At 46.1% G+C, this 68,190-nt stretch overlaps 5 protein-coding genes and 2 long non-coding RNA genes across 12 annotated transcripts in view; 5 read left to right on the top strand and 2 right to left on the bottom strand.

Annotated features, from left to right (window-relative positions):
- The window catches only part of LOC146753627 (uncharacterized), a 5,223-nt gene extending 2,798 nt beyond the window's left edge, over positions 1–2,425 (top strand). Inside the window, exon 3 of the long non-coding RNA XR_014940073.1 lies at positions 2,353–2,425. This is a non-coding gene — a long non-coding RNA (uncharacterized LOC146753627). The remainder of the gene's footprint in view (positions 1–2,352) is intronic.
- A 1,069-nt stretch (positions 2,426–3,494) lies between these two features.
- LOC146753626 (rho GTPase-activating protein 32-like) lies at positions 3,495–14,300 on the top strand. Of its 2 annotated transcripts, XM_085530684.1 has the most exons (13): positions 3,495–4,355; positions 4,992–5,258; positions 6,331–7,619; positions 8,644–8,716; positions 8,844–8,915; positions 9,262–9,384; positions 9,592–9,669; positions 9,854–9,935; positions 10,410–10,553; positions 10,983–11,085; positions 11,239–11,371; positions 11,771–12,088; positions 12,340–12,433. In XM_085530684.1, the coding sequence occupies exons 5-12, from the start codon at positions 8,862–8,864 to the stop codon at positions 11,876–11,878; spliced, it is 825 nt and encodes a 274-aa protein (XP_085386810.1). In that variant the 5' UTR covers positions 3,495–4,355; positions 4,992–5,258; positions 6,331–7,619; positions 8,644–8,716; positions 8,844–8,861; the 3' UTR covers positions 11,879–12,088; positions 12,340–12,433. The 2 variants fall into 2 exon arrangements, with proteins under 2 accessions (XP_085386810.1, XP_085386809.1); XM_085530683.1 differs by lacking the exons at positions 3,495–4,355; positions 4,992–5,258; positions 6,331–7,619; ... (6 more) ...; positions 10,983–11,085; positions 11,239–11,371 and adding exons at positions 12,962–13,160; positions 13,522–13,667; positions 13,775–14,300 and having other exon boundaries at positions 11,897–12,088; positions 12,340–12,479.
- Positions 14,301–19,819: 5,519 nt separating this feature from the next.
- Positions 19,820–30,295, top strand: LOC146753625 (uncharacterized). Of its 3 annotated transcripts, none has more exons than XR_014940072.1 (4): positions 19,820–20,354; positions 21,960–22,939; positions 25,665–26,102; positions 30,195–30,295. It is a non-coding gene; the product is annotated as an uncharacterized LOC146753625 (long non-coding RNA). The 3 variants fall into 3 exon arrangements; XR_014940071.1 differs by lacking the exon at positions 30,195–30,295 and adding an exon at positions 26,526–26,659; XR_014940070.1 differs by lacking the exon at positions 30,195–30,295 and having other exon boundaries at positions 25,665–26,659.
- Positions 30,296–30,633: 338 nt separating this feature from the next.
- Positions 30,634–38,964, top strand: LOC146753624 (rho GTPase-activating protein 32-like). 3 transcript variants are annotated; one of them, XR_014940069.1, is made up of 14 exons: positions 30,634–31,659; positions 32,006–32,128; positions 32,328–32,405; positions 32,585–32,666; positions 33,123–33,266; positions 33,701–33,803; positions 33,964–34,096; positions 34,599–34,681; positions 34,798–34,905; positions 35,182–35,309; positions 35,792–35,990; positions 36,356–36,501; positions 36,819–37,807; positions 38,091–38,963. XR_014940069.1 is itself a non-coding variant. In XM_085530682.1 (14 exons), exons 2-14 carry the CDS (start codon positions 31,606–31,608, stop codon positions 37,238–37,240), a joined length of 1,803 nt encoding a protein of 600 aa, XP_085386808.1. In that variant the 5' UTR covers positions 30,634–31,460; positions 31,588–31,605; the 3' UTR covers positions 37,241–38,964. The 3 variants fall into 3 exon arrangements, 2 of the variants coding, with proteins under 2 accessions (XP_085386808.1, XP_085386807.1); XM_085530682.1 differs by having other exon boundaries at positions 30,634–31,460; positions 31,588–31,659; positions 36,819–38,964; XM_085530681.1 differs by having other exon boundaries at positions 36,819–38,964.
- A 670-nt stretch (positions 38,965–39,634) lies between these two features.
- On the bottom strand, positions 39,635–43,137 carry LOC146753623 (immunoglobulin superfamily member 22-like). Its single transcript, XM_085529397.1, has 4 exons — positions 43,112–43,137; positions 42,413–42,699; positions 40,678–41,753; positions 39,635–39,940 (listed from the first exon to the last, which is right to left on the bottom strand). The coding sequence occupies exons 1-3, from the start codon at positions 43,135–43,137 to the stop codon at positions 41,467–41,469; spliced, it is 600 nt and encodes a 199-aa protein (XP_085385523.1). The 3' UTR covers positions 39,635–39,940; positions 40,678–41,466.
- A 4,479-nt stretch (positions 43,138–47,616) lies between these two features.
- Positions 47,617–52,384, bottom strand: LOC146753622 (obscurin-like protein 1). The gene is made up of 2 exons (XM_085530680.1): positions 51,933–52,384; positions 47,617–48,102 (listed from the first exon to the last, which is right to left on the bottom strand). Exons 1-2 carry the CDS (start codon positions 52,135–52,137, stop codon positions 47,654–47,656), a joined length of 654 nt encoding a protein of 217 aa, XP_085386806.1. The 5' UTR covers positions 52,138–52,384; the 3' UTR covers positions 47,617–47,653.
- Positions 52,385–67,579: 15,195 nt separating this feature from the next.
- The window catches only part of LOC146753621 (obscurin-like), a 5,045-nt gene continuing 4,434 nt past the window's right edge, over positions 67,580–68,190 (top strand). The window contains exon 1 of the mRNA XM_085529396.1: positions 67,580–67,641. Coding sequence (XP_085385522.1) covers positions 67,580–67,641 — 62 coding nt within the window. The remainder of the gene's footprint in view (positions 67,642–68,190) is intronic.

Genomic DNA, 68,190 nt, shown 5'->3' with positions numbered 1-68,190 from the left:
AGTTCCATTAATTCTAGGGGAGTGGGTGAATTAAGCATAGATCTGAAGGCTCCCTTTGCTCAGTGCAGAGATGGAAGGACTCGTGGAGATCTGACTTGACATTTTCCCTTCTAGGATGGGAAGGAGCTCCGTCAAAGTAAAAAAGTGGGCATTACTTCCCAGGGAAATAAGAGAAGTCTCATTATTCACAAGTGGTGAACTCTCATTTTCTCTCTCAGTCTGCAACCAGGTTGGGTTGCTGTTTCAGTACTGGCTGTTTTATGCAGGAACTCTGCTCCTGAGGTTAATCCAAGTTGTATCCAGGCCCTTCAGAAGGAAAGGGAAATAGCAGCACAGAAATATGGTCTGATTCTGACAGAAATAAATGCAGACCTGGAGAGTTAAAAGGGATTGTGTGATGTTCAAGGGATTTTGAAGCAAAGATGTCCCCTAGGTAAGATTTGTGGCTGACATTCCCCATACATTGTGGGCACACAAGCTAAGGAGAGACTAGTGATGAGCATGCAGAGAAGCCAATGGTTCAGACAGGTTTGTAGTGACACGACATTGTAGAGTTCTGCCTAGTTCTCCTTGGCATAGTTTGGAAAATAAAGATGAGGTGATTGGTGGTAACCAATATGGCTTCATCAAGGTCAAGCCATGCCTGTCAAACTGGGTGGCCTTTCATGATGGAGTAACAGCATCAGTGGATAATGGGAGAGCAACTGACATCATCTACTTGGACTTGTGCAGAGCATTTGATCCCATCCTGCATGACATCCTGGTCACCAAAGTGGAGAAAAATGGTTTTGATGGATGGACCAGTTGCAGGATAGGGAACTGGCTGGATGGGCACACTCAGAGAGTTGCAGTCAATAGCTCAGTGTCCAGGTGGAGGGTGGTGTTGGGACCAGTGTTCTTTAACATTTTTGTAGGCAACATGGACAGTGGAATCAAATGCAGCCTCAGCAAGTTTGCAGATGACACCAAGCTGAGCGGTGCTGTTGATGTGCTAGAGGGAAGGGATGCTACCCAGAGGGACCTGGACAGGCTGGAGAGGTGGGCCCTTGGCAGCCTCATGAACTTCAGTTTGGCCAATTACAAGGCCCTGCACCTGGGTCAGGGCAATCCCAAGCACAGGCACAGGCTTAGAGGAGAATGATTTGAGAGTAGCCTTGACCCTGAGGAGAAGAGTTGGTCTGGAGGGAGGTTTCCCTGCCTATAGCAGTGGGATTGGAACTAAATGACCTTAAAGATTCATTGAGTTCTATTGTTTTTCTACCCTTAATTTTGCTTAAAAGGTTTTAGAATAAATGAGATTCTGGTTTCCATGAAAACTGTTTGCAGGGAGCTCCATTGTAGCTAGTAAGTCTATCTTTAAGTTCAAGGGCAATAAAGCATTGACTGTGTTGAAGAGAGAAATGACTCAGAAATGGATAATGGTTTAGAATAAAACATAATCCTACTTATTTTCTGTGCAAATATGTGTAAGGAAAAGATATCCATTCCTTCTGTGAAACCTCCCAAGTAGTATCTACGTGGGGAAGTCTTACAGGCTGGCAGAAACTTGATTCTGCAGCATGAAGGCACCATCCACCGCATGAATATATCGAAAACCACCACTGATATGACAGGCACCATTCAGTTCTCAATTGGCAAATCCAAATCCACAGCCAATCTGCTCGTCACAGGTAACATATCCTGGCTTGGTTTGCATCATGAAGATGAAGAATTAACTAACGTACAGTCTTCCTTCTTTGGGGACTTGGAAATATTGTGTGTGTGTCTGGAGGGTCTGCTCCATTTCCAATTAAAAGTCGTTGGACACTAAATGAGACAGCTGTCTCTCAGTAAAAGATGTGTTTGAATAGTTGTGATGTGCTTAGTATTCAGATCTACAGAGCTGAGGTTTTGTCCTTGGCTATAGCAAAGAAGTCAAATCAGGTGGAATTAATTGTATTTCTGAACTAGACAAGTAGAAGTTTGGTAGCACGTAAATTTGATGCAGTTTGTCATTGATTTCATCTGAAAGAAACTTCCAGGCTTTTTATCTGCTGTTGTCCCCAGCGTAAGAGTCTCCGTTAGCATCCTAAAGTACTTGTTATATTTTCAACTCACTCTTATTTGAATAAAAGCCTCAATTTAATAAGCACAGAACAAGAGCTAGACCTTGCATTTGGTAGATAATATACAGTATTACTTTATAGAAATGTAGTCAATGGCATTCCCTATAGGCAGTCGTTTGTTTTATCTTTGGAGTGGTTCACAGAACCATTGTGAACATGAAATGAAATGGAATGGAATAGACGCAAGAGACTTTCCTCTTCTTCCAATTGTCCTCATCCTTTCTTCTCTTCCACCCCTGCTTTGCAGATTACCATATACAAATCACCAGGAAGTTGGAGGACAAGACAGCTTTGGAACGTCATTCTGTCATCCTGTCCTGTGACTTCAGGCCTTCTCCAAAGGTTGTGAAACAGTTCAAGGGCCACACGCCCATCAAACCCTCTGAGAAGTACAGGATCAAGAGGGATAAGCATTCAGCAGAGCTCCAGATTCTGAAGCTGAAGCCCGATGATGCTGGTGTGTACAAGTGCAAGGCAGGAATTGCAGAAACTGAGGCCACGCTGACAGCTGAAGGTATGAGCAGGGAGGGTGGCCTCTTCCATGTCCTATTTCACCTCAGATTTCTCTTCTTGAGGTTGATTTCTGACATTCTCTCCTGCTAACTTTATGAATGTATAATCTTCACTGAGAAGATTACACAGAGATCATCTAGTCCAACCACTCAACTGCTTCCCAACATGATTTATAGTAACAGTGGTAACAGTTCACCTTGTTTCCCCACAGCCCGCAATGTAGAAGTGACGAAGCATGTGCAGGATGTGGAAATTGAAGAAGAGAGCTCTGCTGTCTTCTCCTGCGAGCTGTCCCATGATGACAAAAACGTGGAATGGTTCCTGAATGGCAACCTCCTTTACACCAACAATTACAATGACATCAAGAACGTTGGCAACTGCTGCACACTGACAATGAAGCAGGTTAAGGCTGAGGATGCTGGCACAGTGACAGTGAAGTCAGACAAGGTGTCAGAAAGCGCGTGCCTGAAGGTGATAGGTGGGTCTGATCACACACCTCCTGGATGTAAGAAATGCTAAGGAGCTGCAGTTCATTCTATTGTGCAGCAATCCTGCTTCTAAAGCTCACCTCTCTGGGGTGACAAGTCATCAGGGGCTTTCTTCCAGTGGAAGGTTCCAATGCAGCAGATATCAACGAAGGAGGATGGTTTTGGTGTCCTGCCAAAGCATTCCATTGCTTATTATCATCATTTTACTTAACACAAGGAGAGTTACAAGAGCAATTTCTTTTACTGCTTCAGTAACATGCATTGTCAATGCTGTTGTCTCCAAGGATTTATGACTGCAGGGAGAGATCATTCAATGTGTGTTTTGCCTCTGGAATGACTAATGATCAGGCTGTGAGCAACCCGATCTAGCTGTGAATGTCCCTGTTTATTGCAGGGGAGCTGGGCTAGATGGCCTTTAAGGGTCTCTTCCAATTCTAAGGATACTGTATTACTGCAATTTAGGGCAGTGATGTCTGGAAAATTCCCATTGCTTTTGATGTAAATGTATCTCATTTTGCCATGAAAATCACCAAACACATCAAGAATGTCCTGGAAATGTTTCCTTTCTGAACATCCCTAAAATGGAGAAATGGTTTGAACACCAGTAGGGGTAGGGTGGTAACAAATTAGCTAATAGAAACATTTAATTTCCTGTCATAGGCAAAACCCTTTTTCTCACGCAGCATCCTAGAGTTGTCCTCTCTGTTAGGTTTTTCCCTCTGTACCTCATCGAATCTTCATTCTGCTCCATGGACTGAGCTGCTCTAATTGTAGTTCTTCCAGAGCAAACCAAGAGATTCATGTCTCTTTTTTTTTATAGCTTTCTGGTAATTCTGAGTGGAGAATGTCTTAGAGAATACATCAGTAAGGAACGCAGCCATGTTCTGCAAATCCTGAGTTACCAGTACTGCTACTCACGTCAGTCACAAATGCCTTTTCTCCATATAAACCTCATACTAACCTCTCTCTTATCTTCCAGAGCTGAATATTGGCATTACCAAACAGCTGTAAAGCACTGAAATCCAGGAGGGAGAAGACTGTACTTTTGAATGCATTCTGTCCCATGAAAGCATTGATGAGTTCAAGTCGACACTGTATGGAAGCAGAGTGAAAAGTGGTGGGCGATTTAAAGCTTCTAACGTGGGTTGGAAATATACTCTCCTTATCAAAAGTGTGACTCCTACTGACGCTGGGGAAGTCATTTTTACTGCCCATGGTCTTACCTCCAGAGCCTCTCTGTCTGTGAAAGGTAATGAGATGGGAGAGATTCTGGGGTCTGATTCCTTCAGCTGTCTTCTGATAAGATTGTCATGAGAGCTAACTCATAATATGGTTAAAGTGAATAGCAACCTTCTACTTGAACCTTGAAGCACTGAGAATTTCTCTTAAAAATAAGTAAAAGGAGGAACCATTTTACACAAATGTGAGAAATACCCAAAGCACTGGGGTAGTGTTGGCAATGGGCATCTCACTACACCTTGTTCCGTTACCAGTAAATCAGGAATGATCTGTTGAGGGAACTGTGGGGGCAAATATCATCTAAGTATAAGCTGAAGGGATGGCCTTCACATCATCTAGCTGTACAACAAATTCCTATCTAGAACATGTGCATCTGAGAGCATCATCCAAGGCTCCCAGTGTGATCAGTGGAGAGAAGGAAGAGGCAGTTTTCAGTCATGGTTCATCATACTCAATGGGGTAGATTTAAGAGAGAATAAATGGTGCCTGGAATTCTATTGTCTGTACTTTGCAGATTACTGCTGGCTGTAGGATGGCCTCTGCTGCAAGTGCCTCTCTAACTTATCTCCAGCATGTAGATGCGTGTATTTTGAGAGAGGCATCCTACCCTAAGTGTATGTTACTCAAAAAGCATGTTTTCTTTCAGAAAAACCTACTGAGGTAACAAAACAGCTGGAGGATAAGACAGCAGCAGCAGGGCAGGACATCAGCCTGAGCCGTGAGCTGTCGAAACCAGATGTGAACATCAGGTGGTACAAGGATGGCAAAGCAATCAGAAAAAGCCAGAAGTACGACTTGCAGCAGGAGGGAACGAGGGCCATTCTGATCATCCATGACTCTACTGCCAAGGCCAGCGGGGAGTACACCTGTGAGACAGAGGACTCTAAAACAAAAGCCAGGGTCACTGTGCAAGGTGAGTTGAAAAGCACACTGGGGATGGCATGTAGAGAAGTCGAGGTAAATATCTGCAGCCTGTGGGTGATGTTTTTCTCTTCTGTTTCCTTGAGCGGGATCAATTCTTAGTTTTCAGAAAATATGGTGGATTAAAATATTTTAGTTAAAATAATCTCTAAACTGAATGATAAATGGCATGAGAAAGCAAAGCTGAGAACTAAGGAAGGCTCCAGAAGAGAAAACGAAGTCCAGTAGGGCATATTTAGAGACAGGTGAAGAACCCTTGAGCACACTGAGGAGTACTATGTTGCTCTGGAATGTCTCTTGGGCTCCCTACAGCACACATACTTGCTCTGGGGCATGTCTGGATGTCTGTAGAGCTAATTGCAGGGCCCTGAGTCACCTCTGGGGCACATTAGGGGGCACTGGCTTTCATGTGAGTGTTCCCAGGTTCCCAGAAGTCAGCAGGGAAGCCTTTGGAGACCCCTTGGGAAGATTCAGTGGGGCCCTAGAGTGATGTAGCAGCTTGTGTTGGTTGCATCTGCTTGGCAGGGAAGCGATTTCCCTGGTGGGAGCTGACTGACTGGGAGGTGATTCCCTTGGTTTAATTAATTTAATTACCTGGATTATAATTAAATAACACTGTTCAGCGTTCAATCAAGATTAAATTTTTCCAAAGTACTTCAGTCATGCATCTGTAGCAGCTTTGCTAAAATATATCGAGTTTATTCAAAATTCCAGTGATGCTCCTAAAGCACTTGAAGTGCATTTGAGGTGGGGAGTGACAAAACAGCTCTGAGAGAATCATCATCAAATCAGAACATGGGAACGGTAACTAATAGCAGAGATTCTGATAAGAATATTTAAATTTTCAAATTACCTTTTTCTGAAGTTGTATTTCACCAAGTTTCATCAATGTGCACACTGAAAAGCTGACTTGCTATGTTTATTTTTATAAAAAATCATGTGTTACAATTGAGAAAAGAAGGTATAGCATGGAACATTCTCCAAGTAAAGTGCAAAAAACATTTCTTCACAGTTCCAATTAATGTCTTATGTTTTGTTCAGACTCACTAAATGATGTATTTCAGGGTACATCACATGGGAATATAAGAAGACTATTCAGAGCAGGAGCTGCAGAGCAAGATGAACGGCATGGGAAGGTAAGGCCGGGAACCAAGGACACAGCTTTTGTGTCACTCAGCCACCTGTGGCAGAGGTCAGGATTTCAGCAGGGATTTCTGCAGACGTTCCTTGAACACCCCCAGGGTGGGTGACTCCACCACCTCCCTGGGCAGTCCATTCCAGTGCCTGGCCACCCTTTCTGAGAAGTAATATTTCCTAATGTCCAGCCTGAACCTCCCCTGCCACAGCTTGAAACCATTCCCTCTAGTTCTATCAGTAATGACATGAGAGAAGAGGCCGACCCCCAGCTCACTGCAACCTCCCTTCAGGAAGTTATAGAGAGCAATGAGGTCTCCCCTGAGCCACCTCTTCTCCAGGCTGGACATTCCCATCTCCTGCAGCCTCTCCTCATATGGCCCCATTGTGCTCCAGACCCCTCACCAGCTTTGTTGCTATTCTTTGAACACGTTCCAAAGCCTCAGTGTCTTTTTTGCAGTGAGGGGCCACAAACTGGACACAGAATTCGAGTTGTGGCCTCACCAGTGCTGAGTACAGGGGGACAGTCACCTCTCTGCTCCTGCTGGCATCACTGTTTCTGATGCAAAATGTATGTAAGTGTCACACGTGTGACATCCTTTTTGATGGAGTTCTGTGACTGGAGTTCAATGGATTTGAGAGCTGACTTGAAGCCTGTGGGCATCACCCAGGAGTTGGGGTGAGAGGATGAGGCGTAGGAACAGGAACCTCTTTGGTCGTTATTAACTCCCAACTTTTTGGTCAGGAATCTCTGTGTGTTTCTTTATCATGTAAAGAACAGAGTCATTGTGCAGCTTGTGAATGAATTGATTCACGCCTGCTGATTGGTGCTGTTCTCTACAGGGAGCTGCAATGGAAATGGACACTTGTGGTCCACTGTCCAGCCCCCTCCCGTGTTGGATTTTCTGGGCTTTGAGACACGTCTTCCAGATGCACTTTGTGTTATTTCTGATGTGTTGACCTGTTGAGCTCCAGCCCCAAATGAGGATTCAAGTACTACCACCGCAGTCCATTGGGACTGTAGTATTTCTTGCTAAACAGAATTCGTGTGCACCCTTGTCTTTTGTCTGCACAAAGGATCTTGTAATCATCTCTGTCTGTGTTTCTTTTAGACCCAGAGATGGAGCAGAGAGGAACACAGACTTGGGTGGATCTTCATTCAGGAGCAGGGACACGTTATGCTCATCTGAGGTGTCTGGCTGACAGCAAGAGCAGAGAGGTAAGTTTCATAGGGTCGCGTGCCCATTTTATTTTATTTTTAATTCATGATGCATAGAGGCGTTCCCCAGACAAAGTGAGCATTTCTCAACTGGACTTTGTAGAAATGAGCTAGGCAGTGAAAATGGGTTTGAAGCATTCCTAAGAGCCCCACAAGAGAATGCTGAGAGTTAATCTGGCACCCTCCTTTGGAAACGTCCGTTGTCTGTCAGCTCTTCAGCTGTGCCCTAACACCTCCCATTGCGCTGCCACACCAGGATAGAATTCCAAGCCCACACTGAGTCCTGGAATGTTGTGGTGCCGTGTTGGAATCAGATGTGACCACGTGGTCTTGGCTCCCCGCCTTGTGGGGGGTCATGGTGGACCAGGCTGTTGGCCGTTGGTGATGTCATAAGCGTCTGGAATGAGGGGAGGAGCGGTGCGTTCTGTGTTCCTTTGTGGGTGAGCTAGTGGTCGGAGTGGTTGGTTGTCTTGTTGTTCGTGTGCCTTTAGTGCCGTTAGTTAGTTAGTGTTGTTAGTTAGTTCTGTTTGTTAGTTAGTTCTGTTTTTTAGTTAGTGCCGTTAGTTAGTTAGTGCATTTAGTTAGTTAGTTCCGTTAGTTAGTTCCTTTAGTGTTTTTTTCTTCACACCATCGTGTGCAGCAGCTTGTAGGTAAGCTGAGCTGGTGTGGGATGGATGGGTGGGCAGTGAGGTGTTGAGAACTGCTGGCTGTTTGAGCTCACAGTACCGTATTGCTTACTCTTGACCATCAGATGTAATTTTCCCCTGGTACACTCGTTCCAAAGGGGGTATCAGTAAAGTTGGCACCTGTCCCGTGCTTCTTAAATTGTCTTTGCTCAGTAGTGGAAGCATTGTAAAGTTGCTGGGCGGACAGGCATCACGTAGCCTGAGACTCAGCATGTCTTGCAGCAAGTGGATGGGACGGTTGTGCTGTGTGCTTTATTCCATGACTGTCTTAGCCCTGCTCACTGACCTGCTCTTTTTCTCTCTCCTCTCCTTGCCCTCCGCCCACTGCCTCGGTGCAGCTTTAGCTCTCATTCCATCAGAGCAAAGCGACAAGGAACTGCTGCAGATAGCTTGAGGTGATCTCACTGCCAGGTACGTGCCATGTTTTGTCCCCCCGCATGGTTTTGCCGCAGGGTATGCGCGGGTAGCTCTGAAGAATTCTGTCCATACTGTGCTGTGTGAATAGAGAAAACAGAAGTGTGTTTCTGCTCTGTTCCAGCTGTTCACACTTTCTGTGATGGGTGCTGCATGCAGTGAGATCAGCCGTGAGCCTGAGGTGGCGGCGACGGAGGTACAGTATGAAGCTCTGGCCAGTCTTTGTTCCCTGTGTTGAGCCATTAGAAGGAGCTGCAGATGTACTCTCCTGCAGGAAAGAATGGGCCAAAAAGGGCCTGGCCAGCTGTCTGCGCCAGTGCCATTGCTGATTAGTCTGGGTTGAGAGAGATGCATCTTTGCATGGCCTGGCAATGCACGCCAGGATGGGAAATAACTGTGATGAGACATGCAGCTCCTTCTGAAGGGCTCCTGATAAGGACGGAGCGCATTTGCTGCAGCTTTCTCTGCAGATGTGCTCCTCACCTTGAAATCCTCCTGGTTTGTCCTCAGCTCCTGACCACGGCCTGTGCTTTGTTTTGCAGGCTGATAACATGCGGAAGCCGCAGCTGGAGCATGTGGTGTCATCTCTTAATGTTCCAGCGATTGCGGCAGCCCATGTTATCAAGAGCCACGTTGCCCAGGGGCTGGATGAGCTCTCCCTGGAGGTAAGCAGTTCCAGGAGTTCCTTGTTGTCATGCATGGGAGAGTAGTGTAGGGTGTGAACGCCTCAGGAATACTCTCAGACTCCTTCAGGATGTCTCCCTTGCTGTCAAGCTTGAGGATATTCTGCAGCACAGAATCAGGCAGTTATTTGAGATGTGCTTTCCTGCCAGCTGTGCTGAAGCTGGGATTGATGTTTCAATCTCTTGCAGGTTGGAGACATGGTGAGCATTATTGCAATGCCACCAAAGGAGCTGAGCCCCTGGTGGAGAGGCAAGCGTGGCTTTGAGGTAGGCACATGTTTCCGACTAGAGAGCTCAACTTGAGTAGAGTCAAGAATCTCAGGTTGGAGCTGCTCTGCCTGCACAGGATGGCTTCTGGATGCAAACGGTTGCCCTGTGTCTGTGTCAGAGGACCTTCCCTTTGGCTCTGGGCTCGGGCTAATGCCCATCTGTCTTTTTGTTCTTTTTACAGGTTGGGTTTTTCCCTGGTGAGTGCGTGGAACTCATCAGCGGAAAAATTCCTGAGTCCCTCGTCAATTCCTTGCCAAAGTCTGGTACGTATTTTATATTTGACAATGCGGATTAATAAAATGGGGTTAGAACGTGGCTTTCAGGGGTTTTGTTAATACCTGAGTTGAGCAAGCTTAGCAAGAGGACTGCATTAAGCTCCATCGGAACTCGCAGAGATCTGGCCCAATCCCACTGTGTTTATTCTTGGGCATGGGGAAGTCGCAGAATCCTCCTTGAATGGCTTGGGATTGGAAGGGGTCTAAAGGATCCTCAGGCTCCAAGTCCCGTGCCTCAGTCTGGATCGCCAGCCTGTGCATTTAGCTGGAGATGAGAGCAGGCTGTCCGGGGCCCCTTCTGACCTGGCCTTGGGCAGTTGCAGGGATGGGGAAAACAATTCTTGCGTGTCCTTGTTGTTAATGTTCTTCCCGTTGTTACGTACTCGGTCGAATGCATTATGCTAGGCCTCGTCCAACCGATCCAAGCCTGAAATGAACTGGTTTCTTTGTTTTGTTGCACAGTGCCGAAGAAACGGGGCAAGCTCAGTACCTTCCTTCGTTCCTTGGTGAAGGCCCGCCCCAGGAGAGCGACGGAGCCAGAGCCAACGAAGGAAGGGGTGTTTGGGTGTGACCTGGGGGAGCACCTTCTGCGCTCTGGGCGTGATGGTAAGGAACAGTCCTGAGATCTTCCTCCATTGGGCATCTAAAGATGAAAGGGAGATCATAACCAGCAATTTTTTCAGCCTGAAAACGTAGGAAGCCTTCTGGCCAAAGAGAGCATCCTGCATCCTTTTCCTAGCTCTTCTGGTCGTGAGATTGGGTTCCTCAATTCTTGAGGGAGCTGTGATGGAACTTGCAGTGTCTGTGGCTTTGCCAGAATTACTTTCTCCAGGCTGTTGATAGGTCGTAGCATTTCTGGAAAGCCAAGAACACGTCTCTGTGCAGTTTCCTCACAGCTGTCTCTGCCAGCTTTCACCTCTAAGGAGGAAGCAAGCGTTAGCTCAGCGGGGCTTAGTGGATGGGATATGCGAAGGTCACGGCCTGAACCAGGACTTGAGTAAGAAGCTGAGCTAACCGCTGGCTCTTGTTCTGTAGTCCCCCAGGTCCTCCAGAGCTGCTCAGAATTCATTGAGCAGCATGGCGTAGTCCAGGGGATATACCGCCTGTCCGGCGTGGCGTCGAGGATCCAGCGACTACGGTAAGAGTGCTGTGACTGACACAGCTGTCAGTAGGGGCACATGTCATGCTGAGGGTGTTCAGAGGAACCCATTTCTTTTCTTAGCTGTATTCTGTGTGGCTTTGGACTTGTTTTCTCAAAGCCCTCTGCCCAATTCTGTGTCCTTCTCTGCAGCCATGAATTCGATACGGAGCAGGTTCCCGAGCTCAGCGTCCGAGAACTTCACAGCGTGAGCTCCCTGTGCAAGTTGTACTTCAGGGAGCTCCCAAACCCTCTCCTGACCAACCAGCTGTATGACAAGTTCTCGGTAAGCTCAGGGCAATGTCTTGGAAATGACACGTACCTGTTCCCTGGGCATCCTGGCTAGTGGTTGCAGCAGTGCCCCAGCTCTGAGGTCTTCTTTCTGTTAGCCCCATGAGGCATGTTCCCCAACTATTGGTAGAATGGGGTTAATAGCAAAGTGGACTTGGAGATGAATGCCTGCTGCAAGGAGCTGCACTGCACAATCAGGCAGTAAAGCCCCCCATAGCTTGCACTGCTTGGCCTTGGTGGCACAGGCTGCGTGCTGCTGTGTTCCCCTGATGCCTCTTGGAAGGCATCGAGTCTGCCTCGGTGCTGACCATCAGCGCGCTGTCCCCATGGTTCCCAAACCTGTGGCAGCTCTCCAGCCTGACTGGTGTCTGAATCCCTTCCTGCCTTTTTCCAGGACGCTGTTTGCGCTGCCACAGAGGAGGAGCGGGTGCACAGAATGCAGGACGCCATCCAGCAGCTGCCCGCTCCTCACTACAGGTCAGTGCTGCACTCGGTCTGCTGAGCTCAGCCCTGCTGCCTTTCAGAGGGCGATGATGCTATTCTGAAGTGCACTGCAGCACGGCTTGCTTTCTGATGCTGAACATCTGCCTCTCTTGTTTTCCAGGACGCTGGAATACCTGATGAGACATCTGACATCTCTGGCTGCGAACTGCTCCGTCACCAACATGGACGCTAAGAACTTAGCGATAGTGTGGGCTCCAAACCTCTTAAGGTAAACTTCTTTTTCCCTTTCAACATGCTGCTTACTTCTACTCTCCCCCAGCCCCAGGGGCACAATTTCTAGATGACAGTTTGTACTCACTTGTTTAACTGGGACTGCTGTGTCCCTGATCATCCAGGAGAATTTTGTCAGTGGCATCGCTGTTTGCCCACTGTGGAAGCCTTTAGAGCCCAATTTGACAGTTTTTGGCTACAGAATTTCAGACTTTGGGAAATGACTTGTAAGATCTGCCTTTTCTTCAGATCCCAGCAGAGCCCATCTGCTTGCACAAGTGGAGAAGCTGCCTGCATGGAGCTGCAGACCCAGTCAGCTGTGGTGGAATTCCTCATCACCCACGCAGATGTCATCTTCTGCTCCAAGTCCACACCAGCCGTGGGAGAGGGTGAGCGCCTTCCTCCATTACCTTGATGTTGATCTGACACCTTGATCCAATCCAGGTCTTCTCGAAGACCTTTGAAAATGCTCTAACTGTTGAGGAGACAACAGGCTTCTGGGCTTAGATTAGAATATGGTGCCCCGTTGCTGGATCCTCAAAGTGTCCAATCCCAAACCTTACATTGAGAAAACCGTCACTGCCGTTAAGATGTTTTGCAAGCAGGTGAAGCTTAATTGAAATGTGGCAGCAAAGCTTTCTGAGAACCCTGTCCCCTAGTTTTTATAGGGTTTTTGTTTGCCTGTTTTGATACCAAGAGCTGCTCTTAATTATGGCTGTCATTTGCCATGAGCATACCCCTGAGCACATGGTTATTTTGACATCCTCTTCTTCCAGTGTCTCGGATAAGCAAGTCTGAGAGAAATGCAGAACTGTGATGGCAGTGCTGCTGCTTTCTGATCCTCCGTCTTACCTGTGGTTTTCCCTTGCAGGGCACTGTTCTCTGGCCGGGCCGAAGTCTGTGTGGGTGCCTCCTGCCACAAAGCTGCTCACCGTGCAGGAGGCACAGGCCCAGAGAAGCGGCCAGAGCAGCTCTCCCACCGCGACACGGAGCAGCGACATCGTGGTTGAGGAAGGCCCCGCAGCTGTACTGGGCAGATTCCATACCGTCATTGATTTTCTATCTGAAAGGTAAAGAGGAATTCTTTTTCCAGCCCCTATCATCATTGGTTTGGTGGGTTTTATTGGTTTATTTTTTGCTTGTTATATATATATGAGCCTGCCAGCTCCTGTCCTGTCCGGCTGTGGAGCCTTTGCTCACATGCTCTGCATCTTGATTGACATGGTTGGGAGGAATTTAGCCAACAGTACTTGAGGGCTGAGCTGTAGGAATGGAAGCATCCTCTGCTGTTCGAAACAGAGCGCGTTTCTAAGCTGTGTTTCAGAAGAAAGCAGGCAGTGCCAGGAATAGGGAACTGTTGGCAAGGGCTCGTTGCAGCTCTTCCCTCACCCTGCACCACGACTGACAGCATGCTCTGTTTTCTCTCTGCAGACCAAGTTCTCCCAGTAAGAGGGCAGAGTCACCAGCTGGCAGTTGGTGTTCCTGTTTCTGCCTGGGCACACCATCCCCTGTGGCCGAACACCAACTGCAGAGCAGCGCCAGGGAGCCCTCCGAAGTTGAAGTCTTTGTCCTGGAAGGTAAGGGTGCAAATCCAGCTTTCAAAACACTGCTTGTCAGCAACACAGCTTCATGATTCAACTTGCGAATGTTCGACACTAACCACTGTGCATCTACTCCTTCCTAGGTGACTCCAGCCCTTCTGTAACCCGAGGACACAGGGCATTTGATGATGCCGCATCCTGTGCTTCCCTCAATGGAGAGCTCATGGGAAGCACAGGATGCTTCAGTTCAAATGACAGCCTTCAATATGACAGCAGTGACGGAGAGAAGAACATCATCATCGTGCAAGCTCTCATTCACCCCATCCCTCCTGAAGCTGCTGACCTGAGCCTGCCAGACACCACAGGCACCAGCCGGGACTGTGACCCAGAGCCTTTTGAGGACAGCCCAGCCCAAGCAGTGCCCGAGCGCCCAGAAAGCAACACCACCATGCAGGCTCAGGTCAGCGACATAGAGGAGAAGCCGAGCATCTCGGAGGGGGGCATAGAATCAAACCACCAGTCCCAGGCTCCAGGCAACAGCACGGTCTCTGAGCCACTCTCATGAGACAAGAGAGGATGAGTCCCATCTTTCCTTTAGACCTCACGCCCCCTCCTTTCTCCTATTGAATAAAGGCACGATTGTGCTCAATCAACGCCTTGATTGAATTATGAGTCTTCATTCGCAGAGATTGGGATGAATGCAAGAAACATCAAGGCAGCTCAGCTTGCAACGCTCTGGCTGTGGGGTGTGTGCAGGGACACTGTAACCATACAGGGAAAGGATTCCACTGCTTCCTAAAGCTGTAGTCCAGCCCTGCTACTGCTCTGTGGCACAAAGCCCTGAGGGATGTTCCATATTGTTAACCTAAGTGAAGCCAGCTTCATGCACTGTGTTTTGTTGTTGCTGGGTGAGAGGGGGATGCACGTTGGTGAGAAGATGAGCATTGCTGGATCTGCCACGAGTGTCCCTTCTGCCTCTAAGAATATGTCCTAAGTAGGATGTGAACACTGCTGGCACTTCCTCATTGCACGTGCTTGGAGGATCTTCAGTTCTTGCACATTTCAGGATGTCTGTCAGTGACTACGAGGAAATTCTCAAGTACTAGGAATTACATGAAACAGTTGGAACGGGTAAGTGTCATCTTTGTACAGAAACAGCACGCCTAACAGTCTGTCTCACCACTCTAGAATTAATCTGAGAATAGATTGACAGCTCTTGTCAGTTCTCTAAGTCAGGTTTCATTTGTATAAACATGAAATTGGATTTTTGAAACCAGTTGGAAATTGATGGTGCTGATTACCTCTTCCTCTAATTGAAGCATTACACACAGTGTATGCTAGGTACTCTGCTTTACCTGTAATATTATATTAGAGAAGAATTCACACTCAACTTTAAGCATCTGTGTTTTGACTTGTAGGTGGTTTTGCAAAGGTAAAACTCGGGCGGCATCTTCTTACTGGTGAAAAAGTTGCAATAAAAATCATGGAGAAGGTTACTTCAGGGGTAAGCCAAAAGGCATTTAACTATGATAATATCTTCTGTTGGAGTTGTGGAGTTCCCTAGAACACGGGGGCAGGTGGGATGGTACATAGGAATGCAGCCTACTGGTCCCATTGCCTTTTGAAAGATGCTGTAGAGCTGGAAAAAGTTTAACAGAGCACCACAAATCTTGTTCCTCGTTGTTCAGAGGGCAGGATTCTCTGGCTTTAAAATGGAGGAAGTTATTGCATTATTACATTACATTACATTATTATTACTTTATTACAGCAACTTTACCAAAATGCCAATGAAAATGCTGAATGTTTTACTTTTCAGTTTTCACAGCTCTGTTTCAGAATTTCTATGGGAGTGATGTCAGTCATTGCTGAGTTGATGTTGAATTGTGTACTGTCCCATATGTGCTTGTTATGTTCCACAGCAATCAGATGTGGTACCTGGTATGTCACAGTAGTTAGCGATTTCATCGCTTACTTTTATGGTCTCTTAAGGATGACTTGTCTCATGCTAAAACAGAAATTGATGCCATGAAGAACTGAAGTCATCAACATGTTTTCCCATTGTACACCAGGCATGCAAGGAGTGAGAAAAGGGGAGGTGTTTGAAGAGATCTGGTTACAAAATTTGAAGGACACAATGAGGTGGAAAATGCCAATAATCAGACTGATAAATGGCCTGGGTTGCAAAGGCCCACAGTGCTCATCCAGTTCCAACCCCCTTCTTCCTATGTGTAGGGTTGCCAAGCAGCAGCCCAGGCTGCCCAGAACCACATCCAGCCTGGCCTTGAATGCCTGCAGGGATGGAGCATCCACAGTCTCCTTGGGCAACCTGTTCTAGAGGGCCGTTCCCTTCTGATTTACTGGAAATGTAGAAAGACATCAGAAGGAAAAAAGAGAAGGGAGGAGGTTCAGCAGTGCATGCAGGTGTTCTAAATCTCATGTCCAAATCTGCTATCAGACTGCGAAATGTTTAGCTTTCTGTTATGATATGAAATGATATGATATGATATGAAGTGATATTTCCCAAAGCAAAATAGAGGGGAAAGTATTTTCCTGTCTTAATGAGGCATCAGAATGCTCAATGTGAAGGGCAAGTATAGTGAAAACGGGGAGCTGGAGTAAGCTCTGCAGCAGACTACAGCAAAACGGTGTGACTGTTGTGATGTCCCTGCAGAGAAAGAAGACGTGTTTACAAACAAGGACAAGGTACAAAAGGAGGTGAAGGCTGTACTGACTCAAAATGCCACGCTGAGCTGCGAGGTGGCCCAGGAGAAGACAGAGGTGAAGTGGAACAAGGAGGGAAACTGATCACCTGGAGCAAGAAGTTCAAGGCTGAGTCAGAGGGCAAACAGCGTCGGCTGGTGGTGAGACAGGTGGAGAAGAAAGATGCAGGGGAGTACAGCTGCGAGGCTGCTGGCCAGAAACTCACCTTCAAGATTCATGTAACTGGTAGGAAACACATTTTGGTTGATATTCTTTGATTATTCCATAGTCTGGCTGTGGAAACGTCTGTGTGAACGTGTCCTCTTGATTCTGCCATGAAACTGTTTTGGGGAGGATGAAAATAAATTCTTACAAACATGCAGCTAAAATGATTCTTTGTTTTTAACAATATTTCATCCAGCTCTTCCCCTACAATTACTTTTATCATCAGCTGTCCATGGATGTCCAACTGTGATTTGTACAATGTGCAACACTGCTCTGCCAGTTGATATTTCAGCAGTAGTAGTTACAGATCTCTACTGTGGCTGCACTGAGAAGGTTTGGTTGTCAGTGTCCTAAGAACCTTTAGTCAGAGGCATTGCACTTGCCTTTGGTTTGTTGAATCCCACGTTGACAACCATTCGTTCCATGTTCTGTAAATGTAATGACCAATCATGAATCCATTGATACCTTTCTAATTGTACGTATCTCATTAGTCTGAGAGTTTAGCACGGAGGCAGATCTCTCACTCCAACTGCAGTAGAGATTGCTCTGGTGTCACTATATTTTGCACAAGATCCGCTAAATTTTAACTTAGACTCCAGATAGCCATGGGCACATCAGCTGCATTCTGAGTGACCATTAGTGAGCTGGCTGATGACGAGGGTTTGTCTTCTGTTTTATTTGTAGCTGCACTCTACTGGTTTTTGCTCATAAGTCAGCTTGTTCTCTGTTAACTTTACAGTTCTCGTCTTGTATTCTGAGCTGATCAGGACAGGGAATCTGTTTTCTCCTCTTCTTTCTTATGGCAGTGAACACATTGGAGCTTAATCCTGGTCAAGGTTTGGCATTTGATCAGCTCTGTGGAGGAGCAACTGTACTGGGAGTCTACTGCCTTTCTGCTCACACAGACCTGGTGTCCTTGCAGGGCATAGCTTGCGTTCTGTTCCCTTGTAAAAGTTGCAGTCTTTGCTCTCTCCGTCTTGGGGCATTCTGCTCCTTCAGTCCCTGGTGTGCAATATATCTCTGCTCCTATAATAGACAGTTTTGCTGCTGCCTGTGGTGTAGACTCTAAACTATCAGCTCTCACTGTTCCCACACCACGTGGATGTGATTCTGTGGCCTTTGGATCTGTTCCGTAAGTTGTGTAGCTCATGCTTTTGGCTCAGGAAATTGGCAGTTTCAGCAAAGAGTGGATTACAGAAAGGATAGATTTGGGAGGTATCTGTCAGAGAAAATGAAATATAAATGATGACAGAAAGATTATGGCAACAACTGGAATCAACCAAGTTAATCCTCAGCAGCCAAAGCCAGCCCACGTCTTATTGCAGAGGTGTAGGGGGAAAACCCAGAAATGTAGTGCTTTTACACTTGAATTTTACTAGCTGAGGGCTATTATTAGCTGTTTGCCTCAGAAACCAAAGGTTTTCTGTTCTCTTTCAGACCGGATGACCTCATGGCTGCACAGGGTAATGTAATACCTCCTCCTCTGCCATACGTGGAGAGTGCTTGCCTAGCTACCGTTGCTGTATTTCTCATGTGTACCACTGTAACATGACGTGCCAGTCCAGCCCTCACTGCAAAATGATGTGGTGTGAAAGTCAGGAGGGATTATGAGTACTCTTGGAGTGGTTGGCTCTTTCACTACAGAAATCCTCATCTTACTAGCTTCTCCCAAAGTGCACTGGCTTTCTGAGTCTTAATTAATCCTCTTCCCATTGCACTCAGAAAGATTTTCAGGGTTCCTCTACCCCAGGGTTCCACTGGTAGCACAGAACAATCCCATTTTAAGGACATCGTGAATGTTAGGTGCTCAGTGTTGAGCATTATGGGATGCAGATTAGTCCTTCTTGCTTAAAAGAAACAAGTGCTGCACACCTTGGAAACCTATAGAAAACTAGAGTAAAAAGGGCTGATTCTGCCATCTCATTATCTCAGTATTTGTGGTGCACGCTGAAATCCTTATTTGAAGTGGGCCAAAGCTCCATTGCATTTGTGAGAAGTTTTGCATCACCTGGTTGGTCTAGGCCATGTTTGTTGTCTTGCTAATAATCAAGCCTTCTGATCTTCATCAAATCATTGTAGTTGGAAAAGACCACAAAGATCCCCACATCCAGCCTCAACCCATCCCACCATGCACACTGCCCACGTCCCTCAGTGCCACATCTCCATGGTTATTGAACACTTCCAGGGATGGTGACCCCACCAGCTCCCTGCAAAGCTGTGCCACCACATCACCATTCCTCTTCAGAAGAAGTTTTTCTTAACATCCAACTTGAACCTCCCCTGAAAACCATCAGTCAAAACAGGGGCTGTTGGAGATGGGTGGAGAGAATGATGCTTCTACAGTCAATACAAGCAGGGAGATCAAATGTAGAGTGTATCAACTGCATTCTTGCATTGGCTTGCTGCCCTGCTCCCTGGCCTTCAGTGGACTGCAGTGCTGGTGGTAGAGCTGTGGTGTGAATCCTGGGATTGCACGTACTGCAACGGTCAGCAGCACAGCAACTTGAGCTGAACTTACCCTCCTGGGCAGCTGCTGCCACTCAGAATTCAGAGAGCATGCAGAGGAGAAAGTCATGAAGGAAGGGAAAGGGATGGCAGCAGAAGGCTTCACAGAGTGACAGCGAGGAGGAAGGAGATAGGGGACAGGTCCTGGAAGGGTTTGCCATGACTGCTGGGGAGCAGGAGCCTTCCCGGTCACCTGAGCTGGGTATGCCTGAATATGCTTGCACGGATGATCTGAATGAGTGGTCTTCCATGTCTCCACTGCAAATAAAAGGCAATGTCAGTCCCCCTCACACCTACTAGTCCTGCATTCATCCTTGGAGCCTCTGTCTTGGTATCAACATCAGGACCCTGGGATCTTTCCTGGGACCCAAACAAGCATAGGAAGCTTCTTCAAAATTGGGCTGCTGTTAGAAGCTGGCTAGCACTAGAGAAGTCCATGATGTAAGTGCGTCAGAAATATTCTGCACTTCTACAGCCTTTTGTAGGGCAAACCATTTAATAGAAGTGGAAGCCCATTTATTTAGGGTTTATCTGTTCTCCTACATTTCAAATACTAGGCGTATTTGGACCCTCTTGGTTTCTTCAGCTCCTAGGTTCTTTCTTGCCTAGATTTAACACTTAGTTTCAACAGAAGAGCTGATATTCTCTAGTGAAGGTTATTAGTTTGGGCACAAGTGGAAACCTAAACCTGTTCCAAGCTGTACATACAGACCTGCAAGATGGTCTCATTTCAGTCCCTCAGTCAATACTTTTTCTTTTCTTCCCTCAGAGCCAAAACCTGTGTTTATAAACCAGGAGCAGGTGCAGAAAGAGGTGAGTGCTGCCCTGGCAGCAAGTGCCTCCCTCAGCTGTGAAGTAGCACAGGATCCAAGCGAAGTAAAATGGTACAAGGATGGAAGACTGCTTGCCTCCTCCAGAACGTTCAGAATGGAATCTGTGGGCAAAACACGGCGTCTGGTTGTGGAGCAGCTGGAGAAGAAAGATGCTGGAGAATACATCTGCGAGGCTGCTGGCCAGAAGGTGACCTTCAAGTTGGAAACAACAAGTGAGCATTCGCTTTGGGAGCACTAAGCAGCTGTTTATGTGGCTTAGAGGAAGAGGAAGGGAGCCGTGTCAAAGGGAAGGTGGTGTGGCGCAGGAATGCAGTTGAGATCAAACCCAGCAAATGTTTCCAGATTGATGAGGAAGGGGTCAGAAGAACCCTGACAATAACAGGGATCCGGGCTGAGGATGAGGGAGAGTACTTCTGTGAGTCGAGAGATGACAAGAGCAGCATTACCATCACCCCCAAAGGTATGTCTCTGGAAATGAAGGCTGACAGTGTGGAAGGATCCTTGGCTTCCCTCATCGGCCATTACAACACTGCAAAGTTGAGTTCATTTGTGTGTTTATGCTGTTCTCTGTGTTAACAACCAAGTACAAAACTTGTCTTTCTCTCTGAATAGCTGTGGAACAACTGCTTCTGAAGAGCACAGCTGTTAAGTGGGCTAATCAGCCTTCAAGGCTGGAATTAAGCATCCCAAATGTAAGATGGGATTTTTTTTTACCCCTTCTTTGCCTCTTTTCTTCTTGCGTCTTTCTAGATGCAAGGAGGATCTCCTCTACAGGCAGGAGATGTGAGTGTGAGTTATGGTGATCACTTCCTGCGAGTCATAAAATCTGATGCTTCCAATAAAATCATTGACTCTGTTGGCTCTTTGAAGATGCTCATACAGAAAGGAGCTCATACACTTAGGGACACATCTTTTATGTGCTCCTAAGTGGTTTCTTCTTCTCCATCATCTCCCAGGGTGGTGAAATTTGTTGGCTCAGACTTTTGTACTAGGAGCTCAGCAGTGGTTAAAGCTCACACTTCTGCAAAGTAAACAAGCTCCTACTATTCGTCTCTACTCTGTTTTAGCTGTGGATTAACTTGTCATTTCCCTTCCATAAGCTTTATGGTTCTCTTCTGTAAGTCTACTTACACAGACTGAGTTGCTTATCTTGAAGTCTTGCTCCAGGATTTTGGGCGTATTATTAGCAAAAATATCACAAATAATTTCACCAACAATTCTCCCCACCTATATGTAGCTTTCCTTTTTTTCACTGGAAGGGTTTACACTGGCAGATAGGGTGGGTATGTAGAAACAACCCCATTAATTCTCAGGAAGCTCTGATTTCTCTGTCTGGCCTTTGTATTGTGATTCTGCATGCATGCCCTGTAGCTAAACCTGGATGTCTTCCCCAGCACCTTCAGTCTCCCATCCTTACTTAAGTTACTCCATTGCAAATCTCTCTGCTAGGACAATAGAGTTTTTATTTTACCCCTGACTTTTAACTGAGTTAGTTCCATTAAGTGGCTGAAGCCCTAAGTGATCCATGGTGAAGCATGATCCAAAGTGGAATTTAGCTAATTGTAGTAGGGAATCCAAGCCTTAATGAGATGAGTTTTTTAAAATATGAGTCGTTCATCTTAAACAGCATTGAACTCTTACCCTGGTTTCTGAGAGAAGTGAGAGTTTAACAGCAGAAGTCTGAACTTATGCTCCATATTTCTCATCACTCAAGAGAATATTTGAATATATTAATTCCTTTGGCTATGTTAGAGCTCATAATGAGGTCAGGTGATGTTCTTTAAATGCTCGGAGTCTAGCAATGTAGGGAAGTGGACTGCTATTTGCTGTTGAGCTTTAGGATAAGAAGCCTGAATTTAGAGGACCGTGGACTTCCCCTTTCCCTTCCCCTCTCCTCCCCTAGCACAAGTAATGATAATGTGCTCAAAACACTAGGTTTTTTTGTTGTTAATGACAAGTTCTAGTACGCATGGAGAGTAGGCACTGCCTTTCATTACTCCTTATGCCAGATGCTCCTAGAGACCTAATTCCCAACTAAATCCACATCCTTCTTTCTCCTTCTCAGAAGTGTCTGAAAATCAGCAAACCATTGGCAGACATTAGCGTCACTCAGAAGGACAAGGTCACATTTGAGTGTGAGCTGTCCAGGCCCAAGGTGGACGTCAAGTGGTTCAAGGTATGGCATGTAATGGTATTTTCCTTTCTGACTTCTCTGGAAATGAATGAGAGCCTTTAATTTCACTTCCAAGGGATGCGAGTCTGAGCTTTTGCTTGATAGCTTTTGTACTTCTCTCTTTTCTTTATGCTCTTTTACTTGCCCAGATCAGCACTGTTTGTTTTATGTCCTGAGTTCATTTATCAAGTTAAAATGGAAGTTTGTTTTGGGTTTCTTGTGAACTCCTGAAGTCTTGCTGCACAAAATATTGTTGGTTGGAGCACAGTCTTGAGCTTCAACTCTAACAGAGAAATTCTCAGCCAGGATTTTGTAGCCTTGTTGTGAACTGGGTTTTAGGGTGAAATCTCAGTTTTCTTTGCACCTGACAGTGTGAGAATTTGCTCTGGCACTTTGTGTACCTCCCCGGTGCTCAGCTGTTCCTTCCCTTACTTGGGGATAATGTCATTTATTCAAGGTGATGTCCAAACGGGCTTGTTAACAGTCCTCTGCAGTGCTTTAAGCTGTCATAGATCAGCCAGAATTTCTGCATGTTCTATAGCCATTCCTGCATGTTGAAAACACTGCACTGTGCTTAAGCTTCAGCATATGTTCCAGTAAGCACAGTTCCATTAATTCTAGGGAAGTGGGTGAATTAAGCATAGATCTGAAGGCTGCCTTTGCTCAGTGCAGAGATGGAAGGACTCATGGAGATCTGACTTGATATTTTCCCTTCTAGGATGGGAAGGAGCTCCGTCAAAGTAAAAAAGTGGGCATTACTTCCCAGGGAAATAAGAGAAGTCTCATTTTTCACAAGTGTTTATATGAAGATCAGGGAACATGCACGTGCCAAGCAGCTGAAGACAAGACATCAGCTACCCGAAAGGTTCATGGTATGTTTACCTGAATGAGCAAATAAACTGTGTTTTGCACCACAGGAAAAAATGCTTCCTGGGCAGTTTGAGCATTTCTTCGTTAGTCCTTTTGGATACCTTTCTCTTTCTTCTTTATGTTCAAGACAGATTTTCCCTCCTTGTGTTGCACTGGTTAAACCCCAGTTTGTAGCTCATCAGTGGGCTCTGAAGCATCAGACTGGTTACTGAACACACGGGTCTGCTGTGCCCTGGTAGATGCCACCTGCCAAAGGGACTTCTGAAAGGATGCTTTTTTCTGATTTCCTACTAGATGCTGTCCTCATGTGGCCACTTGGGTTCAGTGTTAGCATGAACATGAACATCTGTCCTGTCCCATGACTTTGGTGAACTCTCATTTTCTCTCTCAGTCTGCAGCCAGGTTGGGTTGCTGTTTCAGTACTGGCTGTTTTATGCAGCCATTCCATTTGTTCTGGTTTAGGTTCTTTTTTTTTTTTTTTCTTTTCTTTTTTTCAGGCATCGTTTCTATACAGTAGACAAAGCCAGCTTATTACATTTGATTTACACATTTTAGCTTTTGCTGGTAAGCATTTCAGCTCTCAGGCAGTTTTATCAACAGTTTTGAAGAGCTGAAATGAACCAGCCTGGTCACACCGGTCTGTTTTTGGTGGTGTAATGAATTTCTGAAGTTAAACTGATTGACCCCATAAGGTTTTACAGTGTATGACTCACGTCTGGCGGAGCTATCACTGCAATAAGTTTATATATTTAGCATTTGGGGAGGCAAATGGTTGGGGATACTCTTTCATTTGCTTGCGTCTCAGAGTGAATCACCAGTATGTGAACCATCCTTCATCTCCTTTGTATTGCTTTTGTGTGTGTCTGTGTGTGGTTTCCCCTGTGAATTTCATCCTTTCCAGTTATATGGAAGTTCTCTTTTGAGCAGTGAAATTAGATGTTCCATCAGCAGTCATAATGGTAAAGCTGAGTTGCCACCTTATCTGTGTCCTTTCTGTCTGGCGTCTCAATAACTGCTGCCCCACCACAATATCTGCCTAATACTTCAGCTCCGTGGATGCCTCCTTGTGCAAACTGAGAGCCTGTATTTGGTGTGCATAGATCTGGGCTTACATCTGTGCTGGTAAATGCACTAGTGCATGGGCTAAGCAGTCCTGCCTCCTGTGCTGTGGGCATTGAGATGGGGCTCCTACAAACTGCCCATTGCAAGATATTTAGAAACTAATTGCTGCTGAGGTTTCCATCCTCTTTTCAGACTAACTGAAATTTGGTTAGTGGGATCAAAACAGAAGGGGCAGGGAGGGAGAGCTGACCAAGGACTACTGATGGAACAACTATGAATCCTTGGTTCCTCAGGATTCCCTGCATCAGCAGTTGGCAACAGGAGTAAGGGGGCTCAGGAGGACACTGTAGAGTAGTGTGAAAAATAAGCAAAGAGAGTTACTAATTGATGCCTCTTGGAAAGCAGTCCAAGAGTAGTCCTCTTCATAAACTCTCCCATTGTGTGTGGTTTTATCTTTATGAGGTGTTCATAACAAGTGATGTGTAGATCTCCCTTATCTCATAATGTCTTTGCCTGCCTGCAGTGAATATGCAGGATACTGGATCATATACCAGCTTCTTTGAATTACTGCTCATGTCAGGAGATAAAATCTGCCTATTCTTTGAACTAACACTGGCGAGGGTTAGTTATTTTGTCTACCGAGAGAATGACACAGCAGACTAAACTCTTTCATTTCCTTCTTTGTCAAATGCCTTTTCATCTAATTGTGTGTCCCATAGAAATTCAGAGCAGTGTTGGCTGAGGGAAGTGGAAATATTTCTCTCCTGTGTGTATCTGCCACCCTATTTGGACATGTCCCTCCTGGCAGAGCGCAGAGATTGGAGGAGTTGGATTAGGCAGTGCTTTCCCTTTTGCTCACAGAACCACTTGTTCTGTGGTCTCCCAGCTACCCTGTGCCCAGTGGCCTATGCAAGATGGAGCGGAAAAAGGCTCATTTTATGAACAAACAGGAACCTTTCTGGTCAGATTAATACCTGTGCTCTTTTTAGAGACATTTAGGTACTAGAGATTTTAGGTACTGGAATAGGCTCCCAAGAGAGGTGGTTGAATTGCCGTCCCAGGTTGTGTTTAAGAGCCGTTTGGATGTGGTACTCAGGGATATGATTTAGTGAAGGGTTTTTAGAGTTAGGGTACTTGTTAGGCTGCGGTTGGACTTGATGATCTTCAAGGTCTTTTCCAACCTGGGTAAATCTATGATTCTATGCAGGAACTCTGTTCCTGAGGTTAATCCTGGTCACCAAACTGGAGAAAACTGGTTTTGATGGATGGACCAGTTGCAGGATAGGGAACTGTCTGGATAGTCACACTCAGAGAGTTGCAGTCAATAGCTCAGTGTCCAGGTGGAGGGTGGTGTTGGGACCAGTGTTCTTTAACATTTTTCTAGGCTACATGGACAGTGGAATCAAATGCAGCCTCAGCAAGTTTGCAGATGACACCATCAGCAAGTATTTGGAGGTAACCAGCTGCAGTGAAGTGAGCGATTTCAGTGCCTATTTCTGATGGTGGCAATGAGTTCAGAGGTCACACTTAATTGACGGTGCCTGTTTCCATTCTGACAAAGGCTGCAGTTGCAGCTGACTTCCCGAGGCTGCCATACGTGGTGGTGTCGCAGCCTTGGGCTTGTGCGTTTGCATGACTCCCACCTTTCCTTTCTGTGTCTTGCAGGTCAGCTGGTGCTGGAAGCGGCCGGTATCTGAGTAGGAATGAAGGTGAATGCAGGAGCAGCTGCTGAGGGGAGGAAGGAAGTCCATGCTAATGAGCTCTGAAGCATCTGTGGGTACAGTACCAGAGGAGGCAGCAGTGATGCAGGGGGCTCCCCAGCAGGAAGCTGTCTGATCCAAATGCTTGCTGAGAGTTTGGAAGCCCAAACCCTTTTGGTCTCTGTAAGGGTGGCTAATATAAAGGTGTTAACCAAGATGGTGGTAAATAGTCAAAGGATATTAGCAAAGGGAAAGTCACCAATGTCAATGCCTTGACTGGAAAGCTGAGGCAGTCTCAACTGGGGAGCAACCTCCAAGAGATGCTGTTTGCTGAGTGGTGCGGCTGATGCAGTGGAAGGAAGGGATGCCATTCAGAGGGAACTCAGCCGAGAGTTTGGCCTAGGTGAGTCTAATGAGGTTGAACACGGCAAAGTGCAAGGTTTTGCACTTGGGCTGGAGGAATCCCAGGCATTTCTACAGACTGGGAGGAGCAGTCCTTAAGAGAAGCCCCGCAGAGAAGGACCTGGGGGTCCTGGTGGATGAAAACCAGAACGTGAGCCATCAGCGTGCTCTTGCAGCTCAGAGAGCAAATGGTCCCCTGGTCTCCATCAGAAGAGGGGATGGCCAGCAGGGACAGGGAGGTGATTGATCTTATGATCCTTGAGGTCCCTTCCAACCCGGGCCATTCTATGATTGGGCTTCCCCTGGGATGCTCCCCACCATGTCTCAGGAAGGAGACAACTTCTGTTCCACTTTCTGCTCTATGTGTGGAAAGGTACGTCTGGGTTATTCTGCTTGTTTTTTCTTTCTTTTTCTGGCTTTGAAGGAGAAGGTGTGGAGCAAGGGGAGACCCACTGGTCATTTGTCACCTCAAGAGCAGGATGGATTCTGCATTGACTGTGAAAAACCTGGGCTAGTAGCATGGGCATGTTTCAGGCTGGACTCTTCTTTTGCTGCTTGGTTTCCTTTTGGCTACAGGGAGACAGCTGTCTAAAGGTGTGTTTTCAAACCCACTCTCCAAAACCATGTTTCACTGTTGCAGGTGGTTCAGTGTGCTCTTGCAGTGCAGATGCTGTAGTTTGCTGTAGAATCTGAATGGTTTCTGTTCCTAGGAGAGGACTGGGAGGAGGTAGTGAGAAGAGAATTCAATGCCTGAGGTGTATCTTAGTGAGAAATGTTGGCATGAGGTGCTGAAAGTCTTGAGCTGTCAAAGGCCAGTGAGGCTCAGACTCCTTAACCTCCTGGAGCAGGGTGGAAGCAAGGAGTGGGCACTGCAGTCCCACCAGCTGCACTTGGTTCTGGTCTGCCAGGTCTGTGCTGGCCTGGATTTCTTCTGAGAAGTTTGTTGGAGCTGCTTGGAGTAGTGAAGGGTGGGGAAGAAGTGCTGCTCAAGAGCTAAGGCTCCGCTTGATCATTTTGGATGGATTTAACCATGGTATCTGAAGACATAGTTTCCATCAGAATGATCCCAGCATTGTGCAAGTGTCTCAGCTGAAGCCCCTGAGCAGATGTGTGAGAGCACCCTCCTACTCCAGCTGAGCCATAGGAAAGCTGACTGTGCCCAGTAATTACAGCTTCTGCAGATTGAATGTGCTTCCAAGTGTTTTCCTTAGTGATCAATCATGTCCCAGCACTGTGATATTCCATCTCTGGCTCAATCTGGAGCATCTCTGCAGTCCTTGGGTGCTGGAGGGCACATGGTGAGTGCGTGGACAGGGTGGCACAAACGTGTGCGTGTGCTGAGGAGTTGGGCTGCACACAGGTGCACACAAAGGGATGTTTGTGGAAGGTGTAGGCACGTAGGTGTTCCCTGGGATGGTTTGCGCACGTCTGTGAATGCAAAGGAGGGCACACGATGTGGTGCGTGCATGGGAGTGTGCAAAGCAGGCAGGGTGGCACATGGGTGTGTGTGTGCACATGGATAGGGGAAGGCTGGGGTTACAGGTTGACCTGTGCTGAGGTGAGTGGGGGCTCACGGTTTTGCTCAGTGGTAGATTTGTTCACACTGAGTGCTAACAGGAAACTCGCACACCCTTTTTGTTTCAGCTGTGCCAGCGCTGTGATCCCTTGCTGCAGGGATGGGGTGTTGGAAGGATGGTTTGCGTGCCAGCCTCCCTCCTCTTGCAGGAATCAAGTGTAGAGCAAAAGGGATGTTTGGGCCAGGTGACTGTAAGAAGGCTGGCTGCTTTGGATGGTGGCAGCTGATGGAAACAGGTGTTGTTGTGACCATTCAGCTTTTAACAGAAGACAGGGGTCCTGCAGCAAGAGCAACTAGGTTTTCAAATGGCTTCAGATGTGCACACCAAGTACGTCTGCCCTGCCGTGCCATCTCTGCTTCTTTTTATGCAGGCATTGTTATGAACACGTGTTGGGTGTTAGGTGCAGTTCTCACTGAGAACTTCTGCTAGGATTTCTGTGTAATTTGAATCATGAGTGTTAGCACAGTGAGTTGAAGGAGGACCCCGGAAGCAAATTTGGTGCTGTTGAAGCTCTGTGCAATGAGCAGGTGGGAGGTAACACGTGCTGGCAGGTGTGGAAACAACTTTGGGATTGAGGTGTGGAGGGAAGGGAAAGAAAGGGAAGGGAAAGGGAAAGGAAAGGGAAGGGGAATGGAAGGGAAATGGAAGGGAAATGGAAGGGGAATGGAAGGGGAATGGAAGGGGAATGGAAGGGAAGGGAAAGGGAAAGGGAAAGGGAAGGGAAAGGGAAAGGGAAAGGGAAAGGGAAAGGGAAAGGGAAAGGGAAAGGGAAAGGGAAAGGGAAAGGGAAAGGGAAAGGGAAAGGGAAAGGGAAAGGGAAAGGGAAAGGGAAAGGAAAGGTGATGACAAAGCAGATGGCAAAGAGCTTTATGGGGAGGCTTGGTGCTTGCTTCGGGTTGGATCTGATCAACTTCTTGTTTGCTGGTGTCCATCTGGTGTTTGTGGAGTAGTTTTCATCCCAGGGTCTGTCTGGTAGGACTGGGCCTTGGCCAGGCCAGGGCGAATCCAGTGTGCTTTGCTCTCGTTCTTAGTGCTTGTTTTTGCTCAGGAGGGCAGGTGGCAATCCTCACGGAGCAAGGCCTGCAAATGGGGTTTGTGGAGGAAGGTCCTGCAGGCCTTGTGTGACACCCATGGAGCTGCAGCGAGGCTGCATCTTTGTAAAACAAGGGAAATGCACAGAGATCTGAAGGTGGGTTGTCATCTCAAGTGATGCCGGAGGGGATGTGCGTGCTCCTTTACATATGCGTTGTCTGCCTGCTGTAGGTGGGTTGGCTTAGAAAGCTGGTACCGTGTTTCTGTTGTCAGGAGAAGCGAATATCAACTCTTCTCTCTACTGAAAGATTTAACAAAAGAGCCTCTCCTTGCTTCTTAGCATATGAATCACAGAATCATAGAATCAACAGGGTTGGGAAAGTCCTAAAAGATTATCCAGTCCAACCGTTCTCCTATTACCACTAGCTCCCACTAAATCACGTCCCTCAACACAACATCCAGTCATTACTTGAACACCCCCAGGGTGGGTGACTCCACCACCTCCCTGGGCAGTCCATTCCAGTGCCTGGCCACCCTTTCTGAGAAGTAATATTTCCTAATGTCCAGCCTGAACCTCCCCTGCCACAGCTTGAAACCATTCCATCTAGTTCTATCAGTAATGACACGAGAGAAGAGGCCGACCCCCAGCTCACTGCAACCTCCCTTCAGGAAGTTATAGAGAGCAATGAGGTCTCCCCTGAGCCACCTCTTCTCCAGGCTGGACATTCCCATCTCCTGCAGCCTCTCCTCATATGGCCCCATTGTGCTCCAGACCCCTCACCAGCTTTGTTGCCCTTCTTTGAACACGTTCCAATGCCTCAGTGTCATTCTTGCAGTGAGGGGCCACAAACTGGAAACAGAATTCGAGTTGTGGTCTCACCAGTGCTGAGTACAGGGGGACAGTCACCTCTCTGCTCCTGCTGGCATCACCGTTTCTGATGCAAAATGTATGTAAGTGTCACATGTGTGACATCCTTTTTGATGGAGTTCTGTGACTGGAGTTCAATGGATTTGAGAGCTGACTTGATGCCTGTGGGCATCACCCAGGAGTTGGGGTGAGAGGATGAGGCGTAGGAACAGGAACCTCTTTGGTCGTTATTAACTCCCAACTTTTTGGTCAGGAATCTCTGTGTGTTTCTTTATCATGTAAAGAACAGAGTCATTGTGCAGCTTGTGAATGAATTGATTCACGCCTGCTGATTGGTGCTGTTCTCTACAGGGAGCTGCAATGGAAATGGACACTTGTGGTCCACTGTCCAGCCCCCTCCCGTGTTGGATTTTCTGGGCTTTGAGACACGTCTTCCAGATGCACTTTGTGTTATTTCTGATGTGTTGACCTGTTGAGCTCCAGCCCCAAATGAGGATTCAAGTACTACCACCGCAGTCCATTGGGACTGTAGTATTTCTTGCTAAACAGAATTCGTGTGCACCCTTGTCTTTCGTGTGCACAAATGATCTTGTAATCATCTCTGTGTTTCTTTTAGACCCAGAGATGGAGCAGAGAGGAACACAGACTTGGGTGAATCTTCATTCAGGAGCAGGGACACGTCATGCTCATCTGAGGTGTCTGGCTGACAGCAAGAGCAGAGAGGTAAGTTTCATAGGGTCGCGTGCCCATTTTATTTTATTTTTCATTCATGATGCATAGAGGCGTTCCCCAGACAAAGTGAGCATTTCTCAACTGGACTTTCTAGAAATGAGCTAGGCAGTGAAAATGGGTTTGAAGCATTCCTAAGAGCCCCGCAAGAGAATGCTGAGAGTTAATCTGGCACCCTCCTTTGGAAACGTCCGGTGTCTGTCAGCTCTTCAGCTGTGCCCTAACACCTCCCATTGCGCTGCCACACCAGGATAGAATTCCAAGCCCACACTGAGTCCTGGAATGTTGTGGTGCCGTGTTGGAATCAGATGTGACCACGTGGTCTTGGCTCCCCGCCTTGTGGGGGGTCATGGTGGACCAGGCTGTTGGCCGTTGGTGATGTCATAAGCGTCTGGAATGAGGGGAGGAGCGGTGCGTTCTGTGTTCCTTTGTGGGTGAGCTAGTGGTTGGAGTGGTTGGTTGTCTTGTTGGTCTTGTGCCTTTAGTGCCGTTAGTGCCGTTAGTTAGTTAGTGCTGTTAGTTAGTTAGTGTCTTTAGTTAGTTAGTGTCTTTAGTTAGTTAGTGCCTTTAGTTAGTTAGTGCCTTTAGTTAGTTAGTGCCTTTAATTATTTAGTGCTTTTAGTTAGTTAGTGCCTTTAGTTAGTTAGTGATTTTAGTTAGTGCCTTTAGTGCCTTTTTCATCACACCGTCGTGTGCAGCAGCTTGTAGGTAAGCTGAGCTGGCGTGGGATGGATGGGTGGGCAGTGAGGTGTTGAGAACTGCTGGCTGTCGGAGCTCACAGCACCGTATTGCTTACTCTTGACAATCAGACGTAATTTTCCCCTGGTACACACGTTCCAAAGGGGGTATCAGTAAAGTTGGCACCTGTCCCGTGCTTCTTAAATTGTCTTTGCTCAGTTGTGGAAGCATTGTAAAGTTGCTGGGCGGACAGGCATCACGTAGCCTGAGACTCAGCATGTCTTGCAGCAAGTGGATGGGACGGTTTTGCTGTGTGTGTTATTCCATGGCTGTCTTAGCCCTGCTCACTGACCTGCTCTTTCTCTCTCCTCTCCTCGCCCTCCACCCACTGCCTTGGTGCAGCTTTTGCTCTCATTCCATCTGAGCAAAGCGACAAGGAACTGCTGCAGATAGCTTGAGGTGATCTCACTGCCAGGTACGTGCCATGTTTTGTCCCCCCGCATGGTTTTGCTGCAGGGTATGCGAGGGTAGTTGTGAAGAAGTGTCCCCATACTGTGCTGTGTGAATAGAGAAAACAGAAGTGTGTTTCTGCTCTGTTCCAGAGTCTTCACATTACTGTGATGGGCGTCGCGTGCAGTGGGATCAGCCGTGAGCCTGAGGTGGCGGCGACGGAGGTACAGTATGAAGCTCTGGCTTGTCTTTGTTCCCTGTGTTGAGCCATTAGAAGGAGCTGCAGATGTACTCTCCTGCAGGAAAGAATGGGCCAAAAAGGGCCTGGCCAGCTGTCTGCGCCAGTGCCATTGCTGATTAGTCTGGGTAGAGAGAGATGCATCTTTGCATGGCCTGGCAATGCACGCCAGGAAGGGAAAAAACTGTGATGAGACGTGCATCTCCTTCTGAAGGGCTCCTGATAAGGACGGAGTGCATTTGCTGCAGCTTTCTCTGCAGATGTGCTCCTCACCTTGAAATCCTCCTGGTTTGTCCTCAGCTTCTGACCTCGGCCTGTGCTCTGTTTTTCAGGCTGATAACATGTGGAAGCCGCAGCTGGAGCGTGTGGTGTCATCTCTTAACGTTCCAGCAATTGTGGCGGCCCATGTTATTAAGAGCCACGTCGCCCAGGGGCCGGATGAGCTCTCCCTGGAGGTAAGCAGTTCCAGGCGTTCCTTGTTGTCATACACGGGAGAGTAGTGTAGGGTGTGAACGCCTCAGGAATACTCTCAGACTCCTTCTCCCTTGCTGTCAAGCTTGAGGATATTCTGCGGCACAGAATTAAGCAGCTATTTGAGCTGTGATTTCCTGCCAGCTGTGCTGAAGCTGGGATTGATGTTTCAATCTCTTGCAGGTTGGAGACATGGTGAGCATTATTGCAATGCCACCAAAGGAGCTGAGCCCCTGGTGGAGAGGCAAGCGTGGCTTTGAGGTAGGCACACGTTTCTGACTAGAGAGCACAAGTTCAGTAGAGTCGGGAATCTCAGGTTGGAGCTACTCTGCACGGGATGGCTTCTGGATGCAAACAGTTGCCCTGTGTTGGTGTCAGAGGACTTTCCCTTTGTCTCTGGGCTCGAGCTAATGCCCACCTGCTTTTTGATCTTGTTACAGGTTGGGTTTTTCCCTGGTGAGTGCGTGGAACTCATCAACGGAAAAATTCCCGAGTCCTTCGTCAATTCCTTGCCAAAGCCTGGTACGTATTTTATATTTGACAATGTGGATTAATAAAATGGGGTCAGAACGTGGCTTTCAGGGGTTTTGTTAATACCCGAGTTGAACAAGCTTAGCAAAAGGACTGCATTAAGCTCCATCTGAACACGCAGAGATCTGGCCCAATCCCTCTGTGTTTATTCTTGGACATGGGGAAGTCACAGAATCCTCCTTGAATGGCTTTGGATTGGAAGGGGCCTAAAGGATCCTCAGGCAGTCTGGATCGCCAGCCTGCGCATTTAACAGGGCTGAGAGCTGGCTGTCTGGCGCCCCTTCTGACCTGGCCTTGGGCAGTTGCAGGGATGGGGAAAACAGTTCTTGCGTGTCCTTGTTGGGAATGTTCTTCATGTTGTTACGTGCTCGGTCGAACGCGTTATGCTCGGCCCTGTACAGCCAATCCAAGCCTGAAATGAACTGGTTTCTTTGTTTTGTTGCACAGTGCCGAAGAAACGGGGCAAGCTCAGTACCTTCCTTCGTTCCTTGGTGAAGGCCCGCCCCAGTAGAGCGACGCAGCCAGAGCCAACGAAGGAAGGGGTGTTTGGTTGTGACCTGGGGGAGCACCTTCTCCGCTCTGGCCGTGATGGTAAGGAACAGCCCATTCCTGACATCTTCCTCTGTTGGGTGTCTAAAGGTGAAAGGGAGATCATACCCAGCAATTGTTTCAGCCTGAAAACGTAGGAAGCCTTCTGGACACAGAGAGCATCCTGCATCCTTTTCCTAGCTCTTCTGGACGTGAGATTGGGTTCCTCCATTCTTGAGGGAGCTGTGATGGGACTTGCAGTGTCTGTGGCTTTGCCAGAATTACTTTCTCCAGGCTGTTGATAGGTCGTGGCATTTCTGGAAAGCCAAGTACACATCTCTGTGTAGTTTCCTCACAGCTGTCTCTGCCAGCTTTCTCCTCTAAGGAGGAAGCAAGCATTAGCTCGGCTGGGCTTAGTGGATGGGATGTGCAAAGGTCACGGCCTGAACCAGGACTTGAGTAAGAAGCTGAGCTAACCGCTGGCACTTTTTCTGTAGTCCCCCAGGTCCTCCAGAGCTGCTCTGAATTCATAGAGCAGCATGGCGTAGTCCAGGGGATATACCGCCTGTCTGGCGTGGCATCGAGGATCCAGCGACTACGGTAAGAGTGCTGCGACTGACACAGCTGTCAGTAGGGGCCCGTGTCATGCTGAGGGCGTTCAGAGGAACCCATTTCTTTTCTTGACTGTATTTTGTGTGGCTTTGGACTTGTTTTCTTCTTTCTCAAAGCCCTCTGCCCAATTCTGTGTCCTTCTCTGCAGCCATGAATTCAGTACGGAGCAGGTTCCTGAGCTCAGCATCCGAGAACTTCACAGCGTGAGCTCCCTGTGCAAGTTGTACTTCAGGGAGCTCCCAAACCCTCTCCTGACCAACCAGCTGTATGACAAGTTCTTGGTAAGCTCAGGGCAATGTCTTGGAAATGACATGTACCTGTTCCCTGGGCATCCTGGCTAGTGGTTGCAGCAGTGCCCCAGCTCTGAGGTTTTCTTAATGTTAGCCCCATGAGGCATGTCTTTGCCACATCCTGCCTCTCACTGATGGCACTTGTGGTGGTGCCAGGAGGTGCTTATTTAAGCAATTCACAATGGTTGTGAGAATTCCCTTTCCTTTGCTGTTCCCCAACTATTGGTAGAATGGGGTTAATAGCAAAGTGGACTTGGAGCTGAATGGCTGCTGCGAGGAGCTACACTGAGCAATCAGGCAGTAAAGCCCCCCAGAGATTGCACTGCTTGGCCTTGATGGCACAGGCTGCGTGCTGCTGTGTTCCCCTGATTCCTCTTGGAAGGCATCGAGTCTGCCTCGGTGCTGACCACCAGCGCGCTGTCCCCATGGTTCCCAAACCTGTGGCAGCTCTCCAGCCTGACTGGTGTCTGAATCCCTTCCTGCCTTTTTCCAGGACGCTGTTTGCGCTGCCACAGAGGAGGAGCAGGTGAACAGAATGAAGGACGCCATCCAGCAGCTGCCCGCTCCTCACTACAGGTCAGTGCTGCGCTCGGTCTGCTGAGCTCAGCCCTGCTGCCTTTCAGAGGGCGATGAAGTGCACTGCAACACTGCTTGTTTTTTGGTGCTGAACATCTGCCTCTCTTGTTTTCCAGGACCCTGGAATACCTGATGAGACACTTGGCGTCTCTGGCAGGGAACTGCTCCGTAACCAACATGGACGCTAAGAACTTGGCGATTGTGTGGGCTCCAAACCTCTTAAGGTAAACTTCTTTTTCCATTTCAACATGCTGCTTAGTTCTGCTCTCCCCCAACCCCAGGGGCACAATTTCTAGATGACAGTTTCTACTCATTTAGCTGGGACTGCTGTGTCCCTGATCATCATCCCTGATCCCATGCAGGAGAATTTCGTCAGTGGCATCACTGATTGCCCACTGTGGAAGCCTCTAGAGCCCAATTTGACAGTTTTTGGCTACAGAATTTCAGACTTGGGGAAATGATCTTGGGGAAATGACTTGTAAGATCTGCCTTTTCTTCAGATCCCAGCAGAGCACAAGCGGAGAAGCTGCCTGCATGGAGCTGCAGACCCAGTCAGCTGTGGTGGAATTCCTCATCAGCCACGCAGATGTCCTCTTCTGCTCCAAATCCACAACAGCCGTGGGAGAGGGTGAGTGCCTTCCTCCATTAGCTTGATGTTGATCTGACACCTTGATCCAATCCAGGCCTTCTCCAAGACCTTTGAAAATGCTCTAACTGTTGAGGAGACAACAGGCTTCTGGGCTTAGATTAGAATATGGTGCCCCATTCCTGGTTCCTCAAAGTGTCCAATCCCAAACCTTACATTGAGAAAACTGTCACTGCCGTTAAGATGTTTTGCAAGCAGGTGAAGCTTAATTGAAATGTGGCAGCAAAGCTTTCTGAGAACCCTGTCCCCTAGTTTTTATAGGGTTTTTGTTTGCCTGTTTTGATACCAAGAGATGCTCATAATTATGGCTGTCCTTTGCCACGAGCATACCCCTGAGCACATGGTTATTTTGAGATCCTCTTCTTCCAGTGGCTCGGATAAGCAAGTCTTAGAGAAATGCAGAACTGTGATGGCTGTGCTGCTGCTTTCTGATCCTCCGTCTCACCTGTGGTTTTCCCTTTCAGGGCACTGTTCTCTGGCCGGGCCCAAATCTGTGTGGGTGCCTCCTGCCACAAAGCTGCTCACCGTGCAGGAGGCACAGGCTCAGAGAAGTGGCCAGAGCAGCTCTCCCACCGCGACACGGAGCAGCGACATCGTGTTTGAGGAAGGCCCCGCAGCTGTACTGGGCAGATTCCATACGGTCATTGATTTTCTATCTGAAAGGTAAAGAGGAATACTTTTTCCAGCCCCTATCATCATTGGTTTGGTGGGTATTATTGGTTTATTATTTGTTCGTTACATGTATATGAGCCTGCCAGCTCCTGTCCTGTCCGGCTGTGGAGCCTTTGCTCACATGCTCTGAATCTTGACTAACATGGTTGAGAGAAATGTAGCCAGCAGGACTTGAGGGCTGAGCTGTAGGAATGGAAGAATCCTCTGCTGTTTGAAACAGAGCACGTTTATAAGCTGTGTTTCAGCAGAAACCAGGGAGTGCCAGGAATAGGCAACTGTTGTCAAGGGCTCGGGGCAGCTCTTCCCTCACTCACCCTGCACCACGACTGACAGCATGCTCTGTTTTCTCTCTGCAGACCAAGTTCTCCCAGTAAGAGGGCAGAGTCACCAGCTGGCAGTTGGTGTTCGTGCTTCTGCCTGGGCAAACCATCCCCTGTGGCCAAACACCAACTGCAGAGCAGTGCCAGGGAGCCCTCCGAAGTAGAAGTCTTGGTCCTGGAAGGTAAGGGTGCAAATCCAGCTTTCAAAACACTGCTTGTCAGCAACAGGTAGAATTCATGCTTTCAGTGGGCTTGTACCTCCTTGTGGAGTTCAGGCCCGTGCCTGACATTTTCAGTTGACCCCTGTCTTTCCTAAATGAGTCTCTTGTCAACACAAGAGCTGGACCTGCACGAGGATCACTTTCAAGACAGTGACTCTGTTGCTTGAAGCCGATTTGCTTCTGCCCACCACCACTACATAGCCAAATGTCAAGAACCTCTTTCATGATTCATCTTGCGAATGTTCGACATTAACCGCTGTGAATCTTCTCCTTCCTAGGTGACTCCAGCCCTTCTGTTACCCGAGGACACAGGGCATTTGATGATGCCGCATCCTGTGCTTCCCTCAATGGAGAGCTCACGGGAAGCACAGGATGCTTCAGTTCAACTGACAGCCTTCCATATGAAAACAGCGATGGAGAGAAGAACGTCATCGTCGTCCAAGCTCTCATTCATCCCATCCCTCCTGAAGCTGCTGACCTGAGCCTGCCAGACACCACAGGCACCATCCAGGATTGTAATCCAGAGCTTTTCGAGGACAGCCCAGCACCAGCACAGCCCGAGTGCCCAGAAAGCGACACTGCCATGCAGGCTCAGGTCAGCATAACAGAGGACAAGCCAAGGATCTCGGAGGGGGGCATAGAATCAGGCCAAGAGACAGAGGATCCGGGCAACATCACAAGCACTGAGCCACTCTCATGATGACAAAAGAGGATGAGTCCCTTCTTTCCACCAGACCTCACACCCCCTCCTTTGTCTCATTGAATAAAGGCACGCTCGTGCTCAATCAACGCCTTGACTGAATTCTGAGTTTTCATTCGCAGAGATTGGGATGAGTGCAGGAAACAGCAAGGCAGCTCAGCTTGCAATGCTCTGGCTGTGGGGTGCGTGCACGGACACTGTAACCATACAGGGAAAGGCTTCCACTGCTTCCTAAAGCTGTAGTCCAGCCCTGCTACTGCTCTGTGGCACAAAGCCCTGAGGGATGTTCCATATTGTTAACCTAAGTGAAGCCAGCTTCATGCACTGTGTTTTGTTGTTGCTGGGTGAGAGGGGGATGCACGTTGGTGAGAAGATGAGCATTGCTGGATCTGCCACGAGTGTCCCTTCTGCCTCTAAGAATATGTCCTAACTAGGATGTGAACACTGCTGGCACTTCCTCATTGCACGTGCTTGGAGGATCTTCAGTTCTTGCACATTTCAGGATGTCTGTCAGTGACTACGAGGAAATTCTCAAGTACTAGGAATTCCATGAAACAGTTGGAACGGGTAAGTGTCATCTTTGTACAGAAACAGCACGCCTAACAGTCTGTCTCACCACTCTAGAATTAATCTGAGAATAGATTGACAGCTCTTGTCAGTTCTCTAAGTCAGGTTTCATTAGTATAAACTTGAAATTGGATTTTTGAAACCAGTTGGAAATTGATGGTGCTGATTACCTCTTCCTCTAATTAAAACATTACACCCAATGCTAGGTACTCTGCTTTACTTGTTGTATTATATTAGAGAAGAATTCACGCTCAACTTTAAGCATCTGTGTTTTGAATTATAGGTGGTTTTGCAAAGGTAAAACTCGGGCGGCATCTTCTTACTGGTGAAAAAGTTGCACTAAAAATCATGGAGAAAGTTACTTTAGGGGTAAGCGAAAAAGCATTTAAATATGATAATATCTTCTGTTGGAGTTGTGGAGTTCTCAAGAACACGGGGGCAGGTGGGATGGTACATAGGAATGCAGCCTACTGGTCCCATTGCCTTTTGAAAGATGCTGTAGAGCTGGAAAAAGTTTAACAGAGCACCACAAATCTTGTTCCTCGTTGTTCAGAGGGCAGTATTCTCTGGCTTTAAAATGGAGGAAGGTATGACATTATTACATTACATTACATTATTATGACATTATTACAGCAACTTTACCAAAATGCCAATGAAAATGCTGAATGTTTTACTTTTCAGTTTTCACAGCTCTGTTTCAGAATTTCTATGGGAGTGATGTCAGTCATTGCTGAGTTGATGGTGAATTGTGTACTGTCCCATATGTGCTTGTTATGTTCCACAGCAGTCAGATGTGGTACAAAGCATAAGACAGATGTGAACAAAACATAAGACATTAATTGGAACTGTGAAGAAATGTTTTTTGCACTTTACTTGGAGAATGTTCCATGCTATACCTTCTTTTCTCAATTGTAACACATGATTTTTTATAAAAAGAAACATAGCAAGTCAGCTTTTCAGTGTGCACATTGATGAAACTTGGTGAAATACAACTTTAGAAAAAGGTAATTTCAAAATTTAAATATTCTTATCAGAATCTCTGCTATTAGTTACCGTTCCAATGTTCTGATTTGATGATGATTCTCTCAGAGCTGTTTTGTCACTCGCCACCTCAAATGCACTTCAAGTGCTTTAGGAGCATCACTGGAATTTTGAATAAACTCGATATATTTTAGGAAAGCTGCTACAGATGCACGACTGCAGTACTTTGGAAAAATATAATCTTGATTGAACGCTGAACAGTGTTATTTAATTATAATCCAGGTAATTAAATTAATTAAACCAAGGGAATCACCTCCCAGTCAGTCAGCTCCCACCAGGGTACTCGCTTCCCTGCCAAGCAGATGCAACCAACACAAGCTGCTACATCACTCTAGGGCCCCACTGAGTCTTCCCAAGGGGTCTCTAAAGGCTTCCCTGTTGACTTCTGGGAACCTGGAAACACTCTCATGGAAACTAATTAGGCACACCCCTAATGTGCCCCAGAGGTTTCTCAGGGCCCTGCAATTAGCTCTACAGACATCCAGACATGCCCCAGAGCAAGTATGTGTGCTGTAGGGAGCCCAAGAGACATTCCAGAGTATGCTAGTACTCCTCAGTGCGCTCAAGGGTTCTTCATCTGTCTCTAAATATGCCATACTTGACTTTGTTTTCTCTTCTGGAGCTTAGTTCTCAGCTTTGCTTTCTCATGCCATTTATCATTCAGTTTAGAGATTATTTTAACTAAAATATTTTAATCCACCATATTTTCTGAAAACTAAGAATTGATCCCGCTCAAGGAAACAGAAGAGAAAAACATCACCCACAGGCTGCAGATATTTACCTCGACTTCTCTACATGCCATCCCCAGTGTGCTTTTCAACTCACCTTGCACAGTGACCCTGGCTTTTGTTTCAGAGTCCTCTGTCTCACAGGGGTACTCCGTGCTGTCCTTGGCGGTAGAGTCATGGATGATCAGAATGGCCCCAGTTCCCTCCTGCTGCAAGTCGTACTTCTGGCTTTTTCTGATTGCTTTGCCATCCTTGTACCACCTGATGTTCACATCTGGTTTCGACAGCTCACGGCTCAGGCTGATGTCCTGCCCTGCTGCTGCTGTCTTATCCTCCAGCTGTTTTGTTACCTCAGTAGGTTTTTCTGAAAGAAAACATGCTTTTTGAGTAACATACACTTAGGGTAGGATGCCTCTCTCAAAATACACGCATCTACATGCTGGACATAAGTTAGAGAGGCACTTGCAACAGAGGCCATCCTACAGCCAGCAGTAATCTGTAAAGTACAGACAATAGAATTCCAGGCACCATTAATTCTCTCTTAAATCTACCCCATTGAGGATGATGAGCCATGTCTGAAAACTGCCTCTTCCTTTTCTCCACTGAGCACACTGGGAGCCTCAGATGATGCTCTCAGATGCACATGTTCTAGATAGGAATTTGTTGTACAGCTAGATGATGTGAAGGCCATCCCTTCAGCTTATACTTAGAGGATATTTGCTCCCACAGTTCCCTCAACAGATCATTCCTGATTTACTGTTAATGGAACAAGCTGTAGTGAGATGCCCATTTCCAACACTACCCCAGTGCTTTGGGTAGTTCTCACATTTGTGTCAAATGGTTCCTCCTTTTACTTATTTTTAAGAGAAATTCTCAGTGCTTCAAGGTTCAAGTAGAAGGTTGCTATTCACTTTAACCATATTATGAGTTAGCTCTCATGACAATCTTATCAGAAGACAGATGAAGGAATCAGACCCCAGAATCTCTCCCATCTCATTACCTTTCACAGACAGAGAGGCTTTGGAGGTTAGACCACGGGCAATAAAAACGACTTCCCCAGAGTCAGTAAGAGTCACACTTTTGATAAGGAGAGTCTCTTACCAACCCACGTTAGAAGCTTTAAATCGCCCACCACTTTCCACTCTGCTTCCATTCAGTGTCCACTTGAACTCATCAATGCTTTCATGGGACAGAATGCATTCAAAAGTGCATCTACCTCCTGGATTTCATTGTTTTTCAGCCGTTTGCTAATGCCAATATTCAGCTCTGGAAGATAAGAGATAGGTTAGTATGAGGTTTAGATGGAGAAAAGGCATTCGTGACCAATGTGAGTAGCAGTACTGGTGTTTGAACTCAGGATTTGCAGATCATGGCTGCGTTCCTCACTGATGTATTCTCTAAGACATTCTCCACTCAGAATTACCAGAAAGCTATAAAAAAAAAGAGACGTGAATCTCTTGGCTTTGCTCTGGAAGAACTACAAGGAGAGCAGCTCAGTCCATGGAGCACAATGAAGATTCAATGAGCTACAGAGGGAAAAACCTAACAGAGAGGACAACTCTAGGATGCTGCGTGAGGAAAAGGGTTTTGCCTACGACAAGACATTAAATGTTTCTATTAGCTAATTTGTTACCATCCTACCCCTACTGGTGTTCAAACCATTTCTCCATTTTAGGGATGTTTAGAAAGGAAACATTTCCAGGACATTCTTGACGTTTTTTGTGATTTTCATGGCAAAAGGAGATACATTTACATCAAAAGCAATGGGAATTTTCCAGACATCACTGCGCTAAATTGCAGAAATACAGTTCTATTGTAGAAACTATTAAGGCTCGTGGGGGAATAGGTGTAAGACATAGTGACCACACTGAATGTGCTTTTAGCACTCCTTTACTTTCCACAGTACTTACCCTGAACGCCGACATTTGACTTGGCAACATCAGTGCCAATATCACAGGTATAGAAACCTGCATCTGGCTTCTCGAGGTCATGGAGAAGGAGACATAGGGTCTTCCCAGACTGTACCAGCTCATACTTGTTGCCAGAAGTGAGCACATCACCGTCCTTTTTCCTCACTGGTTTGACCTTCTCTTTAGAGACTTCACATTCCAATTTAATCACACCCCGCTCCTCACCAAAAACATCATCCAAGGACTTCATGAGGACAGCAGGCTTCTCTGCAATTAAACAGGCAAAACAGAACAACGTGATACAGAAGTTGAGACATTTCCAGTTGCTTTCAGCTTTTTAAGGAGAGATCAATAAATCTTTACCAGTACTGACAACACCAATATAGAACCTAAAGCGGTTTCATGTCTCTTGACAGAATGCGCTTTAAGGAATTCTGAACTAATCAGTAGGAGAATACAGGGAACAGGAGGGACAGCCTGCATTGCTGTGGGTGGGACTGATATCATATGAAGTTATTGGGATGCAGCTCTTCTAAAGCTGGAGAGCTGGCATTGCCCTCACATGGAGCAGAGCTCATACAGCAGGCCACAGGATTAAGAGGATAAGCTGATCTCTCCCTGCAGTCATAAATCCTTGGAGACAACAGCATTGACACTGCATGGCACTGAAGCAGTAAAAAAATTGCTCCTGTAACTCTTCTTGTGTTAAGTAAAATGATGATAAAAAGCAATGGAATGCTTTGGCAGGACACCAAAACCATCCTCCTTCGTTGATATCTGCTGCAATGGAACCTTCCACTGGAAGAAAGCCCCTGATAACTTGTCACCCCAGAGAGGTGAGCTTTAGAAGCAGGATTGCTTCACAATAGAATGAACTGGAGCTCCTTAGCATCTCTTACATCCAGGAGGGTTGTGACCAGACCCACCTATCACCTTCAGGCGCGCGCTTTCTGACACCTTGTCTGACTTCACTGTCACTGTGCCAGCATCTTCAGGCTTAACCTGACTCATTGTCAGTGTGCAGCAACTGCCAACGTTCTTGATGTCATTGTAATTGTTGGTGTAAAGGAGGTTGCCATTCAGGAACCATTCCACGTCCTCGTCATCATGGGACAGCTCGCAGGAGAAGACAGCAGAGCTCTCTTCTTCAGTTTCCACATCATGCTGATGCTTCGTCACTTCTACATTGCGAGCTGTGGGGAAACAAGGTGAACTGTTACAAAAATAAGAACCTTAAGAAGAGAAATCTGAGGTGAAATAGGACATGGAAGAGGCCACCCTCCATGCTCATACCTTCAGCTGTCAGCGTGGCCTCAGTCTCTGCAATTTCTGCCTTGCACTTGTACACACCAGCATCATCGGGCTTCAGCTTCAGAATCTTGAGCTCTGCTGAATGCTTATCCCTCTTGATCTTGTACTTCTCAGAGGGCTCGATGGGTGGGTGGCCCTTGAACCATTTCACAACCTTTGGAGAAGGCCTGAAGTCACAGGACAGGATGACAGAATGACGTTCCAAAGCTGTCTTGTCCTCCAACTTCCTGGTGATTTGTAAATGGTAATCTGCAAAGCAGGGGTGGAAGAGAAGAAAGGATGAGGACAATTGGAAGAAGAGGAAAGTCTCTTGCGTGTATTCCATTCCAATTAATTCCATGTTCACAATTGTTCTTTGAACCACTTTATCTAAAGATAAAACAAACGATTGCCTATAGGGAATGCCATTGACTACATTTCTATAAAGTAATACTGTATATTATCTACTAAATGCAAGGTCCAGTTCTTGTTCTGTGCTTATTAAATTGCTCCCAGTTGAGGCTTTTTTTCAAATAAGAGTGAGTTGAAAATATAACAAGTACTTTAGGATGTGAATGGAGACTCTTACGCTGGGGACAACAGCAGATAAGAAGCCTGGAAATTTCCTTCAGATGAAATCAATGACAAACTGCATCAAATTTAGGTGCTACCAAACTTAAACTTGTCTAGTTCAGAAATACAATTAATTCCACCTGATTTGACTTCTTTGGTATAGCCAAGGAAAAAACCTCAGCTCTGTAGATCTGAATAGTAAGCACATCACAACTATTCAAACACATCTTTTACTGAGATGCAGCTGTCTTATTTAGTGTCCAACGACTTTTAAAAGGAAATGGAGCAGACCCTCCAGAAAACACACAATATTTCAAAGACTCCAGTGAAGGAAGACTGTACGTTAATTAATTCTTCATCTTCATGATGTAAATCAAGCCAGGATACGTTACCTCTGATGAGCAGATTGGCTGTGGATTTGGATTTGCCAATTGAGAACTGAATGGTGCCTGTCATATCAGTGGTGGTTTTCGGTATGGTCAGCCGGTGGATGGTGCCTTCTTGCTGCATAATCAAGTTTCTTCCAGCCTGTAAGACTTCCCCACGTAGATACCACTTGGGAGGTTTCACAGAAGGAATGGATATCTCGCATTCAAATTTGGCTTCTTCAGGCTCAGTCACATCCTCATCACACAGCTCCTTTACTAGATTAATGGATTGCTCTTTAAGAAGGATGGAACAAGAGAAAGCAGAGATTTAGAAGGAATATAAAAAACCCATACATTATCACCCTACTTACTCATGTCAGCATTACTGCACATGAACACTACACCTATCAGCTCAAAATGCCTTAAAACATCATTAAAAAAGTAGTAGAAAGAAAGGAAAGTTGTTAAGAAGTCAGACAATAAGACTGACAACCTGAAGAGAGCCCAGATCTTCTGATTCCCAGTCCAACATCCAAATCAAATCATTACCTTCCCATCTCGATATCAAACTCCTCGCATTACGAAATGGAATAGAGGATCAGTGAAACACAGACATTGATAATTACTTTGGTTAAATACAGCAACGTAGCTCTGAACAACAAGTTTTCTCCTAGTAAAGGTCTCTGTAGCTCAAATGTAATGACTCTACTTAGGAGAAATTCATTTTCCAGGATGTTCTTGCCCTTATAATTGTAACAGTGGCAAAGCTGGGGACTGAACTCTTGAGTACTGTGCTAACTCAAATGTCTCCCTTTTCTTTACCACACTTAACATCATATATATACCCTAACATTGTATATATTAAAAATAAACACAACCTGTGCTCATTTCAAACATACAGAGAAGATGAAGAAAAATTCAAGCTATGTTTTTATCCCTCAACGTTCAAACACAAATCTGAAGTCTAAAGGTAGAAAATCAACTTCCTAAGAAAATCGCCTGTTTTACTTAGCAAAGTAAATCCCAAAAGACAAGCTGGATATTTTGTGGGCAGAATGGCAGGTAGGTTGGAGCTTTTATTTCTGTGAAAGGTCATGGTGGTGTTTAACTTCCTTGACATTAAAGCAAAGGATGTTAGCTGGTTTATAACATAAGATAATTTAAGCAAAATCGTCATCAGAAGCATAATTACCTTTCACTGTAAGATGGGCACAAGATTCTGCCTTTTCTGCTACAGATTTTATTTCTGCTGCATCCTTGACTTGGACACATGTGTAAGTCAGCGAGTAGGTCTTTCCTGAAGCAGAGAACCACAGAGTCACTAAGGCTGGAAAAGACCACTAAGGTCATCTAGTCCAACCACCAACTCATCCCTACCAAACTGTACTCTTGAGAGCAAACCCACAACTACACTTGGCTTCCTTGAGCAAACAGCTCTGAGGCACATGGCCAGGCTGAGCATCATCCATCTGGTTTCACAGCTTCACTGCCTGTTCTCTCATGTCAATGAAACCAGCCATTCCCCCACATCCACATCCCACCAAAGCTGCTTAGTGCTCCCAAAGCAAATGCTCGCCAGTTGTTTCCAACTTGAAGGTCATCTTCTGGCCAGCAGCCTCGCAGATGTATTCTCCAGCATCTTTCTTCTCCAGCTGCTCCACAACCAGACGCCGTGTTTTGCCCACAGATTCCATTCTGAACTTTCTGGAGGAGGCAAGCAGTCTTCCATCCTTGGATCATTTTACTTAGATTGGATCCTGTGCTACTTCACAGCTGAGGGAGGCACTTGCTGCCAGGGCAGCACTCACCTCTTTCTGCACCTTCTCCTGGTTTATAAACACAGGTTTTGGCTCTGAGGGAAGAAAAGAAAAAGTATTGACTGAGGGACTGAAATGAGACCATCTTGCAGGTTTGTATGTACAGCTTGGAACAGGTTTAGGTTACCACTTGTGCCCAAACTAATAGCCTTCACTAGAGAATATCAGCTCTTCTGTTGAAACTAAGTGTCAAATCTAGGCAAGAAAGAACCTAGGAACTGAAGGAACCAAGAGGGTCCTTGAACACCAGTCCCATGGTTGCAAGTCACTATGCAAACATATTGAACCCAAAAGAACATCTGTCCTGCAGGCAACCAAAACCTGAGTTCCTTTTACTTAAGACCCACTGTGAAACATCAAAACACATAAACGTGTGATAGTCAAACCACTGGCTGCCTTTTCATGACCCAGAACAGTACTCCTGGCTTCCTGAACAGACTCCTCATGGCATCTACCATTGCCACAACTGTGACTGACAAAGACACAAAGGAAATATGCTCACCAACGCAGTCCTTTGTTCTTTGTGTGTGATTTGCAGATATCTATTTTACTTTGAGCTCTGGGAATAGTCAGCTCTACCAGGTCTCTTACTGTGAGTAGCAGACTCACCTATCCAGATGCAGCCTCCAACATAAAGGCATAGTAAAAAGGCAGTGTACTACTAGGAGAAGTTCCTGCTTCTCCTACCATGAAAGCCTGCACGTACAACATGCACTCCAGCCTCACTGCACATACTTATCTTAGTCAAATGTTTCGGTGAACAAGAATTACAGTTTGGGATCTCAGGCACAGGAGAGATTTGAATAATATCTTGAATATTGCTTCCATTGTACATATATCAGTAATTATTATTCTACAGACAGACTGAAACAGGTCTTTGTGCCATACTGAAACCAAATACTTTCTACAAACTCAGACACCAAATACTTTCTACAAACCCAGACAATCATGTCTACGGAAAAATCCTCAGCACAGACTACTGCAACTGGATCACTGTATAATAGAAACTAGATTTTACTTTACTGTTCTCTGCTGTATTTCAGACAACACCTGTTTCACCTGTGACATGAGTCTTGAAGGTGAGTTTCTGGCCAGCAGCCTCGCAGCTGTACTCCCCTGCATCTTTCTTCTCCACCTGGCTCACCACCAGCCAACGCTGTTTGCCCTCTGACTCCACCTTGAACTTCTTGCTCCAGGTGATCAGTTTCCCCTCCTTGTACCACTTCACCTCCATCTTCTCCTGGGCCACCTCGCAGCTCAGCGTGGCATTTTCTGTTGGTGCAGCCTTCATCTCCTTTTGTATTTTGTCCTTCTCTGTAAACACGTTTTCTTTCTCTGCAGGGACATCCCAAGAGTCCCAAGAGTACAGTTTTGCTGTAGTCTGCTGCAGAGCTTACTCCAGTTGCCCGTTTTCATTATACTTGCACTTCACAGGGAGCATCGTGATGCCTCACTAAGACAGGAAAATACTTTCCCCTCTATTTTGCCTTGGGAAATGATAGACATATCATTTCATGTCATATCATATCATATCATATCATATCATATCATATCATATCACATCACATCATATCATATCATATCATATCATATCATATCATATCATATCACATCATATCACAAAGCTAAACATTTTGCAGTCTGATAGCAGATTTGGACATGAGATTTAGAACACCTGCATGCACTGCTGAACCTCCTCCCTTCTCTTTTTTTCTTCTGATGTCTCTCTACATTTCCAGTAAATCAGAAGGGAACGGCCCTCTAGAACAGGTTGCCCAAGGAGACTGTGGATGCTCCATCCCTGCAGGCATTCAAGGCCAGGCTGGATGTGGTTCTGGGCAGCCTGGGCTGCTGCTTGGCAACCCTGCACATAGGAAGAAGGGGGTTGGAACTGGATGAGCACTGTGGGCCTTTGCAACCCAGGCCATTTATGAGTCTGATTATTGGCATTTTCCACCTAATTGTGTCACTCAAATTTTGTAACCAGATCTCTTCAAACACCTCCCCTTTTCTCACTCCTTGCATGCCTGGTGTGCTCTTGCACTGTAACCCTGCAGACACCAGCTGACTACAAGAGCTGCACAAGTTACCCTCCTTGCCTATGGTTTGTTGCAGTAATTCATTCCTGGATGGAAAAGCACATGTAGAAAAGTGTTGCTATGAGACTAGATGACAGAGAAAGTCCTAGAGCCAAAATGTTTTGCACCAGAGAGGCTGTCAGTTGATCCTCCAAATGCAAGACACACCAAATGAAGCGTTCCTTTATCTCTGGGATTCCAAGCATTTTCTCACCTCTGACTTTCACTTGGAATGTTGCTTTGTCATCTTTTGTTTCACAGCTGTAGCTCCCTTGGTCTTTCAGGGTCACATTTTTGACCATGAGGTTGCGGTGCGTCCCCTGGGAGATGATGGTTGTCTTCTGGTCCTGCTTCACCTCTGTTTGATCTTTCTTCCATACGACAGCTCCGCTTGCAGCTGACACCTCACACACCAGCTCCAGTTCTTCAGAAGGACTGACTGATATTTCTGGAGTCATTTTGGGCTTGTTGACAACATTAATGGCTTCATCTGAAGAAAAAAAGAGAAAGTGGTTTACATCCTGACTCAGGCTTATTCAGCACAGCATGAAGATACAGTTAGAACTGATTGTAATGTCTCTGCTCATTACATTTGGGTGATCGAGTTTCACCTCTGGAGGTACTCACATACAAACGTGTGCTTGATTCTCCTGTGTAAGGAAAGAGTAAGTTCTATGCAGACAGTTCTTATTTCTTTTAATCAATTCTGTATTCTGCACGTGTTCTTCTGTAGCTAAAATGAAGGCAGCTAAGTAACGTGTTTTCAATGCATGAACAAACCTATTCAACACCTTGTCTCTAAGCTAACAAGCAGCGTTTGATGAGCACATCAGTATTTCATGCCCTTCATTCCATCCAGACACAACCTGCCTGAGGAGCAAGCTGATGGCTGTCAGCTACAGGCAGACCAAGCTTAGTATTGCATTTCTTACAGAACAACTGTTGCTTTCAGTCACTGGATATACCAAGGCCAATTGCTATGCCAGGCACATTTATGGCATCAGTGAACAAATAATGAGTTAAAAATTGTAATAGACAGGAGCCATCTATTCTTTTAAAACTAGGTGACCAAAGAAGAACAGTCCCTCTAGAGTCAAGCTGTTAAGAACTAATAGCATCAATCAATAACACATAGATAGATTACTTCCCTGCCCTAAGACCATCTTGTGACCATTTGGTGCTCCTAATTAAGCCCTCTTGATGGCATTTTTGTCTGAGCCACGTGACATTTTGTGATAGGAGTTACTGCTAGTGTTCCCTTCACCCTACACCAAAGTAGGAGGTATCCATTCTCAGGGAATCATGCAGGCTTCCTCTGTATTTGATGCTCAGAGACAGCCCCAGAACTTTTTAAATCTTAGCTTAGCTCTCATCCAATAATGTTCATCAAACAGTGCAACTTGTCCTTTGGGGATGCCTTTGTTCTGCATCAACCAGTTCCAACGGAGTCTTCTCGGCTTGTTTTAGATCAGTTTTTTAACAGATAAAGCCAGGGTCTTTGAATTACAAAGTGAAATTGCAGAATGCATGATTCTCAACCAAACAGAACGGGAGGTGGGATGCAGGGTGAATACCTGAGCCAACACCACCTGCAAGCAACCCTTCAATATCTTAGGAATCTCTAGCCATCCCAAATCCAGTGTTGTGCTTGATCTATCATCTCTGCTGAGTTTTTAGCCTGCTGATGGTGAGCATAATGGTGGTGATGGGTGAGCAGTTGGACTAGAGGGTATTAACCAACCTTAAGGAGCCTGTGATCAGAGGAATGTGAATGTGCTGTTAAAGGTCACAAGCGCTGCACTGCAGCATGAGCATACACAGCAAAAGGCTTTCAGTAGAGGTTCAGTTCATAAATGAGGACTGGGTTATGGAAAAGAGGTTCAAGATAGAAACCAGAAAACAGATCTTAACGCCAGGTTCTGTGAATGCAGCCAGTTGAATTTCACAGATATTGACTTTCAATGACAATTTCTTGTGTTATTTTATCCTCCAGCTCCACCCTGAACAGGAACATGTCAGTGACAAGCATTACTCCTCCAGGCTTGACCTGACAGTGCTTTACTTGCACTATGAGCTAATGGCTGTGCTTACAGCACCTCAGGGAGACACCTCAGAGATCACAACATCCTTCGGGTACAGCAGGAGACACTCAACTCTCCAAATGTGGAGTTTAATTTGTCAAAAGAGGAGACTGGATTCCCATGCTAAGAACTTAGGACCGTTTCAGTCATAGGTTTAAAGATGATGTAAGTGCTGAGGCAATTCATGAACTAGAAGAATGAAGCCCAGATGTCAGGGCTCAAGTCGTGACTCCAGTTGTCTCTTTGTTTATGAAGTTTGCCAGTGCTGAAACAAAATATGGGCACACAAAATATGTATGATGATAAAGAACTGCAGGGACATTGCTGACCATGAGGCATTCATTTATCATAAGGCCAAACATACACGTTTAATCCTAGTTCTAATTGCTAGATTCTAATTCAGAAGCTGGCAAATTGGCAGCTTTTATAAACCACGTACCAGATTACCTTATCTCCACAAGTTGAAGGACATACACTGTACAGGGGATAGAGCCAAAGGAAGAAGCCCAGGGCTTAAAGAAAATGTCTAAACTCGGAAACCTGAGGAAAGAATTGGAACAAGCAAACTAGAAGGAAATAAATGGAGGGTGTTCTATTACTGCATTGTAACCCCCTGGAAAACAAATCGAGCCTAAAAGATGGAGACAACACTTAGGACTGAAAAGAAAAACAGAATTCCTTTATGGAAGTTAATTGGAGCGCAAAAGTTAGATGATGAAACTGGCCTCTATTAACACACAGTGGAATAATTGTAGTCACCTCACCACTGTTGGATGTGAGCCCAGCCACACAAAAGCAGCTGCTGGTTTTCACTGCAGATACTGCAGGAAGGAGGAACAGCCTCCGGACTGGACCAGCTGAGCGTGGCCCTACCAGGATTTGCTCCAAAAGTCTTATTACCAGTAGTGATTCCTGCTGAAATACATGGGGGTCCTCCTTTGATTCCAACCCCAACCCACCCCAACATGCCCCCTGATAACATCCATCAGGGCCACATCTCCACAGTTCCTGAACACCTCCAGGGATCCCACCACCTCCGTGGGTAGCCTGTGCCAGTTAATTCTGAGGGCAGACCTGCCAGTATGAAATATTATGCTAACGTGACAAAGAGGGAGAAGAAAAGCAAAATTAAGACTAGCTGACAAGCCTTGGCAGGAAGTTCTGCTCTCCATAAGTTTAGTCCCGTTATTCAATTCTGTTTGGAGCTGTCTCCATGCCTCTCTGGAGTTTGTTCATTGAGAAGAAGCAATTAAGTAAGCTCTCCAATGCCAAAGTGCATACACTACTCTAGGGCTTTGTTGTTTCTCCATGGATCAACAAGGGTGACAAGCCAGAAGAATATGATGAAGAGCCTCATGCATACTCAGTGTAAAAAAGAACAAGGCAATTGTTGCTGGGAAGAAGGTGCATTTGCATTTGTGTCTTCTGCAGAGGGTACTGCAGAAATGGAAAGTCTTCCACTGGAGCAAACAAAGGGCTCTCATTTATTGCAATCAAGGCCCAGCGTGTGGATCTCAGAGATCAGACCTAAACCCTGCAGCAAAACAGAGACCTGCGTGGGAAAGTTCAGTTTCTCCCTACATCTGTGTAAGAAAAAGCCCACCATGGAATGACAGCTAAGTAAACATCCCTGTGACTCGTCACAGGTCTCTTCTACATGTCAGTGCTGAGCAATTCAAGATATTTAATTTGGTCTTCTTGCCAGATTTACTAAGTAAAAATCAATCAAACATCTCCTTCTACTGATTAAGAATGCTCTAAACATGCTTCTGCAGAGGTTTCCACCCAGTGACAAACAGCTCCTCCCATCACGAATGTTTATTTGCTATATTTGGACATGCAACGCTGATTGATATTATTGGAATGATTGCTCCCCTACTTCTAAACTATTCCAGTGCAATCAGAAAGGCTGTCTGAACCTGGAGCTGAAAGTACTGCTCTATGGTGATGCAGTGGTAAACCTGGTGACTGAATGCACTGGCCAATAGCTGTGAACTGCAGACATTCATCAGCTGGCATGAAGCAATCTGGTTCAGATACCAAGCAGCTGGGTAGATTGGCTTACCCTACACTCAGTGCTATCATGTTTAGGTCATTACCAGGACTCACATCAGTCCATGGGATGCAATTTCAGGTATTTGGTACAGTCAGTGAATGCCTGCAGCCCCAGTTCTAATCAGCAGATCACAGCAACTATGCCTTGACTGGAAGAGGAAAGGAGAAGGATCAAAGCAAATACCTCTCACTTTCATCTTGGTGCTGACATCAACATTTTTGGCAACAAATTTCACTTCTGCTCCATCATCGTTCTTGGTGACGTTCTTTATCATTAGGCTGTGAGTACTTTGGGTTCTCTTGATGATGCAGGTCTCGCTTTCCTGTAAGACTTTACCATTGATGTACCAAGTGCCGCAACACGTTGTTATAAGGTCAATAGTAAACATGGCATTCCTTCCAGGTACAGCTTCACCAGTTGTTAGGGGGGATTTCACAGCCAGGACTGGTTCTGAGGAACAACAACATGGATGTCTTAATGCTCTTTAGATGCAAGTCTGGTATCTCATTTAGACATGGAAGATTAAATCATAGGTACATTTCTACTTCTCCCTTTGCATGAGTGCTGGAAGAAGCACTTCTATGCTTCAAATCTGTTACAGAAAGTTCTGCCTCTTGCACATGTGAGATATCAAAAGATAATAATATTCATGTCTCTGTCACAGAAACATAACTTGTATCACTTTAGTGGTAGCTGGAGGTTGATAGGAGATAGGAGAACTAGGAATAAGGGAAAGCCTTTGGTGTGTTAATGCACTACTATCCTTCAAATCAAAGAAAACAACTTTAGGGAACCAACACAGCTGCTCAGCACACACTGACCCATTTCCATTGGGGTTTTTGTGCTTACCAAGGTGCACGCTCCCTGGGAATTCCAGAGACGGGCTCTGTCCATGCGCATTGACTGCAGACACTCGGAACTGATCATCAGCCTCTTCAGACAGATTGCTCACCGTGAACTCTGGGACGGGGACATGAGACTCGTGGCACCTCACCCAGGTGAAGCCAGTTAGTTTCTTGCGTTCCACAATGTAGCCATCGATTGGAATGGTGGTTGCATCTTCGGAGGGGACCATGCCAGCGTCACTGAGGTTTCTGTTTTATTTTTTACCACGGGGTCAGCTGGGGGCTGGGTGGGAGGTTTTCTGGGAGCTGAGCAGAAATAAATACAGAAATATTATCATAAGGTCATGTAGGCGGGAAAAGACCTTCACGATCAGCAGACTCAACTTTCAGCATGACCTACTGAGTCCCACCATTAACTACTGTGGTACCTGAGGACATACATGACAAGCTTATTCCTGCAGGTATTTGCATAGTGAATATATTCACCCTCTGGTTGCTTTGGAACATTTTAGAGGTTAAAATCCCATCAGACTTTTTCACTGTGTGCAGCCACTGATACAGGCAGGAGGCTGGGAATTACCTGATGGGCTCTAGTTACAGACTACTGACACAGTAAAGGATTGATTTCATTTCATTTTGGCCATCAGAAAGTTTGGTGTCTGGTTTAAGTCACCCAATTATAATTTAAGACTCCAATTATAATCATATGGAGAACAGCGCATTTAGGAGAACTCATCTCATCTCAATAAACCTGAATGAAATCACAGAATCATAGGATCACGGGAGGGCTTGGGTTGGAAGAAACCTTCAAGATCATCCAGTTCTAAACACCCTGCCATGGGCTGGCTGCCCACTAACCAGCTCAGGCTGCCCATCACCCATCCAACCTCACCTTCAACACCAAGGACAGGCATCCACAGCTTCTCTGGGCAGCCTGAAATGGAAGCAATGAGCCACATGTTGAAGATACTCAAACATTCATGACTGTAGAGAGAGCCAAATACTCCATACATATTGCCTGCCTGGGAAATGGTATTAAAATGCCAACAACAGACTCATCCAGCTCATTGAAAATGGTGTGAACATGGCGTACAGGATTCTTCCAGCAGCTAGTTAGATCTGCAAAGAGCAAAGACAGGAAATCTCAATGCCATACAATTTTCCTGACCCATCCTGACACATAACTGCTTTGATGTGCACTGTTACCAGCCTGTCAGTTGCTGTTAGTCAGTGCTGGATGCCAAAGGTCCCACTAACATAGCATGAAGCCAAAAGCTAGACGCTGGAATCAGATCTCCTGACCTTACCATCAGAAATTGAGATGTCATATTTTGCTCAGAGGTGCCTGCTTGTAGGAGGGACAGCTTCCGAGCTTTTTCTACTCCAGGAACCAGCTTGAGCTCCAGAATTTAAACAGCAGTCAGAAATTAAACTGAGCTTTGTCACCTCCATCAAACAGAAGGAGTGGTTGGGTGGTACAGCTTTCCAAATAACTTAGAAACTGGCACAACAATCAGATGCCTACCTTTTCTTTTTGAACTTGTTAATACATAGAGGTTAATAGCATCAGAATGCCCCAAGCACTTCAGATAACATGACAGCTGTAAACCCTTCTTTAAGGATTCCTTAGAGTAACTGTAATTCAGTGGTGCTGGTGGGAGAAGGGAAGTCCTAATCTTCCCAGATGGTGAATAGAGTTGATGTTCACATGCAGACTGGTGCTGCAGCACAGCCAGAAACCACTCATTTGGGAAACACAGCACCAAGAAAATAATGGGAATAGCTTCATAAAATCAGGCAGCTTCACCCAAATTTCCGTCTGATCATCACAGTGGCCCTCCTTTGGACCCACCCCAACAGCTCCACATCCTTCCCAGGCCTGGACACAGTGCTGCAAATATGGCCTCACAAGAGCTGAGCAGGAGGGGACAATCACCTCCCTCTCCTGCTGGCCACCCCTTTTTCAGTGCAGCCCAGAACACACATGGATCTATCTTTTTCATATGGATATTCCCATAGATGTACATATATATACCACACCTACACCCCCACAATCTGCTACAACTTCATATTCCTCCCCACAGTCCCCGACAGCCCCCAGTAGCCCCATATCACCCTAAGGCCCCCACAACCCTCTATCTCTCCATACACCACCCCTTAAAGCCCCATACCTGCCCATATCCTCCAATAGCTCCCCACAACCCCTACACACCCTCACAGCCCCCTAGAGCCCCTAGTCCTCCTATGGCCCACCACAGCCCCATATCCCCCCTACAGTCCCCCTCAGCTCCCTTTACAGCCCCTGCACAGCTCTATAGAACAGTCTGATAGAACTACCTCTAGTAGAAGCAATCTCCACACAGAGATCCTTTCCCAGTGGCACTCAGCCCTTCAGTGGGGTCTAAGAGAGCTGCAGCCAGACTCAAACACAACTGCCACAACGGCCACTCCCGCGCACTGCGGCTCAGCCAATCGGAGCCGGCGGAGCTGCCGCTGCCCAATGGGAGGCCGGGGGAGGCCGGCGCTGGGACGGGGAGAGGAGAGAAGAGACAGAGGCAGCACTGAGGTGGGATGGGCTGATGGGGAGTGCGGGGAGGACAGGGGGGTGTGGGGCTGTGGGGGGGCAGAGGGGGATGTGGGGCTGCAATGTGTCAGCGTCAGGAGCACAGGTGAAGGCAGCTGAGCTGTGTGAGCAGTTGTGTTTGAGTCTGGCTGCAGCTCTCTTAGACCCCACTGAAGGGCTGAGTGCCACTGGGAAAGGATCTCTGTGTGGAGATTGCTTCTACTAGAGGTAGTTCTATAAGACTGTTCTATAGAGCTGTGCAGGGGCTGTAAAGGGAGCTGAGGGGGACTCTAGGGAATGTTTTGTAATGCCTGCTGGGGCTGCAGGCAGCATTGCCTTCCTCCTTAGGGGGCAGGTTCAATCACAAACCTCCCTATTTCCTCTCACAAACGTCCTACAAACCATGTCTGGGCAGTGCTGTCTTGGCCTGGATCTCAGCTCCTGAGACTGTCAGATGTGAAGCAGCAGCTGCTGGGACAGGGCTGGCTCTGTGTGCCCTCTGTGGGTCTGTGGGCATAGAGTGGGGCAGAGGGATGACTGTGAGAGGGAGGAATTGCCCAGCCACTAGAAAGAGGAAATCAGCTGAAAAGGGGAGATTTGAGAAGCACTGAGGCTGTGGTTGTTTGGACAGTAAGAAGAAACCAAGCTGTCACTGTGCAGATGGGAACTCCAGTAGGAGAGCTGTGGTGGCTTTACAGATGGCAGACAGCACCTGGAGTGTAGAGCCAAGGGTAGGGGGGGATCTTCCTCTTAGCAATGCCATGCAAAGAATGATGCAGACTCCTGCAGGGTCGGCTTTGCTGTGTGACCCTGGGTGGAAGCAGCTGGAAGGTCTCAGCCCTTCTGCGTTATCCCAGGAGCTGGGGCAGTGCTCGGTCTCATCCCACCCCTGCTAATAGCAAATGCAGAATCCCTTATCTGTGTGCCCTTTTCTCTCATGTAGAGTCACCGACCCTGGGAAGTTCAAGAAAAGTTTGGATGTTGTGTTGAGGGCTATGATTTAACTGGGAAGTATTGGTGATGGTTGGACTGGATGATCTTATAGGTCTTTTCCAACCTTGATAATTCTATGGAGTTGTAGCAGATTGTGGGTGTGTAGGTGTGGTATATATATGTACATCTATGGGAATATCCGTATGAAAAAGATAGATCCATGCGTGTTCTGGGCTGCACTGAAAAAGGGGTGGCCAGCAGGAGAGGGAGGTGATTGTCCCCTCCTGCTCAGCTCTTGTGAGGCCCTATTTGCAGCACTGTGTCCAGGCCTGGGAAGGATGTGGAGCTGTTGGGGTGGGTCCAGAGGAGGAAAACTGTGATGATCAGAGGGCTGGAGCAGCTCTCCTATGAGGAAAGGTGGAGGGATCTGGGCTTGTTTAGCCTGGAGAAGAGAAGGCTGCGGGGAGACCTCATTGTGGCCTTTCAGTACTTGAAGGGAGCGTATAAACAGGAGGGGGAATGGCTGTGTATGAGGGTGGATAGTGATAGGAGAAGGGGGAATGGTTTTAAACTGAGACAGGGGAGGTTTAGGTTGGATCTTAGGAAGGTGTTTTTCGCCATGTTCACACCATTTTCAATGAGCTGGATGAGTCTGTTGTTGGCATTTTAATACCATTTACCAGTCAGGCAATATGTATGGAGTATTTGTCTCTCTCTACAGTCATGAATGTTTGAGTATCTTCAACATGTGGCTCATTGCTTCCATTTCAGGCTGCCCAGAGAAGCTGTGGATGCCTGTCCTTGGTGTTGAAGGCGAGGTTGGATGGGTGATGGGCAGCCTGAGCTGGTTAGTGGGCAGCCAGCCCATGGCAGGGTGTTTAGAACTGGATGATCTTGAAGGTTTCTTCCAACCCAAGCCCTCCCGTGATCCTATGATTCTGTGATTTCATTCAGGTTTATGAAGATGAGATGAGTTCTCCTGAATGCGCTGCTCTCCATAGGATTATACTTGGAGTCTTAAATTATAATTGGGTGACTTAAACCAGACACCAAACTTTCTGATGGCCAAAATGAAATGAAATCAATCCTTTACTGTGTCAGTAGTCTGTAACTAGAGCCCATCAGGTAATTCCCAGCCTCCTGCCTGTATCAGTGGCTGCACACAGTGAAAAAGTCTGATGGGATTTTAACCTCTAAAATGTTCCAAAGCAACCAGAGGGTGAATATATTCACTATGCAAATACCTGCAGGAATAAGCTTGTCATGTATGTCCTCAGGTACCACAGTAGTTAATGGTGGGACTCAGTAGGTCATGCTGAAAGTTGAGTCTGCTGATCTTAAAGGTCTTTTCCAACCTACATGACCTTATGCTAATATTTCTGTATTTATTTCTGTTCAGCTCCCAGAAAACCTCCCACCCAGCCCCCAGCTGACCCCGTGGTGAAAAATAAAACAGAAACCTCAGTGACGCTGGCATGGTCCCCTCTGAAGATGCAACGCCCCATTCCAATCGATGGCTACATTGTGGAAGGCAATAAACTAACTGGCTTCATGTGCGTGAGGTGCCACGAGTCTCATGTCCCCATCCCAGAGTTCACGGTGAGCAATCTGTCTGAAGAGGCTGATGATCAGTTCCGAGTGTCTGCAGTCAATGCTCATGGACAGAGCCTGTCTCTGGAATTCCCAGGGAGCGTGCACCTTGGTAAGCACAAAAACCCCAATGGAAATGGGTCAGTGTGTGCTGAGCAGCTGTGTTGGTTCCCTAAAGTTGTTTTCTTTGACTTTAAGGATAGTAGTGCATTAACACACCAAAGGCTTTCCCTTATTCCTAGTTCTCCTATCTCCTGTCAACTTCCAGCTACCACTAAAGTGATACAAGTTCTGTTTCTGTGACAGAGACATGAAAATCCTTATCTCTTGATATCTCACATGTGCAAGAGGCAGAACTTTCTGTAACAGATCTGAAGCATAGAAGTGCTTCTTCCAGCACTCATGCAAAGGGAGAAGTAGAAATGTACCTATGATTTAATCTTCCATCTTTAGATGAGATACCAGACTTGCATCTCAAGAGCATAAAGACATCCATGTTGTTGTTCCTCAGAACCAGTCCTGGCTGTGAAATCCCCCCTAACAACTGGTGAAGCTGTACCTGGAGGGGATGCCATGTTTACTATTGACCTTACAACAACGTGTTGTGGCACTTGGTACCTCAATGGTAAAGTCTTACAGGAAAGCGAGACCTGCATCATCAAGAGAACCCAAACTACTCACAGCCTAATGATAAAGAACGTCACCAAGAATGATGATGGAGCAGAAGTGGAATTTGTTACCAAAAATGTTGATGTCAGCACCAAGATGAGAGTGAGAGGTATTTGCTTTGATCGTTCTCCTTTCCTCTTCCAGTCAAGGCATAGTTGCTGTGATCTGATGATTAGAACTGGGGCTGCAGGCATTCACTGACTGTACCAAATACCTGAAATTGCATCCCATGGACTGACGTGAGTCCTGGTTTTGCCCTAAACATGATAGCACTGAGTGTAGGGTAAGCCAGTCTACCCAGCTGCTTGGTATCTGAACCAGATTGCTTCATGCCAGCTGATGAATGTCTGCAGTTCACAGCTATTGGCCAGTGCATTCAGTCACCAGGTTTACCACTGCATCACCATAGAGCAGTACTTTCAGCTCCAGGTTCAGACAGCCTTTCTGATTGCACTGGAATAGTTTAGAAGTAGGGGAGCAATCATTCCAATAATATCAATCAGCGTTGCATGTCCAAATATAGCAAATAAACATTCGTGATGGGAGGAGCTGTTTGTCACTGGGTGGAAACCTCTGCAGAAGCATGTTTAGAGCATTCTTAATCAGTAGAAGGAGATGTTTGATTGATTTTTACTTAGTAAATCTGGCAAGAAGACCAAATTAAATATCTTGAATTGCTCAGCACTGACATGTAGAAGAGACCTGTGACGAGTCACAGGGATGTTTACTTAGCTGTCATTCCATGGTGGGCTTTTTCTTACACAGATGTAGGGAGAAACTGAACTTTCCCACGCAGGTCTCTGTTTTGCTGCAGGGTTTAGGTCTGATCTCTGAGATCCACACGCTGGGCCTTGATTGCAATAAATGAGAGCCCTTTGTTTGCTCCAGTGGAAGACTTTCCATTTCTGCAGTACCCTCTGCAGAAGACACAAATGCAAATGCACCTTCTTCCCAGCAACAATTGCCTTGTTCTTTTTTACACTGAGTATGCATGAGGCTCTTCATCATATTCTTCTGGCTTGTCACCCTTGTTGATCCATGGAGAAACAACAAAGCTCTAGAGTAGTGTATGCAGTTTGGCATTGGAGAGCTTACTTAATTGCTTCTTCTCAAAGAACAAACTCCAGAGAGGCATGGAGACAGCTCCAAAGAGAATTGAATAGTGGGACTAAATTGATGGAGAGCAGAACTTCCTGCCAAGGCTTGTCAGCTAGTCTTAATTTTGCTTTTCTTCTCTCTGTTTGTCATGTTAGCATAATATTTCATACTGGCAGGTCTGCCCACAGAATTAACTGGCACAGGCTGCCCAGGGAGGTGGTGGGATCCCTGAAGATGTTCAGGAACTGTGGAGATGTGGCCCTGATGGATTTTACCAGGGGGCATGTTGCACTGTTTGATGAACATTATTGGATGAGAGCTAAGCTAAGATTTTAAAAGTTCTGGGGCTGTCTCTGAGCATCAATTACAGAGGAAGCCTGCATGATTCCCTGAGAATGGATACCTCCTACTTTGGTGTAGGGTTAAGGGAACACTAGCAGTAACTCCTATCACAAAATGTCACGTGGCTCAGACAAAAAAGCCATCAAGAGGGCTTAATTAGGAGCACCAAATGGTCACAGGCAGCACCTGTCTTAGGGCACGGAAGTTATCTATCTATGTGTTATTGATTGATGCTATTAGTTCTTAACAGCTTGACTCTAGAGGGACTGTTCTTCTTTGGTCACCTAGTTTTAAAAGAATAGATGGCTCCTGTCTATTACAATTTTTAATGCATTATTTGTTCACTGCTGCCATAAATGTGCCTGGCATAGCAATTGGCCTTGGTATATTCAGTGACTGAAAGCAACAGTTGTTGCTCTAAGAAATGCAATACTAAGCTGGGTCTGCCTGTAGCTGACAGCCATCAGCTTGCTCCTCAGGCAGGTTCTGTCTGGATGGAATGAAGGGCATGAAATACTGATGTGCTCATCAAACGCTGCTTGTTAGCTTAGAGACAAGGTGTTGAATAGGTTTGTTCATGTATTGCAAACACGTTACTTAGCTGCCTTCATTTTAGCTTCAGAAGAACATGTGCAGAATACAGAATTGATTAAAAGAAATAAGAACTGTCTGCATAGAACTTACTCTTTCCTTACACAGGAGAATCAAGCACATGTTTGTATGTGAGTACCTCCAGAGGTGAAACTCGATCACCCAAATGTAATGAGCAGAGACATTACAATCAGTTCTAACTGTATCTTCATGCTGTGCTGAATAAGCCTGAGTCGGGATGTAAACCACTTTCTCTTTTTTTCTTCAGATGAAGCCATTAATGTTGTCAGCAAGCCCAAAACGACTCCAGAAATATCAGTCAGTCCTTCTGAAGACCTGGAGCTGGTGTGTGAGGTGTCAGCTGCAAGTGAAGCTGTCGTATGGAAGAAAGATCAAACAGAGGTGAAGCAGGACCAGAGGACAACCATCATCTCCCAGGGGATGCACCGCAACCTCATGGTCAAAAATGTGACCCTGAAAGACCAAGGGAGCTACAGCTGCGAAACAAAAGATGACAAAGCAACATTCCAAGTGAAAATCAGAGGTGAGAAAATGCTTGGAATCTCAGAGATAAAGGAACGCTTCATTTGGTGTGTCTTGCATTTGGAGGATCAATGACAGCCTCTCTGGTGCAAAACATTTTGGCTATAGGACTTTCTTTGTCATCTAGTGTCATAGCAACACTTTTCTACATGTGCTTTTCCATCCAGGAATGAATTACTGCAACAAACCATAGGCAAGGAGGGTAACTTGTGCAGCTCTTGTAGTCAGCTGGTGTCTGCAGGGTTACAGTGCAAGAGTACACCAGGCATGCAAGGAGTGAGAAAAGGGGAGGTGTTTGAAGAGATCTGGTTACAAAATTTGAATGACACAATGAGGTGGAAAATGCCAATAATCAGACTGATAAATGACCTGGGTTACAAAGGCCCACAGTGCTCATCCAGTTCCAACCCCCTTCTTCCCATGTGCAGGGTTGCCAAGCAGCAGCCCAGGCTGCCCAGAACCACATCCAGCCTGGCCTTGAATGCCTGCAGGGATGGAGCATCCACAGTCTCCTTGGGCAGCCTGTTCTAGAGGGCCGTTCCCTTCTGATTTACTGGAAATGTAGAGAGACATGAGAAGAAAAAAAGAGAAGGGAGGAGGTTCAGCAGTGCATGCAGGTGTTCTAAATCTCATGTCCAAATCTGCTATCAGACTGCGAAATGTTTAGCTTTGTGATATGATGTAATATGATATGAAATGATATGATATGATATGATATGATATGATATGATATGATATGATATGATATGATATGATATGATATGCCTATCATTTCCCAAGGCAAAATAGAAGGGAAGGTATTTTCCTTTCTTAATGAGGCATCACGATGCTCCCTGTGAAGGGGAAGTGTAGTGAAAACAGGGAACTGGAGTAAGCTCTGCAGCAGACTACAGCAAAACGGTGTGACTGTTGTGATGTCCCTGCAGAGAAAGAAGACGTGTTTACAAACAAGGACAAGGTACAAAAGGATGTGAAGGCTGTACTGACTCAAAATGCCACGCTGAGCTGCGAGGTGGTCCAGGAGAAGATGGAGATGAAGTGGTACAAGGAGGGGAAACTGATCACCTGGAGCAAGAAGTTCAAGGTGGAGTCAGAGGGCAAACAGCGTCGGCTGGTGGTGAGCCAGGTGGAGAAGTAAGATGCAGGGGAGTACAGCTGCAAGGCTGCTGGCCAGAAACTCACCTTCAAGATTCATGTCACAGGTGAGAGAGATGTTTCTCATCACAGAATGGCCCATGAGTCCCACTTGGTTTCCAGTTATACCTGAAGTTCTTTAAAGATCCCTGCTGGCGTCCAGCTTCTGAGTTAGAAAGGGAAGTCTCTCCTGAGAGTGCCGTGTAGATTTCCCAGCCTCATTAAGACATCTTGGATGCACAGAGCATGTCGAATTGCCCAAGATGCCTGAATGTGGGGAACTGGATTATGGTCAGTTGTAGTCAGTATAGTCTGAGGAGTGAGCTGCCACCATCTGCTGTAGGGTGAGGTGAGTCACCCACTGCCTTCCACTGAAGGTCACCACTCAGTACAGCACAGCTTCAAATCCCTCAGTCTCATTGGGAAACTGAAGCTTGAATGTTTTCCTATGGGAACCAAGATCAACCCTAACTCTCAGGTGGCTGAAGTTAAGTGCAGTTAACTTGTTTCATGATGTCGTATTGTTTTCTACTGAGAATTAGCTGTGGCCTCTGAGTTTCAGTATCTAAACCTTATTTACAATATTGAGGATTTGGTAAAGAACTGAGATTGGTTTGTAGGTATTCAGTGAAAGAAGTACTCCTGTTGACAGGGACAGAAATGAACACCTAATCAGGAGTCATATCAATATTGCATGAGTACATTGTTCTGTGTAAATGACATTTCAGTTTTGAATAAGAAATATGTAAATCAGCACTGCTTTTCTAGAGTGTAATTCGTAACACCTGTATGTCACTGAGCATGACATGCTTATATTTGGTGTTTGCTTTGGCTTCCAATTTTTGATGAATGTAATCATATTGCCCCCCTCTAAAAATAGTTTTTTTAGGAACAATTTAAGCAAAGCTCCAAGAACCACAGAGAAATTATGTTAAAATTGATCTCAAGTGGTGCATATAATGCATCCTTCTCTGCTGCATTAGTAGATTCCCATCTGCTTATGGGGGGAGCTTGCAAGGAGCTGTTTTAGAAACAGCTCTGGGTTTAAATAAGGAAAATATTTCCTCACAAACCTTAATTTTTTCAAACTATTGAATGTAAGAAGAATATTTAATGATATGAATGTGAAGGATATTTAAAGATATGAAGAATATATTTAGCATAGTAATGGACGATGAAGTGTTGGGTCACTGGTAATTAATAGAGAGAACGTATTTAATCTGGATCATGTTTAGTATGAATGAGACCATTCCAAAATTACAAACATACATGAAGTTGTCACAAGCAGCATTTTGTGTTTGGTTTTGAACACATTGGACAGCGTGAATGTAGCTGTGCATCCTAAATGCTCTCCCAATCTGCAGAAGCAGAAGATGCTTTCATCAACAAGCAGAAGGTGCAGAAGGAGGTGAAGGCTGCACCAACAGAAAATGCCACGTTGAGCTGCGAGGTGGCCAAGGAGAAGACGGAGGTGAAGTGGGACAAGGAGGGGAAACTGATCACCTGGAGCAAGAAGTTCAAGGCTGAGTCAGAGGGCAAACAGCGTCGGCTGGTGGTGAGCCAGGTGGAGAAGAAAGATGCAGGGGAGTACAGCTGCGAGGCTGCTGGCCAGAAACTCACCTTCAGGATTCATGTCACAGGTGAGACAGGTGTTGTCTGAAATACAGCAGAGAACAGTAAAGTAAAATCTAGTTTCTATTGTACAATGATCCAGTTGCAGTAGTCTGTGCTGAGGTTTTTTCCCTATACTTGATTGCCTGGGTTTGTAGAAAGTATTTGGTTTTAGTATGGCACAAAGACCTGTTTCAGTCTGTCTGTAGAATAATTACTGATAGATGTACAATGGAAGCAATATTCAAGATATTATTCAAATCTCTCCTGTGCCTGAGATCCCAAACTGTAATTCTTGTTCACCGAAAGATTTGACTAAGTTGTTTGTATAGTGACTTGCAACCATGGGACTGGTGTTCAAGGACCCTCTTGGTTCCTTCAGTTCCTAGGTTCTTTCTTGCCTAGATTTGACACTTTGTTTTAACAGAAGAGCTGATATTCTCTAGTGAAGGCTATTAGTTTGGGCACAAGTGGTAACCTAAACCGGTTCCAAGCTGTACATACAAACCTGCAAGATGGTCTCATTTCAGTCCCTCAGTCAATACTTTTTCTTTTTTTCCCTCAGAGCCAAAACCTGTGTTTATAAACCAGGAGAAGGTGCAGAAAGAGGTGAGTGCTGCCCTGGCAGCAAGTGCCTCCCTCAGCTGTGAAGTAGCACAGGATCCAAGCGAAGTAAAATGGTACAAGGATGGAAGACTGCTTGCCTCCTCCAGAAAGTTCAGAATGGAATCTGTGGGCAAAACACGGCGTCTGGTTGTGGAGCAGCTGGAGAAGAAAGGTGCTGGAGAATACATCTGCGAGGCTGCTGGCCAGAAGATGACCTTCAAGTTGGAATCAACTGGTGAGCATTCGCTTTGGGAGCACTAAGCAGCTGTTTACGTAGCTTAGAGGAAGAGGAAGTGAGCCATGCCGAAGGGAAGGTGGTGTGGTGCAGGAATGCAGTTGAGATCAAACCCAGCAAACGTTTCCAGATTGATGAGGAAGGGGTCAGAAGAACCCTGACAATAACAGGGATCCGGGCTGAGGATGAGGGAGAGTACTTCTGTGAGTCCAGAGATGACAAGAGCAGCATTACCATCACCCCCAAAGGTATGTCTCTGGAAATGAAGGCTGACAGTGAGGAAGGATCCTTGGCTTCCCTCATCAGCCATTACAACACTGCAAAGTTGAGTTCATTTGTGTGTTTATGCTGTTCTCTGTGTTAACAACCGAGTACAAAACTTGTCTTTCTCTCTAAATAGCTGTGGAACAACTGCTTCTGAAGAGCACAGCTGTTAAGTGGGCAAATCAGCCTTCAAGGCTGGAATTAAGCATCCCAAATGTGAGATGGGAATTTTTTTATTCCTTCTTTGTCTCTTTTCTTCTTGCTTCTTTGTAGATGCAAGGAGGATCTCCTCTACAGGCAGGAGATATGAGTGTGAGTTATGGTGATCACTTACTGCGAGTCATAAAATCTGATGCTTCCAATAAAATCATTGACTCTGTTGGCTCTTTGAAAGTGCTCATACATAAAGGAGCTCATACACTTAGGGACACATCTTTTATGTGCTCCTAAGTGGTTTCTTCTTGTCCATCATCTCCCAGGGTGGTGAAATTTGTGGCTCAGACTTTTGTACTAGGAGCTCAGCAGTGGTTAAAGCTCACACTTGTGCAAAGTAAACAAGCTCCTGCAATTCGTCTCTACTCTGTTTTAGCTGTGGATTAACTTTACAGTTCCTTCCATAAGCTTTATGGTTCCCTTCTGTAAGTCTACGTACACAGACTGAGTTGCTTAACTTGAAGTCTTGCTCCAGGATTTTGAGCATATTATTAGCAAAAAATATCACAAATAATTTCGCCAACAATTCTCCCCACCTATATGTAGCTTTCCTTTTTTTCACTGGAAGGATTTACACTGGCAGATAGGGTGGGCATGTAGAAACAACCCCATTAATTCTCATGAAGCTCTTATTTTTCTGACTGGCCTTTGTTTTGTGATTCTGCATGCATGCCCTGTAGCTAAAGCCTGGATGTCTTCCCCAACACCTTCAGTCTTCCATCCTTACTTCAGTTACTCTGTTGCAAATCTCTCTGCTAGTACAAGAGAGTTTTTATTTTACCCCTGACTTTTAACTGAGTTAGTTCCATTAAGTGGCTGAAGCCCTAAGTGATCCAAGAATGAAAATTGCAATCAAAATTAGCGTCACTAAGAAGGACAAGGTCACATTTGAGTGTGAGCTGTCCAGGCCCAAGGTGGACATCAAGTGGTTCAAGGTATGGCATGTAATGGTATTTTTCTTTCTGACTTCTCTGGAAATGAATGAGAGCCTTTAATTTCACTTCCAAGGGATGCGAGTCTGAGCTTTTGCTTGATAGCTTTTGCACTGCTCTCTTTTCTTTATGCTCTTTTACTTGCCCAGATCAGCACTCTTTGTTATTATGTCCTGAGTTCATTTATCAAGTTGAAATGGAAGTTTGTTTTGGGTTTCATGTGAACTCCTGAGGTCTTGCTGCACAAAATATTGTTGGTTGGAGTACAGTCTTGAGCTTCAACTCTAACACAGAAATTCTCAGCCAGGATTTTGTAGCCTTGTTGTGAACTGGGTTTTAGGGTGAAATCTGAGTTTTCTTTGCACCTGACAGTGTGAGAATTTGCTCTGGCACTTTCTGTACCTCCCCAGTGCTCAGCTGTTCCTTCCCTTACTTGGGGATAACATCATTTATTCAAGGTGATGTCCAAACAGGCTTGTTAACAGTCCTCCGCAGTGCTTTAAGCTGTCATAGGTCAGCCAGAATTTCTGCATGTTCTATAGCCATTCCTACATGTTGAAAACACTGCAATGTGCTTAAGCTTCAACATATGTTCCAGTAAGCACAGTTCCATTAATTCTAGGGGAGTGGGTGAATTAAGCATAGATCTGAAGGCTCCCTTTGCTCAGTGCAGAGATGGAAGGACTAATGGAGATCTGACTTGACATTTTCCCTTCTAGGATGGGAAGGAGCTCCGTCAAAGTAAAAAAGTGGGCATTACTTCCCAGGGAAATAAGAGAAGTCTCATTATTCACAAGTGGTGAACTCTCATTTTCTCTCTCAGTCTGCAACCAGGTTGGGTTGCTGTTTCAGTACTGGCTGTTTTATGCAGGAACTCTGCTCCTGAGGTTAATCCATTTATATCCAGGCCCTTCAGAAGGAAAGGGAAATGGCAGCACAGAAATATGGTCTGATTCTGACATAAATAAATGCAGACCTGGAGAGTTAAAAGGGATTGTGTGATGTTCAAGGGATTTTGAAGCAAAGATGTCCCCTAGGTAAGATTTGTGGCTGACATTCCCCATACATTGTGGGCACACAAGCTAAGGAGAGACTAGTGATGAGCATGCAGAGAAGCCAATGGTTCAGACAGGTTTGTAGTGACACGACATTGTAGAGTTCTGTCTAGTTCTCCTTGGCATAGTTTGGAAAATAAAGATGAGGTGATTGGTGGTAACCAATATGGCTTCATCAAGGTCAAGCCATGCCTGACAAACTTGGTGGCCTTTCATGATGGAGTAACAGCATCAGTGGATAATGGGAGAGCAACTGACGTCATCTACTTGGACTTGTGCAGAGCATTTGATCCCATCCTGCATGACATCCTGGTCACCAAAGTGGAGAAAAATGGTTTTGATGGATGGACCAGTTGCAGGATAGGGAACTGGCTGGATGGTCACACTCAGAGAGTTGAAGTCAATAGCTCAGTGTCCAGGTGGAGGGTGGTGTTGGGACCAGTGTTCTTTAACATTTTTGTAGGCAACATGGCCAGTGGAATGAAATGCAGCCTCAGCAAGTTTGCAGATGACACCAAGCTGAGCGGTGCTGTTGATGTGCTAGAGGGAAGGGATGCTACCCTGAGGGACCTGGGCAGGCTGGAGAGGTGGGCCCTTGGCAGCCTCATGAACTTCAGTTTGGCCAATTATAAGGCCCTGCACCTGGGTCAGGGCAATCCCAAGCACAGGTACAGGTTTAGAGGAGAATGATTTGAGAGAAGCCTTGACCCTGAGGAGAAGAGTTGGTCTGGAGGGAGGTGTCCCTGCCTATAGCAGTGGGATTGGAACTAAATGACCTTAAAGATTCATTGAGTTCTATTGTTTTTCTACCCTTAATTTTGCTTAAAAGGTTTTAGAATAAATGAGATTCTGGTTTCCATGAAAACTGTTTGCAGGGAGCTCCATTGTAGCTAGTAAGTCTATCTTTAAGTTCAAGGGCAATAAAGCATTGACTGTGTTGAAGAGAGAAATGACTCAGAAATGGATAATGGTTTAGAATAAAACATAATTCTACTTATTTTCTGTGCAAATATGTGTAAGGAAAAGATATCCATTCCTTCTGTGAAACCTCCCAAGTGGTATCTACGTGGGGAAGTCTTACAGGCTGGCAGAAACTTGATTCTGCAGCATGAAGGCACCATCCACCGGCTGAGCATACCGAAAACCACCACTGATATGACAGGCACCATTCAGTTCTCAATTGGCAAATCCAAATCCACAGTCAATCTGCTCGTCAG

The sequence above is a fragment of the Coturnix japonica genome, chromosome Z (genome assembly GCF_054131305.1).
Source record: "Coturnix japonica strain WE chromosome Z, WE-NBRP24, whole genome shotgun sequence".
Taxonomy (NCBI): Eukaryota; Metazoa; Chordata; class Aves; order Galliformes; family Phasianidae; genus Coturnix; species Coturnix japonica.
Note: the sequence above shows the minus strand (reverse complement) of the source record. Positions and strands in the feature narration are given on the sequence as shown.

Coding starts and splice junctions, on each gene's coding strand:
- LOC146753626 (XM_085530683.1), top strand. CDS start 11,997: ATGAGACATCTGACATCTCTGGCTGCGAACTGCTCCGTCACCAACATG. Junction 12,480..12,961: donor CACACCAGCCGTGGGAGAGG/GTGAGCGCCTTC, acceptor TTTCCCTTGCAG/GGCACTGTTCTCTGGCCGGG. Junction 13,161..13,521: donor ATTGATTTTCTATCTGAAAG/GTAAAGAGGAAT, acceptor TTCTCTCTGCAG/ACCAAGTTCTCCCAGTAAGA.
- LOC146753624 (XM_085530682.1), top strand. CDS start 31,606: ATGGGCGTCGCGTGCAGTGGGATCAGCCGTGAGCCTGAGGTGGCGGCG. Junction 34,906..35,181: donor TGGGCTCCAAACCTCTTAAG/GTAAACTTCTTT, acceptor CCTTTTCTTCAG/ATCCCAGCAGAGCACAAGCG. Junction 36,502..36,818: donor AGAAGTCTTGGTCCTGGAAG/GTAAGGGTGCAA, acceptor TCTCCTTCCTAG/GTGACTCCAGCCCTTCTGTT.
- LOC146753623 (XM_085529397.1), bottom strand. CDS start 43,137: ATGGAATTAATTGGAATGGAATACAC. Junction 42,700..43,111: donor TTAATTGGAATGGAATACAC/GCAAGAGACTTT, acceptor TTTTTGTAACAG/TTCACCTTGTTTCCCCACAG. Junction 41,754..42,412: donor CGCGCGCCTGAAGGTGATAG/GTGGGTCTGGTC, acceptor GTTTAATTGCAG/AGAAGCCTGCTGTCCTCATG.
- LOC146753622 (XM_085530680.1), bottom strand. CDS start 52,137: ATGTTTACTATTGACCTTATAACAACGTGTTGCGGCACTTGGTACATC. Junction 48,103..51,932: donor CACCAAGATGAAAGTGAGAG/GTATTTGCTTTG, acceptor TTTTTTCTTCAG/ATGAAGCCATTAATGTTGTC.